General features: G+C 58.0%; 9 protein-coding genes across 9 annotated transcripts; all 9 read left to right on the top strand.

The window, feature by feature from the left end:
- Window positions 1–971: 971 nt before the first annotated feature.
- LMXM_30_2430 (hypothetical protein, unknown function) lies at window positions 972–1,676 on the top strand (the record flags this gene model as incomplete). Its single annotated transcript, XM_003877714.1, has 1 exon — window positions 972–1,676. One exon carries the CDS (start codon window positions 972–974, stop codon window positions 1,674–1,676), a length of 705 nt encoding a protein of 234 aa, XP_003877763.1.
- Window positions 1,677–9,765: 8,089 nt separating this feature from the next.
- On the top strand, window positions 9,766–10,449 carry LMXM_30_2420 (hypothetical protein, unknown function; the record flags this gene model as incomplete). Its single annotated transcript, XM_003877713.1, has 1 exon — window positions 9,766–10,449. The coding sequence occupies one exon, from the start codon at window positions 9,766–9,768 to the stop codon at window positions 10,447–10,449; it is 684 nt and encodes a 227-aa protein (XP_003877762.1).
- Window positions 10,450–14,671: 4,222 nt separating this feature from the next.
- On the top strand, window positions 14,672–15,283 carry LMXM_30_2410 (hypothetical protein, unknown function; the record flags this gene model as incomplete). Its single annotated transcript, XM_003877712.1, has 1 exon — window positions 14,672–15,283. The coding sequence occupies one exon, from the start codon at window positions 14,672–14,674 to the stop codon at window positions 15,281–15,283; it is 612 nt and encodes a 203-aa protein (XP_003877761.1).
- A 7,731-nt stretch (window positions 15,284–23,014) lies between these two features.
- LMXM_30_2400 (hypothetical protein, unknown function) lies at window positions 23,015–26,689 on the top strand (the record flags this gene model as incomplete). Its single annotated transcript, XM_003877711.1, has 1 exon — window positions 23,015–26,689. One exon carries the CDS (start codon window positions 23,015–23,017, stop codon window positions 26,687–26,689), a length of 3,675 nt encoding a protein of 1,224 aa, XP_003877760.1.
- Window positions 26,690–28,707: 2,018 nt separating this feature from the next.
- LMXM_30_2390 (zinc transporter-like protein) lies at window positions 28,708–30,063 on the top strand (the record flags this gene model as incomplete). Its single annotated transcript, XM_003877710.1, has 1 exon — window positions 28,708–30,063. The coding sequence occupies one exon, from the start codon at window positions 28,708–28,710 to the stop codon at window positions 30,061–30,063; it is 1,356 nt and encodes a 451-aa protein (XP_003877759.1).
- Window positions 30,064–34,961: 4,898 nt separating this feature from the next.
- LMXM_30_2380 (hypothetical protein, unknown function) lies at window positions 34,962–37,403 on the top strand (the record flags this gene model as incomplete). Its single annotated transcript, XM_003877709.1, has 1 exon — window positions 34,962–37,403. The coding sequence occupies one exon, from the start codon at window positions 34,962–34,964 to the stop codon at window positions 37,401–37,403; it is 2,442 nt and encodes an 813-aa protein (XP_003877758.1).
- Window positions 37,404–42,259: 4,856 nt separating this feature from the next.
- On the top strand, window positions 42,260–43,825 carry LMXM_30_2370 (conserved hypothetical protein; the record flags this gene model as incomplete). The annotated part of the gene is made up of 1 exon (XM_003877708.1): window positions 42,260–43,825. One exon carries the CDS (start codon window positions 42,260–42,262, stop codon window positions 43,823–43,825), a length of 1,566 nt encoding a protein of 521 aa, XP_003877757.1.
- A 735-nt stretch (window positions 43,826–44,560) lies between these two features.
- LMXM_30_2360 (conserved hypothetical protein) lies at window positions 44,561–46,180 on the top strand (the record flags this gene model as incomplete). The annotated part of the gene is made up of 1 exon (XM_003877707.1): window positions 44,561–46,180. The coding sequence occupies one exon, from the start codon at window positions 44,561–44,563 to the stop codon at window positions 46,178–46,180; it is 1,620 nt and encodes a 539-aa protein (XP_003877756.1).
- A 1,229-nt stretch (window positions 46,181–47,409) lies between these two features.
- LMXM_30_2350 (conserved hypothetical protein) lies at window positions 47,410–52,194 on the top strand (the record flags this gene model as incomplete). Its single annotated transcript, XM_003877706.1, has 1 exon — window positions 47,410–52,194. One exon carries the CDS (start codon window positions 47,410–47,412, stop codon window positions 52,192–52,194), a length of 4,785 nt encoding a protein of 1,594 aa, XP_003877755.1.
- Window positions 52,195–58,468: the final 6,274 nt, after the last annotated feature.

The raw sequence follows: 58,468 nt of genomic DNA, 5'->3' as shown, positions 1-58,468 counted from the left end.
CATTCTGCCGTTGGTGGGCCGAGAGGTGACGCGATCCGGAAAGGCAGAGGGTGCGGAGGAAGCCATGGCGTTGTACCGTCGAGCTGAACGGTGACGCAGAGTACGCAGGGCGACATCGTGCTCCATCGCTGAGGCGTGCGCTCTGCCCCTCCCCTTCCACACCCCGCTGCTTTCTATTGTGTGTGTCTCATTTTCCACGGCCTGCAAGATTCTCCTGTGTGTGTGTGTCTGTCTGTCTGTGTGTGTGTGTGTCTGTGGGGCCGCCCACTTTCCCTCCCCCGGTTTTCTGTGCCGCCTCCTCTTCTCGTCGCACTGGAGAAGCTTGCCGTTTGACACTTGCGTTTCTTGTTTCGAGAGAAACAACAACAACAACAACAACAAAAAAAAAAAACGTATAACGCGCGAGTGCGGCGGGGGCACGGAGCCACAACTCGCCATCGCTTCATGGAACCTGTGCCCCCGGTGTACTCGAAAAAGGAGCGGAAATACGCGCGCACACATGCCTGCCCGTCAAGGGAAACGGCAAGAACACGGCGCCTCATTCTATGGAGAGGGGGGGGGTCCGAGCTGTCGTCCAGTGCCTCTGCTTTGCAGGGGATTGGCACATACACGCCGCGACCGCGGCAGCGATGAAACTCTACGCCGCTCGGTCTTGCTTGCGGATCGGCGGTGTCACCTGCACCTAAGGATCCTCTGCACGATGGTGCTCTCACTGACCACATGTATGCCTCCTTCACTGTCCTGCCTCCCCCCTTTAATCCTCTTTCTCACTCCACACAAACATACAGATCGGGGCGTTGCTTCTCTGCTGCCTCGCCCGCCCTCTGCCACGTCCTCTCCCCCTGTACCCCTCACTCACCTCTTCTCCTTCGTTGTCCGTGTAGTCCCACCACTACTCTTACACACACAGTAGCTTAGTGGCACCCACGTGTCTCTCCCCCTCCCCACGTGGCCGCATCTGTGCCGCAGGCATGGAGGCTGAGACGGAGCCACCGCAGCAGCAGCAGCAGCAGCTGAACGACACCCACCCGCCCCAAATCGCAGTGCGGAAGCAGGGTCTGTATGAGCGGGGCAGGTGGTCGACGCGCATCCTGACCATCGACGTCAACGCTGGCACGGTTACCATCAGTCGAAAGGGCAAACCGCAGGAGGTCCTGTACCGCTCCCTCCATGTCCAGAGGGTGGAGATGTGGCCGCACTATAGCCCGTACGCGATCGAATGCAACTATGACTCCTTGAAGGCGAAGATGGTGCTGTGCATCACAGGCACGGAGGTCTCCCTCACGAATCACAGCTCCCCCGTAGGCACTTTTCTGCGGAGTAATATCGGATCACTCATCTCCGCCTCCATCACCGCGGACAACACGGCTTGGTCGGAGAAACCCTCGAAGCGCCTCGGACTGAAAGATGTCTTTTCGAAGAAGCACCCTATGCTTTCCCCAGCCCCCTCGAGCGCCGGCGCCACGGATAGCCCGACTATAACGTGGCTTATACAGTTTACCTCTATTGAGTCCTATGAGCTTGCCGTGATGCTATTCATGCGGTTTAAGGATGAAGGCGGGTCGAGGCGGAAGGTCTTATGGAACAACGTGGCGGCAGACCTGGAGTGCGTGAAGGAGGCGTGGATAAAGCACGCGGCACACTTTAAGACCGCTACCGACGCCGAAACCGCCTGAGGGGGGGCGCGTGAGTCTTTGCCCTTGTACTCTGATTATCTTCCCTAGGCCCAGTCCAGGTTGGCTTGTTGAGCTGGTTCTCTTGCATGCGCCCTGCCTCTCCTCGCACTGGTCTCGTCTCCGTTGCTGCCTCGCTCCACTATCTTATGCCTGCTTCACTCTCCTTATTTATATTTCATCTCTCGTGTTGTTGTTTCGCTGTGTTGCGATGCCCCTCCCCCTCCCTTGCCCCCCTCCCCCTCCTCTCTCCCTGACGTGGTTCTTTGCCGTTTGTGTTGACTTTCAGACTTCTGCCGTTCACACGCCGCATTCCTCTCTTCGCGGACCCTCACCTCCCCCCCCCACCTCTCTGCTCACGGCAACATGATTGGAGAGCGAGGCACGAAACACGAAAGACACACACACACACACACACGCACGCAGGACTACACGGCCATGGCAGGTGTTGGTACCCTTTTATTGCTTCTGCTGTATGCGTGTGATAGGCTTCAAATTGTGCTACCCCCGATTTTCTGCATCTCTGCCTCTCTTTGTCGTCCGCGTGTGCGCCGGCAGGTCACCCGTCTCGAGGCAGCGGATACCGCCACCTCACCCCCCCCCCTCCCCCTCTCCTTTATTTTTCTCTTACGCTTCGTCCCTGATTTTCTTTTCTTCATGTTTGATTCCCACGCCTGTGTGTCACTCTTGTCCTCGGCGTGTGCGTCCGCTCGCTTCCTCTCTCCTTACCCTCCGCCCGGTTCGAATGCCTCTCGCCTCCATTTCACCTTGCGCCCCGTCCTCCGCCCCCCAAATCCCTCCCCGTCGTGGCCGATGATGTCCGATGCAGTTGAACGTCACCAGACTCCGCGATGCTAGTATGCATGTGGTGGGGTGGGGTGGGCGTGATGTCTCGCACGAGTGTGCCAGCTGCTGGCGACCTCATCTTTCTTCTTCTTTTAATGTGTGCGATGTGGCTCTTTATGGGCCATGGGCATGTGTGTACGTGTTTTCGTTTTCGTTTAACACCCGGTTAATTGGCGCTGGCCCCGCTTCCGGGCGGAAGCCTTCAAGGATCAGCCCTAGCTTCTCTTCCCTTCACCATTGTGGTGAGCTTACTGACTATGGAGGGCAACAGGACATCCGGAATGCACCACGCCTTCTGTCATCATCACACGACACTCCTCACATCCTCCGGTGACAAGGATGTTATGCAGACCACACCACGATTCGCCCTCAGCAAGGTGGTGCGCTGGCCATTGACACACGCCATGGAGCGGGGGTGGGGATGTCCCCCAAAAGCAAGGCACTCACGCGCCGCTGCGCGGCACCGCAACCAGCCGCAGCTCTCCGCTGCACGCACGTACCTAGAGAAGCACCGCCACCCCCCCGCCTTCTCCGTGTGGACATCCAGCCCACGCGCCGCAGAGGTCATCGAAGTACCCACGGCTCGGCCTGCCGAGCGCAGGGCAGTGTGAACGCACGCATGTCGTCCGTCAAACCATCTCGTCCGCTACTCCTGCATGGCACAGCTGCAGTCAGCGTTGCCCTACAGTGCCACCGCGCGGTCGGAGCGTGCTGGTCGGCAACTACACCACGGCCCCTGTGCACCTTCACGCCAAAGCAGCTGCAGTCGCAGCGGCCACCCCAAAACACGCACCCAGCGGACACCCACTCCAAGGGGCCGATCGCCTGCCCCCCCCCGACCCCACAGCGCTGCTGCGCCGCCGTACCAGGAGGCTGCCTTGCGAACTTGACCGAGGAAGGAGGAGGGGTGCACACACCGCATGCCGGTGTGCAGGCATCGACACCCTTCAGAGCACCGCGCGGACACACCTCTGTCATGCACAGTCGTCGCGTGTACCTCAACGCATCCATTACCTGGCGAGCTGCGGGCAGACTCTTCAGAGGAAACGAAAGTCACCACATGCACACATCAAGCTAGGAGGAGCTGCCATGGTTTATGATAGTAGTATGCCCATACGTACACGGATAAGGGTCTGCGGCCCCCTCGTTTGCAGCGACCGCGGTGACTTTGAAGCGGCAGAGCCAGGGCCTAACCTACTGCGAAGGCAACCTGATCCAGGCAGGCAGGCACAAGAGGAAGTGTGGTCGTCGCTACAGACTCGTGCCCGCTCCTCACGGCCCTCAGCACAGGTCCTACCAAAGAGTCGAAGACGGTACATGTTGCGGCGTATCTGCGCACGAGTGCTGGCGCTACCGGCCTGTCGTGTGCGCCTCTCACTTCACCTTATCTGTGGCAATTAGCGGATGAGAGCACCACTGCGAAGTTGGCAAGTCTGCCGAATCGGCACTGGCCCGAGGCACTGATACCAACTTCACGCATCGCGGACCCGGTCGCACATGTCCCACAGGCCAGGCCGGCATCCCCCGCAACAGTGCTACACGCCGCGAGAGGCTGAGCAAAGAGGTACTTGGCGGCAGCCGTTCCACACCGGAAGAGCATGGATGCGGAGCTCACAAGACGACAGACAACCCTCTTCGCCCCGCTCTGCAGGAACACCCGTCCGTACTTTGGACCACTGAAACAGCGGGTGACTGGTCGTTGCCGCATGAAGTACAGATACTGTGCTGCCTACCACTGCACTGGCGTAGTCGTGCCCCCCCACCACCAACATCTGTGCTTTGTTATAAGGGAGCCTCACCCAGCGTTGTGTACGATCTGCTACGCGAGGTGCGCGGATCGCTTGAGCCTTGAAACACACCGCCATTCACGCTGCTCTTGGACGCCATGATGCGATCAGGCAGATTTTAAACATGCTGTATGGGCTTCTCCCAACGTGTATCTATGGCTGACCCCTGTGTACCCCTTCAGGGAGACAGGCTGTGAGCTCTTTGTGCGCACGCGCTTTCCAGCACAGTCGGCATGGCGCCTCACATCCGAACAAGGCGTGAAGATATCTATACCTATCAGTAACCCCCCCCCGTGCACGTGCGCGGAGCAGGCGCCACCTCCTGCACCCCACCCTGCGGACTGCTGGGACACAGATGCCGGCAGCATGGCGAGTGCGCCCCGAATGGCAGCATCGAGTCCTCCGGGCACCCATGTGGAGGGCCTCCACACCGTATTACGGCATGGCGCTGCTTGAGGCGACTGAGGGTGCGGCATGACGCACGCAGGCGGAGCACAGGGTCTCCAGAGGGTCCTGGCCTGCGGCTGCGCAACTCATTCCCCGAGCCCATGCGGCATGCGCCTAGGCCGCCCCCTCCACTAGCCGCACGGCGGACACCGGTGCCTCCGCCCTCGACCAGGACCCTGGACGCTGCCCGCTTTGGATCCAGGCATGCAGTGCGCCCAGGCCCGTCCATCGCTGGAGACGCAGCACGCATGCGAGGGAGTACAAGAAGAGCCCATTCGACGCATGGCTCCGCTTCGAGGGCAGTCGGCTCGTCCTAGGCGAGAGGGATGGCACCGGAGCTGGACAGAGGGCAGATGGGCTGTGGCTGTGTGTATGCGCGTAGGTTCTTGGACCTATTCGTGGCGGCAGGGACAAGCTAGGCAACAAAAGGTCTCTTCCGTTCCCTCGCGCTGGGGCGTCCCGTCTTGCACTTGGGTTTGGTGTCCGCCATCCACGTTGGCTGCTCTCGGTGAGTTTGGGGCTGTCTTCGCCCTGAGGGCGTTTTCGCTTGCTGGTTATTTCGTTGCTGCATCTCGGATGTAGCGTGATGGGATACAAGTCTGCCAAAGTGCCGTTGATGTCTCCGCGAATGCGTGAAGAGCATGATAACCACTGTCGTTGGCAGCGGAGCTGCTGTGCTTGTGACATGGGAAGAAAGGCGTGTTGTGCTGCCACATCCGCTCACCCGCCATCCACGCGCCCTCCTTGTGCCGTGGTCCTCCTGCTGAAGAGGTGATGGGACGGACCGCGTAATTTGGGCTGCTGACTGGAGTGAGGATATCGGCTCCCTCTTTCGTTGGTGTGGTGTTCGTTTTTTGAGCTATAGCGGATTGTGATCGCAGTGGCTGTCTGCTCTTCAACTCACATCGTGCAACGCAGGTGCCTTCGGATGTCCATGACCAGAAACAGATGGCGTCTTTTGCATCCATACGTGGGCGTGCGTGTCTCTCACACATGCGGTGCCTGTGCCAGTAACAGTTAGTGCCTGTGCGTGTATGGGTGGGCAACGCAGTCGGTTTCTCTCTCTTGTTGAAGGCGCATGAAGCTTAGGCTCGCTACAGTGCGTACGCGTCACGCTCTGCGCCTCTCGCTCTTGTGTGTGTGGAAAAAAAACGGTGAGAGGATAAGCGCAGGAGTACGAGGTCGTTCTTTACCTTCGATTCCTTTCGGTGCTCGAACCTATCTCACGCCACGGACACCCCCCCCCCCACACACAGACACATCGAACACGAAAAGGGCACCCATTCGAGTACCCCCTCACTTGCGTGTGTTGTCTTCTCTGCTCTCACTGGCTCTGTTTTCGGACGGGACGGGGAAGGAAATTTATTTCTCGCTCTATAGACCACCATCACCATCCCCATGATGAGAGCGCGCTTGCTCGGATGTCGAATGCACCGCTGCTGTCCCCCAGCGGCTCTTTAAACTCTGTCTTCGTTTTCCCTCTCGCTGTTTGCGTGACTTCTCTCGTCCTCTTCTCGCTCCGCCTGAACTCGCCGTTGCCCCCTCCCCCCGTAAGCGCGCTCGTCTTCTGTGTCTTCCATCACCCCCCTCCCCCACCTCCTCCTCCTCCCTGCAATGTCGCCATCGTTTTCTGGGCGTGTATTGCCCGTCCCTCCCCCCTCATCCCACCCACACCTGATTGACGTTACAGTCCTTTGCACCTTTTTGTTTGCTTGTCCTTCCTATTGTTTTGCGCCGCCGCTGCTTCCCACCGCCTGCCTTCCCCCTCCCCCTCTCCTCCTCTTTTAGTGTGTGTGTGTTCTTTGTGTTTCGGTTTGCTGTCATGGGCCTCCTCTCCGTTCTTCCGTTTGTGTATTGGGCGGATGAGGAGAGTGCGGCGGGGACCTCTTCCGTGGGGCCGTGTTTTCTCCTAGGACGGGTCTCTTGCGTGGTGTGTGCGTGGATGTCCTGTACACCTGCGGTGATTGCTGTGTGGCGATTTCTATGCTTGCTTGCTGTTTCTGTTGTAGGCTTGTGTGTGTGTGTGTACGTGCGCGGAATGTTTACTTCATTGCCTAGAGAAATAAACAGATACGGAGATCCAGCTTCCATGCCGCCCCTGGGAAGCTGCGCCTAGCGGAGGCCACCGGAGAGGTGCCTCTCTCTCTCAGTCATGCCCTTTTGTCCGCTCTCTCGGCAGTGAACGAGGTCCGGTCTGTTTCCGTCGCCGCGTTCGGATGCTCCATGTACAGTAGCCTGTCACCCTGACCCCTGACCTTCTCCTCCGCTCTTCCTCCCCTCTCATGTCTTGAACGAGGCAGACACCTCACCTCGCAGGCGTTTTGCACAGGCAGCCGCGCCTCTCAACGGATCTTCCTACCGTCACAAGTGCCGATGCGAAGGCACCGTTCACCCACCGGTTTCTAGTGGCCGCCCCTCCTCCTTTTTTCTGGTTCTCTCGGCTCTCTCTCTCGCGCGCCATTTTTTCGACTGGAGCAGGCGTATCCTCCCGTAGACGACAAGGACTCTTCTTCAGCACTCCTTGTTGCACCACGGGTTGCTCAGCTGACGACGACCGACTCCGCCGGTCCGTGCTCGAGCCAACTCCTATCACAGCTTCGCTTCCTCTTGTCCGATTCTTAACTCCCTTTTTTATTTATTTCGGCTGCGTCTTCATTACCTTTTCCTTAGACACTCCGTGTATCATGGGCGCCTGTCCGGCATCCTGAGCCACGCTGCCCCAAGGGTCAGCTCCTGCCTCGTCGATGGTTGGCCGCGTGTGTGGGTGCCTGTCCCTATTGGGCTCGCTGAGGTACGCCGGCGTCCACAACAACAACGCGAAACGTCTCGCGAGCGAATAAACCCCAAAAGTGTCGGCGAATGTTTTCGTGTGTTTCCTCTGAGTGCTGTTGTGGGGTCGTTGCGACGCTCTGTGACGCCTTTTTCGCTGTGGTGCCTCGTTTCACCTTCACGATGTACCCGGTCCTGCAGGTGGGCTTCTTGTCATGGAGTTCTTCAACGTCGCGGTGCGATGGATGTGATAGATGCTACTCTCTGAAAGCTCCGTGCTGCCCGTTCCAGCTAGGCGCTATCCTGTACTGTCCGTCCCTCCTCCTTCCTAGGACAGGCAGAGGAGGAAGAGTGAGCAGTTCGTGGTGCACAACCCAACCGCGCCGGCGTGGAGGTGTGAAGGACTCAGATGCCGGCAGCATGGCGAGTGCGCCCCGAATGGCAGCATCGAGTCCTCCGGGCACCCATGTGGAGGGCCTCCACACCGTATTACGGCATGGCACACGCAGGCGGAGCACAGGGTCTCCAGAGGGTCCTGGCCTGCGGCTGCCCAACTCATTCCCCGAGCCCATGCGGCATGCGCCTAGGCCGCCCCCTCCACTAGCCGCACGGCGGACACCGGTGCCTCCGCCCTCGACCAGGACCCTGGACGCTGCCCGCTTTGGATCCAGGCATGCAGTGCGCCCAGGCCCGTCCATCGCTGGAGACGCAGCACGCATGCGAGGGAGGGCAAGAAGAGCCCGTTCGACGCATGGCCCCTGTTCGAGGGCAGTCGGCTCGTCCTAGGCGAGAGGGATGGCACCGGAGCTGGACGGAGGGCGGATGGGCTGTGGCTGTGTGTATGCGCGTAGGTTCTTGGACCTGTTCGTGGCGGCAGGGACAAGCTAGGCAGCACATACCACACAATGGAACGAAAGGAAGCAGGATTACTTGTGCTCGCCTCCCGGCCTTTTTGCGATGCTGGCAAGCCGATTTCATTCGTGAAGTGGCAGAGGTAGCATGACCACAGCAGTGAAGGTGAGAGCGCCCTCGGTTTGAGGCGTTCACGGCAAGGCGAGTCGCTCACACTCGTCGTTTGGTGTCTGTGTGTGTGTGTTGCGCCTTCGTCGGTTTCTCCTTTGCACAGCTACGCGTGCGGTCATGCATGAGGATGGTTTTAGTCGTCTTAGCCTGTCGCCCTTCAGAGCCCTCACCTTGTTCCGCAGACCCATCAAGTTGAGAACGCGTGAGCCGGTCGCTCTTTCTGCAGTTTTTCTTTTTCATTATTGCTTTGTTGCGTAAGACCGGAAGCCGCTCAGCGGACCTTTTGATCAGCGCCTCGTGTCCACACTTTGTTCTTGCTGTGCACCGTGCTCACTGTGTTGGAGATCAGATGGTCAACGCAGCTCTGCCCCGTATGCTGCCGGCCCATCCCGTGCTGCGAAGCAACCGTAGACACTCGGCGAAGCACAATGCGCCGACTTAGTCATCGGAGAGCACGGCATGTGAGCCCAACCCTACCTACTCGCACTTTCGCAGATGGCCTCACAGCTGCTCCCATCATGCCAATCACCACGCGGTATTATTCCCTCACGGTGGCTCAGCCTCTCCGCCGGCCGGGAGTGTGAGAGCCGTAGGGGATACGTGCTGACCACGCTGAGACTTTGTCAATCACATGGATAATGCAAAGGTGTTCGCTGTGGCAGGTCGCCCCGACGCAGCGCCCTTCGCGACCTGACCGCCCACAATCAGCAGCGAGGACTCGCTATGACTTCCCCACGTCGTGGTTGATGGTCACTATCACCACCACATATGGCTTTGGATTGGCAGAGGATGAGAGGCTGGTTGACTGCCCTACTGAGTCCGGGGCACCGGGCCCTGCGACACCGCGCGCGGCGGTGGCCCCTCCCCTCCCGTCCGTGATTAATGGTTCTTGAGGTGGGGAAAAAGGATGGAAGCAACAAAGTTTAGTTCATCACTCGGTCCGGAGCCGCCGCAGCAGCCGCTTTCTCGCTGGCTATGTGTGCCTTCGACAAGGAGGTAGTTTGCGGATACAGAGATATGCCGCTCTCATGCTCAGAGCGTGAGGCTTTATCTTGCTCTCAGTGAGCGAAACGTTGTGTCTTCTCCCTCCAAACGACGACCTCCCCCTTCATCCCCGACCGCCACGCCGTCGCGCTCCCTCACCTCGCAACCGTGTCAATTTGCTCCCGTGGCTCCACCACCGCAGAGGCTTCTTTCACCGTGGGCAATAGTGCTCTCCGATGCCCACTCTTCTGCCAGGGACCGGGAAGGAGGCCGCCAGGCCGCCCAGCTTCCGGGATGTGTCGTCATCTTCACCGCAACCTCCCACACTGCAGCAATTTGTCATTGAGAAGCAAGGCAGAATTGATCAGTCCCTCTGGCACACCCGTGTCCTCACCATCGACACTGCGCACGGCCGACTGTACCTCAGCAAGGCCCACAAGGCCGAAAAGCTCGACCACCGTTGCATGAACCGCATCGACTCAGTGGAGCTATGGCCGACATTCAACTCGGATAGCATACCCGAGCATTTCGGCAGTGAGCTGGCCAGGCGGACGGTCTGTCTGAGAGGGCTGGTGGGTATCCAAACCCAGTCGTTTTTCATGAGGTTGTTCAGAGGCAGCGCGGCGCGAAGGAACGAGGCAGCGTTGGTAACTGCCAACATGGCCGAGACCGGTGCCTCTGCTTCCCGAGCCCAGCCACACCATATGGGTTCAGACGGCCATCGGGAGAACATCGAGGCATCCGTGCTATGTCCCGTCAGCAGCTATGTGAGTTTCGAGGTAGAGATTTGGTTGATCCGCTGCATGACTCTGCAAGACCTACATGAAATGGCTGACGCCTTTCGCGCCACGATTCCGGAGGCGTCGTCTGTGTTGAAAGGCTATCAAGCACTGATGCAGAGTTTGGCGGGCTTGGACTGATGTGCGCGTTCTTTGTTTCTGCTGCTGCGGGCGGGGGGAGGGCACCTTTCCCGTGCCGCCTGTGCCATACGGCGGTATTATAGGCGCCTGCGCGTACCCACGTTACTGCGCGACTCGGCAGGCATTTCGTTTTTTTGTGTTCCTTTGGCCGTTTTTGCCCGCTGCTATCAGTCGATAGAACCGCTACAAGAGCGGTTTCTGGTATGCCTCGACACCCCGCTGTATTGTATCACTAGAGAGAGGGGCATGCCCTCATCCACCGTAGACGTGGCTGCGGCTTAGTTCTTGTTGAACGGCACACGGCGTCTCTGCCGCATTCTACAGCTTTCGAATTGCCGTAAGGCGAAAAAGAAAAGTGAGCCCCACAGGTTTTTTGCCTTGTGCTCTCGACGCACCTGCAGTTCTTCGGTACGGCGACACTACCGCGAGTTGGAGTGCAAGCGGCTGTGTCACCCGCGACACCTCACCCTAGTCCGGGAGGCAGAGGGGTCTACACGTCTGCTCTCCCGTTGGGGGAGGGGGGGATCGGCGGCGGAAACGCCGTGTATGACGACTTTTATCCGTTCCTCTGCTTCCACGCTTCAAGCGATGTCGCTTCGCCTTCTGCGAATCTCTCGCCACTTCCCCACCTCCTCCTCATTTTCGTTGCGCCTCCCGCGTACGTTTTTTTTTTGGGGGGGGGTTCCCGTCCGCCTGCTTCGTCGTGGACACGTTCGTGTTCGTCTGCACCCAACACGGTGAAAGTAAACAATAGAAACGTGTAGCGGTATCTGTAGGCCGTAGGTATCTATATATAGTGTCCCACTTTCTCCTCTCTCTCCCTCACAGCGGTCTGACTCCGTCACAGTGCGTATCGAAGGCCTCCCCCATACTTAATATCTCCCCCCTCTCTCACGAGGCGCTGTCCAAAGACTCCCACAAGCAGGCATCCGCCAGCACTCACACTTGTTGTGTCGCGGTGGACTCGCTCTCTTCCTGCCCCCACCCACTCGCAACAGACGCTCTCTCTCTCTCGTTCTTTTCTAGTATTTTTGTTGCTGTTCAGCCTCGAAAGCCTGCGACCCCTCTTGCGTCACCACGGCGGTGTTGTGCCTGTGTTTTGCGCGACTGCCACCCCCCCCCCACACACACACACACGCCCCGCCTCGCCCTACCCCCTCAGCCCCCTAAGCCCTGTTCGATCCTCTCTCTGTGGCGCTCTGCCCATCAGCCCCTTCTTTTTTTTTTTCGCGTTGTGTTGTTTATCTTCTCCCCCCCCCCCTATCGTGGCTGCCTTGTCGTGGTGTGTGCGTGTGGCTCCTTCGCTCGGGCAGCTGGGTGCGTTACGCTGTGCTGCCTCCGCTAAATCGTGCTCCTCGTGAGGGTGCACCCCACCTGCCTCACTCCCCTGCCGTGCACGTCATTGACAACGAAAAGTCAGACAGTGTTGTGCGCAGGCGTTTCCTTTGGTGTTGTTGTTGCCTCAACCCTTCTCGCGTGTCTGTCGTTGATCTTGTAGTGTGGGGGTCTGTGTCTTGCCCGACAGCTCCCCCACCCTCTTTTGTCTATTTTCTTCTGCACGGCTTTCTGACGTATTTTTTTGTTGCTTGTGTACAGGGAGTCGGCTCGTGTCGGTGCTCGTTTCTCAGTGTGCACGTGCGGTATCCGACGCGGTCTCAGGTCTTCGTCCCTCTCTCCCCGATCTGCATTATTTGGCCCTTGTGACGGTCACGGCTGCGGCGTCGCGCTTCCCTCTTGTATCTTCTCGATTTCGATTGTGTGCGCGACTGTTTAGACGTGTCGTTGGTGTTGTGCGCCCTTCACGAGAGTGTCGAATTCGTTGACTCATTTCGCTTTGTGTTGTCTGTTTCTCTCGATTCTTTTTTTTTCGGCTTCTCGTGTTGGTAAGCATCGGCAGATTTTGCAGTGGGTGCGTGTGCTCCATCTATCTTTCAGTGCGCGCGGAGCGGAGTTTGTGGGTGTGTACGGGTGTACGCGTGTGCGTGTGCGTGCGCCTGTGCAGGGCTCTCGTTATCAGTACTGTGTCACGCGAGCATCTCCTTCAGCGGAAAACCCGATAACTGACACGTTTGTTGCGGGTAGCCCATCTTGGGGTAACTGGCGATTGGGTCTCGTGTCCCTCTGCGTGTACGTTTGTTGGTGTTTCTTCTTTTTTTTCTGCGCACCCTCTCCCGAATAACAGTTCTCTGCTGCCACTCTCTCTCTCTCGCTGATTACGTCGATCTTTAGCTTTTTCGTTTTTGCGTATTGGTTCTCGCGGTGTGCCCACGGACGTGCTCCCCACTTTCACTTACGGGCGATACGCACGAAGTACAGCAGCGGTAGAGCTCGAATTTGTGGGCGAAAAGGAGAACGACAACAACAACGGCAACAGACGTGAAAAGCCACCGACAACTGCCCGGCAAAAGGAACGTTGCCTCACAGACGCCGTACCACACAGTCACTAGACGGCTCCTCTGCACCCACTGAACACCTTGGCGCCGTCCGCACCGCGCATCGCTTCCCCTCCCTTCCCGTGGAGGCTACACGATTGTGCCCTCCTCCTCCCCTCCCCTTCGCTTTCTCACATTTTGTTTCCTTCGCACATTTGCTCTGTAGCTAATTGACTCCTTCGCTCTTTTTTTTTCGCGTGCGCGTGTGTGCCGGTGTCTTGTCTTTCGTCATTTTTCGTTGATTAGTTGTTGGTGCTGTCGTCGTTGTCGGTGGCGTCGTCGGAGCGCTCTGTGCACGGACCCCATCTGCCGCTTTCCTTTTCCTTTGTGTATGTGTATGTGTGTGTGTGTTTTGTGAGTGTCTTCTCCCACCCCTCCCTTCTTTCTCCGTGGTGATCCTTACCTTCACGTGTCGTTAGAGACCCTGTCTGAGCTCCAGATTGGCGCAGGCACCCCCTCCGACCGTAAAGCGAACGCCCATCAGGTCTCAGCGCTCCATCGCCCTGCCCCCCTCCTGTTTTCCTTTTTTGGGTGCCTCGTTCAAGTACTGTTCTGGTCGGCGTCCTTGCGCCGACCAGAACGCGTCTGAGAGGGGCGCCGTTAATCTCGATTTCAAACACTTCATCCGAATCGGTGTCCAGTGCTTGACTGGCCCCATTTAGACTGTGTCGCTGACCTCCACCCCTACCCTCCCCCCTCTCCTCCTAATCCCTTGCTTTCGCTGCACCGGCTGCTGCTTCCGCCTCCTTTGCGTGTGCGCGCGTACACCTCGCTTTGTGCATATCTGGATAGCTCTGCGCTCTGCTCCCTTTCTGGTTTCCGTTGTGGCCCGGCTCCTGGGCACCGTACCTCTGAGCTTTTTTCTTCGGTGGGCTTGAAAGGCCACTTGTCTGGGTGCGCTTTGTTTTGCGTTGTGTGTCTGCAGCCTGGCTTGTATTGATAAGACTTGTCTAACTGTTTGTGCGTGTGCGTGTGTGTGTGTGTATACCCCTGTGTGCGCACGCCCCTCACCCACGCGCCCCACCCCCTCCGCCCTCTTTCTGTGCTGTTTCTGCGTTGTGTGCGTGTGTTTCCGTGCGACAGCTTTTTGCAGTTTCGTGCATATTTCGTTTTTGTGCTCGTCGTAGTTTGCGGTTTGCAGTGCACGTGCGTGTGACCCCGTGCGGAACCGAGACAGTGCACCTCTTCTGGGAGGGTTCACTGGACTTTGCATCGTGTTCCATCTTCTGCGTTGTGGTGTTGGTGTGTTGGTTTGTGTGTGTGCCCGTTTTTTTGTATTAGCGCTTCGTCACGCCTTTGTTTTGGTGTGGCTGCCTCGGTGCACTGGCTGTGGCATCGCGCCTCGACTACGGACCCTTTTCTCGTTGCTGTTCGTGTGGCGGTGGAAGGGGAGGGTATCAGCTCATCGGCATTCGTATGCGGTTTCACTGCTCACCGTGCTCATCCGCTCTCTCCCATTTTGGACATTTGTGACCTGCGTGGGTCCCACTCAGCTCTCCTCCCTCCGCATCGAGTTGCTCCCTCGCCCGGGCGCTGTTGTCCCCACGGCTCTCACTCCCGCATTGACTCCTAGTCAGCTGTCTCCTCATCACCACCACCGCGAATCTTTTTGGAGCGTACTACTCAAGCTCAAGCTCGGCTGCGACCCAGCCGCCGGTTACCGTGTCGAGCAGCAACAGAACAGAGAATACGCCTGGGACGGTCTAGCTGTGTTTCTTGGCGTCCACAGTCGCGTCCTTCGGTCGAACTTTATCACGATTGTCTCTCGTTTTTCCTGTTTCGTCGCCGCGATGAGCGATCGTGACGCACCGGCCTCGCTGACGAGGACCTGCGCGCCGCATGAGGTTCACTTCCTCTTCTGCTCCCCCAACGCAGGTGATGTGACTCCTGCTAGCAGCGGTGACGTCGCGGAGCTGCCCGCTCCGAAGAAGCCCATTTCGGCTCCGCTCACGTCTTTTCACTCTCTGGCGGACACGCACCGTAGTCGTCATGCTATCCGCCACGCGTCACCGCCGCGTCAACTGGGACGCCCACTTCCGCCGACGCAGCCCAGCTTCAGCGGTGGGGCAAAGCGCATGGACTCTGCCAACGACATGTGCGAGACGAACTCGTTGTTGAGCTCCCACATGCGCTTAGGCGAGATGTCCACTCTGGGCATCTCTGCAAGCACATCCACCATACCAGCTGGCTGCAGTGTCAGCACCACCTCGCTCCACTGGCTTCGCATGGCAGAGGATCGCGTCATGCCACATCCGAGCAGCACTAAGGCAGCTCCGGTGGCTCTGCCGCGAGATGCGGAGTGCGTCTTCGAGCGGTGGGTGCAGAAGAAGGTGCATCGCACCGCCGCAATGGATGACGCTATGCTGAAGGTGGCTGCCGCTTTTGATGACCTATACGCCTAAGCCGCACCAAAACGGATAAAACTGCTAAAGAAAGCCCAATGCCTAAGTCGTTTGCTTTTTCCTTTGCGCACGTGTGCGTGTGCGTGTGCGTGTGTCTTCCTTGCGATGTCAGCTGTTCTTTTTTTTAATGTGCAACATCTTTTTTTGTTGTGTTCTCCTCTTGGTCGCGCTCTGTGCTTGCTGGGCCTGTCCTTCCATATATCGCCTCAGTATGTTTGCGCAGTGCTTTCATGGACCTTGTCTACGCGTGTTCCCTCTCCTGCATCGCTGTTTTTGGACCTTGTTTCGCTCTCTCTTGTGGCTGTTACAGTGCCAAGACTGTCATCGTTCTACCCTTTGCCAACGCTCTGCCACACGAACTTCATGCTGCAGAGGGAGGTGGTCGCCAACGGTCCGCTTCTGCGCTCTCCGCGTCCATAACTTGCTTCCTTTTTTCGCCATCAGAGAGACCATGCATAGTCATATATATATATATACGCTAATGGTGCAGAGCCCCCTCTTGCACAACTTCCTGAGCAAGCGACAGCTCTCCTCGCCTTTCTTCGTCACTGCCTGGCACGTCGTCGTCGTCGTCTTTCTTTTTCTTTTGTTCCGCCCACCCTTTTTTTTCGCTGTTCTCGTTTCCCGCTATTCCTTTTGGTGCTTTAGCCACTGAAACCGCCCCCCACCCACCCCCCCCCACACACATAAGTGCGATCCTCTTCTCTCCTCCCCCTCCTCCTCTTCTCCTCCTCCTCCCGCATTGCTTCCATGTTACTCCGCACGCAGTCAAGGACGTCGGAGACCATCATGCCAAGTCTCTCTCCTTCTATTTCTTTCCGCAGCTCACGTCGGTGCACTTTGTCGCTCAACATGTCGTTTGTTAAGCATATATTCATATATATATATATACGTATATATGCTCATCATCCTCTGTGATGTTACTCGATTTCGTAGGTTAATCGGTAGGTGGCAGACCCCCCTTCCACTTTCTTCTTTTGTTTTGAATCTTCTGCGCGTGCCTTCCGGCCTCGTGCGCCACACGTCTCGGACTGCACCGCGCATGCTCTGCGCGCTAATTGGACTCTGCAGAGTGTTTTCTTGTTGTTCTCTTGGGATGCGCGACGGATTGTCCTTTGTTTAGGGGTGTTGTCTCTCTCTCTCTCTGATGATGAAAGTAAGGAGTGTTTTCCGGGTGACGCATATGTAGTAGTATTCCTTTGTCTTACCTGACACGTCTGCGGGCGTCCGTGCTTTGATACTGTTATGCATGAGCGACGGGTTTGCTTAGCGACAGACATGTGGACACGATGAGCGAGGACATCCGTGCCCCACTGCGTGGGAGGAGAGGGAGGCAGCGAAACGCCAAAGTATCCTTTTTCTCTCCGGTGTGGTGTATTGTACTGTTGAGTAGTGCTTCTTTGCATGCCTCATCTGTGCGCACCTTCATGAAACACCCATCACCGTCACTCCGTTGCCCACTGCCTTCTCGCACCTCTCAGCAGCACTCCATCGTTCATTCTGTGACTTGTCGTTGTCTCGTTGCTCTCGCACCGCCTTTCACTTTTTCTAGCTTCCGTATGTAGTACTAGCTTCGATCTCTTGTAGTCCTGATACGTTTTTTTTTTCCTCTCCCTCAGCGCATGGTGCGCGTGCTGCGTCGTGCCCTGCGCCGCCCACCGTGCAGACTTCCACAAGCACCCAGGTACTTTAATCGGCCCTTTGTGGGTTTCTCCTTTTGTCTTCTGTGCTCGCTTGTTTTCCGGCTCCGTTATACGCTCATCAGTCCCCCCCCCCTTCAACAACTTCGGTTTGGTGTCCTTTTACAGCGCGATGCCTTCTCGTGTGTCTCTTCCCATGTGTCGTTGCCTTCCCTTCCTCTCCGTCTCGCGCGCTAACGTTCCTCTCTCTTCCTCTCTCTTGGATACCGTTGTTTTCCATCGACGGCAATGCGGCGAACTCCCTTCCATACACATGAACGAGTCGCTGTCGCCTGCCCCTCCTCCTTCACCCCTCCTCCTCCCCGCTTTACGCCTCTGCTATCGCATTTCTATACCCAGCGATGTCTTTTTGGTACCGCTCGTATCCGCCTCCCCCCTCTTCTCCTCTCCTCCACTCCCCCACTGCGTGAGTGGCCGTCCCGCCTGCCTTTTGTTTTTTTTTAGTTTGTTTAACTCGCTCTACATCCCATTTCAGACATCCAGTAGAAAGATGGACAACCACAACGTCCTGCGTCGCGTGAACACGTACGAGTTGAGGCGATACGGCTCTCCCCCTTCCCCCTGCAACGCGTCTGCTCTGCAAAGTACGTGCTTGTATTTTGTTTTTGTTTTGCCCCCCCCCCTAGAGCATTCCTTTTGTGTACTCACTCACTCTCTCTCTCGTGCGTGTTGCCCAGGATAGAAGCGCTCTCCATGTCGCACCTTTCGTTGTGATCTGTCTGCAAGTGATTGCTGTTTTTCATTGCCCCCTCCCCTCCCCTCCCACGTCGCTCCACCCTTCCTCTTCCTCCGTTTTTTGTTGCTGGCTTTATTTTCGTTTCGCCCTTCTTTTCTCTGCGTGCGCGGCTTTTTGTGTCTGCTGTCCGGACTGTTGAAGCACTTTGCTCCGTCACGGCTCCCTCTCTCCCTCCTGTCCGGCACCTCCCAGTCCTCTTGCGCGCACCGCCTTCTACGTTGCGTCTTCGTTTTCTTTTCTCTGTTCATCCGCGTCGTGTGTGCGTACACACGAAGCGAGCACTGTGTAAGGCATGTGAAGAGAGTCATCACGGATGTGGACCTGGGCCTCTCCCTGCTCTTCGCCGACACCACGGATGCTTTCTTGCAGCCAGCCGTACCTGGATTTCCATCACTGCATGACGCCACTGCACACATCACGGTGGAAAAGCACCAGTGTCGTTCCGCTTGCAGAGAGTATGACTGTCCGTGCCGTGTTGCGTGCATCCGAGTGATTGAGGGGGATGGGCAGGGGCAGAGCGAGCGGCGATGACTTTTTTTTGGTTTCTCCTCGCTGTACGTTTTGTTTTTTGTTGTTGTTTCCTCCCTTCTCCATCCTTGGTCTGGACTTCTGCGCTCTGGCGGCAGCCGCTTTCCGTGGCACTCCCTTCTTCACCTTTGGTTGTTCGTTCACGTGTCTTTCTCTGTCATGATTGCTTTTCTTTTTTTTTCGGCCTTCTTCTCTTATTCGCTGTGTTTTCCTACCTTAGACAGACGCGGGAACATTGTTGCACACGAGGGGAGGGGTGGGGCAGCTGCGTGGTTGCGTCACGAACGCGCTCCGTCAAGAGGCACTTCCTTCATGTTTTGGAGGATGTGCCGTGTATTTCCTCAATTTTTCACAGCCGTTTCTGTTGTGAACGCAAAAAAAAGAAAATGGGTTACGCATTACCCACTCAACATCAGTGTGTCCACTATCGCCCTCCGTTTCTCCTTTAGACGTTGTTTGGCGGTGGGGGGGGTGGCGGGCTCACAACGACGGCATAACGGCGGCGACTTTGCACATGCGCTCTGCACTGCAGGGGGTGCAGCAGTATGCCTCAATTACGTTGGTGTCGACGTTTTTGTCTGTTTTCGTTTTCCTGCTCCTTCTGTCTCTCCCTCGATCTGTGTGTGCGTGGGGGGCGGGCACTTGGGTGTGCATGCATGTGGGACACCTCTTGGCAACCATTCGCGAAAAAAAAAACGAAAATAAGCGCGATAAATCTCCGCTGGTGCGGTGTGGGGAAGCGCACAGACCCTCAACATGATGCTGGAACCGAGTTGAATGCTGCAAGCTCATCCATGTGACCAAAATTTACAAGAAAAACGGAAAGGATTGGCTTCGTTGTTGATGTGAGGGGGCCTCAGCGGATACCCCCAAACGAAAGAAGCCGTTGGGTGAAAATGGGTTGCACCTCACAGCGACCGAAAGAAAAGGAGTGCATAATGGGATCGCGGCGTCTGGCCTCATGAACAAGAGAATCGGGTGCAAGTGACGACGATACCAACAAGCCTGCAGCAGCTGTGTGGCTCCTGCCATCTACGCGATGAAGCCAGAACGTAAAGGGACAGCTGGTAACGGTGTAGTGTCTCTGATGTGAGCCACAGCTTAGGCGCGCAGGCTTGTTCTCCATCCCATGCACGCGATCACCCAGATAACCTTCTTCTCGAACGCAAATAAACTCGTAAAGCCAGACTCAAAAGGAAACAGAAACAGCGAGCAGAAAGCTTTAAAGGAAAAAGTGTGATGTTCGGCCACCGATGTTCTTGTATCGCCCCCTTGTGCTGTGAAGCTCGCCGATACAGCCCCCTTCCTCATGAGGGCACATCGAGGCGACGTGTCCGTGTCTGCGCGTGTGTCTGTGCCTTCCATTCTTCGGGTTGGACGTTGTTCTCCTTCGAAAGGGGAAGAGAACTTCAATTACGTCCTCTTTTGTTTTCGGTTTGGGCTTGTTGCCGCCGTGCGTGGACTTTGCTTCTCGACGACGTTCTCGTCCCCTTTCCCACTGTCCTCAACGGCAGGCCGTGCACAACGAAAAAGGCGGCAAGACACACAGTAAAAACGAGGCGCGAATCTCTCGCGTTGGAGGCCTTCGCATGCGATGGCTCTGAAGGGAGCCTGCACACCAGTCCGCACAAGTCGGGAAGCAACGTAGTACGTGGCCACGAACACACACGGTCACCTGGCCAATGTTGGAGTACCTGTACCAACGCAAAAAAACGCTTGTCTTTCTTTTTTTAATGTGTTCGTTTTTTCTTTGTTTTTCGTCTGTGTGTGTGTGTGCGTGTGTTCTGTGTTCATTGTTTCGTCCCCTCCTCCTCTCGTCGTTCCGAGCCCTCTCTCACTTCCCCGCCACCCCACACCACCACTACTACTACCCGCCCGCTCTCTCTCTCCTTCTCTGATTGTTGCTCGCATGGATACTTCCATTTAAGCGAGGAAAGCGAGCAGATCCACGCGCTGAGAGCAGAGAGTGGGAGAACGTACACGTTGGCGGCGCATACAGGGAAAAGAGACCATGTCCTCCCTTTCTTGCTATGTCTCTTCTCTATCGCTTGCCACGCCCTTCCCCTCCCCTCCCCCCTCCCTCCCCACTTCTACTACTCTTCCACCTTCGGTGGTGTCGCCGTTAACGGTTATAAATATCTGCAGGTACATGTTTTTTTTTCTCTAGCTGTTGTGTGCCTCCCCCCCCCCTCGCCCTCGCCTCCCTTGTTTAGTTGGCTGTGGTTGTCGCTACTTCTCTTCTCTCCAGTGAGGATGTCCCCCTCCCCCCCCCCACCCCTTCCCTACTCCCTCTCCCTTTTCTTCTCGTTTTTTTTGTGTTTTCCCGTTTCGTGACTGGTCTCTTGATGTCTTGACGTCTTTCGATGTTTTTTTTTCTTTTTTTCCATTCATGCGCTCCCTCCCACTGCCTCCCACGTTTTTCTTTGTTTTTTTGATTGCTTTCCTTCTCCTCTGTTTACGCATGTGGTTGACCCCCACCGACCTATTCCCTTCATCGCGCCCTCTCTCTCTCTGTGAACTTTTCCAGCGCGCATACCGCCATGCCGATCCCACCGCCACATCACCCGTCCCTCTTCTGTTACCAGTTAGCTTGGCTTCGTCCTTTCGGGGCTGTTGCTCTCCTTGTGTGTGGTGCATGCGCGCTTCCCGCGCCTCCCTCCCCTTGTCCTGGGTGTATCGGCTCACCGCGCAAACGGCGGGGAGTGCTTCCCTTCTTTCGAATGGCAGACGGCTACGTAAAGGTACGCACTCATTCAAAGGAGCAGGGCAGAAGAAAGGTACAGCCTGCTGCTGCCGGTGTGGTGCTGAACGTGCGCGTGCATGTATCTCTCTCTCTTGGCGTGCGCCTTTGGCGACTTGTGCTGTCGTCGCTGCCCGTTAAAGTTTTGTGCGCATCTTAAAGGCCGCCACGGTCGACGGCGTAAAATGTGCGTGCATGTTTGAGTGTTCAGGAGCGACTGTGTGCCAAGCCTCGGACAAGGGCAGGCTATACGCTTTTTGAGCATAATTCGATTTTGGTATTTCCGCGCGCGTGGAAGGGGTGGATAGTGAGAGAACGGCTGCGCCGTGAGCAGGGATGGTGCTGCCGTCAGCAGTCGCTGCATTGTTCCCTCTAACTGTTTGAGCGTACATCTGCACGTGCAAGCCGACGGACTTGAATCTCCCCTCTGTGGCTGCTCGCCGCTTTTATTTTCTCCTTTCTTTGCGCCGTTGCAAAGAGGCACGTGTGCGCGTATGTGCGGCTTAAAGGGCCTCTCCTCCCTCGCGCCTCCTCTGCCTGTGTGCTCTGTCATATTCTTCTGCCTGCGTTGTGCTGGCCGCGCGTTGAGTTGTGTCTCTCTCCCTCTGCGTGTGTGTGTGTGGAGGAAGGGTCCACCTAGCTCTGGCAAAACGGGAAAGGAGTCGAGGAAAGGGGAGCCGTAAGCTCCCCCAGCTCTGTATGTATACATATATACATGCATATATATAAGGTGAGAGAAGAAAACATTCGTTCACGCCAACGCGTGTATGTGCAGCATCGTCGTCATCACGGGAAGCAATGCCGCGTCGTGTCTGCATCCGCAGCGCGACGTCGCCGTGCACTCTTTTGTGCTCCGCGCCACACCGGTGACGGTGTCTCTCCCCCGTGTGGGTGCGACGTCAGTGTGCATCGGCGCAACTGCTGTTGCTGCCTTCGCATCTCTCCGCTCCCCCTCCCCCCCGGCGCCGACGGTCCCTTTTCTGCTGTTCTTGTTGCTGAAGCAGAAAGCAATCTGCGCTCACCGGCGTTGGTGATGCGCATGAAGGTGATGGCCGGCACCCCCCCTCTCCGAACGAGGCAACGATGACTCTCTCGCGTAGCCGCTCTTCCGTCGCATCTTTTCCATGTTGTTTTCTTTACGCTTTCCATCCAACTCCGTCGCGAATGCTTCACACCCTTTCCTCTCTCTCGTCGCATTGTCTCCGAAGCGTGTGCGCGTCGAACAGCGTACGCAGAGGCCTGTGCGCACTCCTGCCTCTACTGGCAGACACCTCTTCTTTTCCCAGTGCCACTCTTCACAGATAACGCGACCAAGCAGCTACCTTTTGGACGTTCTGTGCTGAAAAATTGGGTCGAGCCCATTTTTCGCTTTGTGTGCCAGGGGGTGCCCCATTTCCTGCTTGGTATGGCGCTAAGGAGCCATCGTTGTCTCTGCTCTCCGTGCATGGGTTGCACATGAACATCCTCTCCTGGTATGCTCAAGCGCCACCCCCTCGCATTCAATTACACGTCTCTCTTCCTTCCCTTCTTGCTTTTCTTTATCATCGATTCTGGGGGATTGTCGCTCGCAGTACCATCGCGTCCGCTTTGTGTATCGCTCTACTGCTCGCGGTTGTGCTGGCGTGTGGAAGGTGCCTACGAGGGCCACATCTACGTCTCTTGATGGCCTCCCCTTCTGCTGCACATCCTCCTGCACTCCTCACGCTGCTATCACGTCTTTCTTGTTGCCGCTATTTCGTCGTCCTCGTGTGGTGACATCTGTGCCTCGATCTTGCTTCTTTCGCTCCGCCTCTCTTCCATTGAGTCCTTGCCGCTGGCACTTTCCTGAGTGATCCCCGCCCCCCCCTCCCCGCCTCGCCCTGCCCCTGCCCTGCTCCCCTTCTTGCCTGGCTTGTCTCCATCTTCCTGTTGCGGTAGGGTCAGCAGATCAACGGAGGCACAACCTACGAGTGCTGCCTACGCTACAGAAAACTAGCCGACTTTCTCCCTCTGTGTTTCGCCGCATCTACTTCTCCTTTTTCTACCGAATGGAGGCGACCTCCGCGGCGGATGCGAGGCCGCCGCGCGCACCACACTCGTACCCCGTCCTCTTTTGGCTACACGTTATGAGCACGCCGACCTCTGACCTCAGCGGCACCGGCGATGACAACCGAAGCGAGCCTGTTGAGCTCGGCGCTCGACTCAAACTCAAACGTGACCAGGTGTATCTACACCTCACGTACCAACCCCGTGAAGCGACGTTGCCGGAGCATCCTGCATCTGCGCCAGCGACTCGGGCTGGTGACGCCAGCGCGAAACACTCATCCTTCGCGTCATCGCAACGCTCCTCGAAGCAGAGCCGGTGCCTCCCATTTGCGCTCCCGCCCAGTAGGAGCGCACTGCACCAGAACCACAGATCCGTCACACCACTCAAGAAGCACGAGCATGCAGAAGCGCCAGCGACGTCGTTGGCCAGCTGTGCTCACCGACACCTAAAGCAGCACTACACCGTTGCGCTGGCGGAAATTTCGCCCCTGGCCGCACAGCTGCCACTATCGGCGGAACTGCGCTCGAGTCTGCATCTCAATCGTGTAGACCAGGACGCGGCAGCCTACTCGTCCCACTCCACCCCGCATGCTCCGTTCATGAGTCTCGCCAGCGGGGATTTGTCAAGGGCGCCGTCTGCGCTGTCATCGAACTCCTGCTATCCTCTCAGCTCCGACCTTGCTGCCACGTCTGCTCGCCCACAGGACAGCAACTTATCTGCACGTCAAGTGTCCAGAGGACGTGCAAGAAGTACGACGGCCACCTATGGGCAGTACCTAGATGTGGCGGAGCCGCTGCGCTCAAACACGGGCACTTCGCCGCCACCGCTGCTCACGGCGTCGAGCAAAGGCAAGGGATGCTGGCAATCGAGTTCCTGCTCCGGCGACGGTGACGCAACAGGGGCGCAACAGTCTCCGTCCAAGTGCACATCGCACGTGCCGCGCGGAAGGGTAAGTCGGCTGCTCACGCCGCTCATCGACAAGGCACCTGCACCTCAGGCGCTTCCTATCACGCACCTCAGCAGTGCCAGCTTTGGCAGCTCGACCCCTCCGCAAACGCGCGCCGCGAGCGTACGCCTTTCCACCGTAAACGGTATCCTGGAGTACGAGGAGCTGCTTGGTGTCACCTTCTTCGGTGTCGCGGAGACGGCCGGGGTCGGTAACTGCTCCTCCAGTGACGACGAGGGACATGGGCTGGTGGACAAGGCGAGGAGAGTTGGTCGCCGTAAGCTCTCTGACACGCTGCTAAACTCCATCGTGCCACCGAAGAAGAATGTGCGGCGGATGCAGAGCGCGAGGGCCCTCTCGCCCCACTCTGAGGTGCTCAGCCACAATCACCGGGGCGCAGCGACGCCGCTGCACCCGCCGCACGGACACACGCCAACCCCCTGGAAAAGCAACCATGCAACCCGGTCACCTGTCCTCGCGCCCACTGCTCATGTGTGCCCGCCAAACGTGCTGGAGCTGCCCTTCCAGCTCCACCATGCCCAGACGTTTTGCCTGCGCTTCCAAAACGAGGCCGACATGCGTGAGTTCCTGAGCTGCTACATTGAAATGCAGACGTACGTAAAGCAAATGCATGAGAAGAGTGCAGCCGCCAAGAGGCTGGCGGAGGCAGGGGGACGCGACAGTGGAGATGGGCAGCTGGCCACTTCTCAGCTGGCCGAAGATGACAAAGAACATTCGGTCAGTAGCCAGTATGAGGTGTACCTGAGGGAGAGCACCACGAACTCTCTCGACTCCCCGTCCACCGCGACCTACAATGAGCACTCCCACCATTCAAAGGCCTTGGGTCCAAGGGGCAGTCCACCCTGTACCAAGATCATCTCGGATGATCTGCTGAGGCATGGCCAGCCAGCGGTATCGGAGGAGATCGACGGTGGGCACCACGATAACAGCAAGCCCTACACGGAGTTTAGCGCTCTATCGACTCCAGTTCGGACTACCGTTCGTAGCTGTGGTTGGCAGGACTACCTCCGGCACAAAGTGGACCCTCGCTACGGCATCAGCTATGCCACAGTACCGCTGTTTCTATGGCACGCGTTTCTTCGGCTCGCGTCGTCGGTGCTTTACACGTGTCAGCGCGGCTTCCTCATTGTGGAGCGTCTTCCAACACCGAGCTCGCCTAACCACGGCGAGTATGGCAGCCGCAACGCCTTCTGTGCAGGGCTCGACGCATCAACGGAGGCTTCAAAGCAGCGCCAGAATCACCTTGTGGGTCGGCCGCTCAGCCCAATCGGCGCTGCGCAGGAGGTAGCGCCATCCACAATGCAGCCGCGACAGCGTCAGGATTTGCCGAGCCCTGAAGGCGTCGCCCAGCGGCATCCGGCACCGCTGGTCCCAGTGGCCGCTCAGAAGCTGCTGCCGTCCGCGTCCACGATCAGGCCGAGCTGCGATGACGTGAAGCTCGTACTCCCCTCTGTCGCCAGCGCCCCGTGCCAGCGCACGGATGCACACGTCACCACCCTCAAGGACGTCTTTCTATGCCTGTCAGAGTCCCACCTGATGTTCATGAACTCATTTGGACACGTCTGGTACCACTTCAGCTTCGACGAGATCGTCCTGATCACCCACTCCGCCGCGACGGACTCGTTCCCGACACATCCTTTCCTTCGCTTCCGCCTCAAGCCCAGTGAATGCCTCGATACACCCACATTTGTGCTCACGTTTACGTTGCTTCCAGATGTACCCCGCCACCTGCGACGTGCACGCGCTAGCGCCTCGCAACCCGAGCCGGAGGCCGAACCAGCGACGCAGCGTGGTTCTGCGCGATCGACGTCGTCGGCGTCAGTGAGGGTATATAGAGCCGCACCCTGGGGCAGCGCCCTCGCCCCGGGCGAATCCGTCGCCGTAACCGACAACTGCGTGAGCCTCGTGGAGGCCGAAGAGAAGGAACGGCTTCTGTGCCGTCACAAAGCACTCCTCGGCATTTTCGAAATGGTCTGCCCACGACCGGTGGAGCGGTGCACCTTCACGGAGCTGATGGGCGGCGAGAACAGTAAGGCATACCGCGCGCGCTTGAGGCAACTACTCTCACGTGCTTCGACCGGGGTGTCCGGCTTTCCTCTGGTCGAAAAGTCCTCCGTTGTGTACGCGGGCGCTTCCTCGCGGATGGGGCAGCAGCACAGCACAACCCCAATTCTCTGTGTAAAGCTGACTGCAGAAGACATCAGCATTGCGGAGTCTGACAGACAGCGGTCGGAGGGGGCGCATCCCCCACCGAACCAGCCGCCACTCGCGTCATCAAGGTCACAGAGTGCGCGACAGGTTCCGGATTCGCGGTGGCGGCGGTCGCCGCCACACAGGGCACCGGACGGATCTCGAACAAGCGCCTTTGCCGGGCCGACGCTTCGCTGGGGTCGCGACGATCCTGGCGTAGTGTTGCGGGATGGGGGGCACGACATGGACTTTTCATTTGACCGCGCCACCCGCACCATGCCGCTGCTGGCGTGCAAGGAGACGGTGTCGCAGGGCTACGGCGCTTCTTCGCAGGCTTGCCAGCCGCACGGTCTCTACCCGATTCACTGCGACTCAGGCTCAGCTAAAGCGAAGCAGAAGAACGAGGATGGGGGAACCAAGGGCAGCAGCCATGTGGGTGCAGAGGACATGTACATGCCAATAGCACCCAAGAAGCGGCACAGTAGCATTGTGCGCTGTGTTTCCATGAATAAGCTGTAGCGGCGGAGTGCTTGTGCGTCGTGCGGCAACAGACAGACACACACACGTCTGTGGCGATCGAAAGTGATGGCGTCCGCGCCACGCTCTCTCTCCGTCTCCAGCAAGAGCTCGAGGCGCCATGTTGGCAGATGCCGCTGTGGTCCGCCGACTTTTTCGTCACTCCTCTTTGTGTGCTCAGTCCAGACATGATGGAAAGGCGGTGAAGGGGTGCGCTCTCGCCTCTCTCGTCAACGTACAACCACACGCACACAAGCCAGATGTGCTTCCACGGTCTTTTTTTTGGTTCGCCATGTTCATTAGAAATGACAAGTGCTTTGCGTGCAGCTAGGGGAGGTTGAGGTGCGCTTGATGCTCTCCCTCTGCCGTGTCTGTACCGCCTCTGGTCCTTCTTCTGTCCTCCATTGTGAAGTGTGTTCCCTCCCCGCTGGCCGCGCACGCACCTGAGCTCACTGAGTGACTACATTGCAATTCCGCTGCTTTTGTCTTGCCGTGCTTGCACCTCTTCTCGATTGCTTTTCTTGTTTCCACCGCCGCTGCTCACGAATGACGGCGCGGTGTCCATTCCCGGAACTAATGAGCTCCCTTCTCTCCCAGCAAGAGGGCGATGAAGCACGTTGGTAAAGCCCTCCCTTCTGTTTTACACGACAGTGACGCATTATGCACACACGTGTCTTCGGCATTCACCTCCCTTTCCCTCCCCCCTCGAACGCATTTCGTGCTTGTCCACATTTTATGGACGATAACTCGCGCAGGATATTCAATGTTTTCCAAACGTTTTCTGATTCTTTTTTTGCTTTTCGTCCAACGAATACTTTTCTCTGCCGCAAAACCTGAGCCCCCTCCCCACCTGCGTGGTGCGGTGGCAGCGGTGGACGCGCGCTGGCATCAGATGCGCCGGCTCCGTCATCTCAGCGAACGGCCTCTGCCGCATAGTCTACTCCTCCATGCGCCCCCAGAGCCGCTCCCACTGTGCCGCCCGCCACCCTGCTGTGCATCCCTCCTCGGGCTGACACGCCGGCTCCGCACACCAGCACGCAGCGTGAAAACCGGGTGGTGATGCCTTCAAGCTGTGTTGACAGCCTGCTACTAGCATGGATGGCACAAGTATGCTCACTGTCGCAGGTCACTCCCACGCAACGCCATCCAGGACCTGACTGCCGACATCCGTTGTGATACATCGCTCTGGCCTCCCCCGAGCTGTAGGTGCTTGACCCTGTCACCACCAGAGATGGCTCAGTATAGACAGGGATACGAGGTGGGGGGTGGGTGGGCTGCTCGGCTTCTTCCCAGAGACTTCGGGTGCACTGCGCACTGGATGCCGCGCACTGAGGTGTGCCCCCTTACGCAGGTCCCTCGATGCGTGGAGGCAGAAAGAAATCGACAAGCCCCACATGTTGGAGGCTTTGCCGCTAGAACTGGAGTACCGATCACAGGGTGCTGCTGGCACGTCCCGAAAAACTCCGCGCTCTGATGCTCTACTCACATTCAGCTGTTTCTCCTTCGCTTCTTTCGCGCCTCCTCGGTGCAGTCGAGCCACACACTCGCTCCTCACCCCCCCACCCACCCACGCACACACAGAGATAAACACAAGAGAACTGCAGAACTCGGTATCACATTCCTTTTTATTTTCCTGCCCTGGTCTTCCTGTGTGCGTGTCTTTTGGCTTGGTTCGTGGCTTACTCCTTGGTTGCCGTTTTCAGTTCTTCTCGCCGCACCTCATCCCCCTCTTCGGCCGTTGCTTTTCCTCACAATTTGCTTCGTCATCTCGGCGTCTCGCTTGCTCTTCACCGACGCACCTAGCTCCCCTCCTGTCTTCACCGCCGCCTCCCTGCCTTCTTTGTCGGTTCTGCAGGATCACTGTCTTCGTAGGATTGGTGAAGTACCGTCGCCGCGTTACTCCCCACTGAGTAGTGAACTGTTTGGTCCATTGAAAAGTAATTCTCGTGCTGTGAACACTTCGAAATCCATCTGCACCTCTCTCTATCCTCCATACACGCTTGCTGCTGGGTCCTGTCAGGATGTTACCCGAGCAACCAGGCGAGACGACGGGGTTGACGGTGGTCGTTGCTGGTGCGGCGGCCGCCAACTACCGCACTGCGTCGAATACGGTGCGCGTCACGGTTGCCGAAGAGCGCACGATTGATGAGGCGCTGTCCGCCGTCAATGCCCGTCGCGAGTCGGAGAAGAAGGTTCTCCTGGGCGCCCTCGTCTTCTGCTTTATCTTTATGGTCGTCGAGTTTTCCAGCGGTGTGATTGCCCACTCGCTGGCCCTACTCACAGACGCCATCCACTTGCTGACCGATGTCGGGTCCTATGCACTAAGCATTGGTGCCCTTGTCGCAGCTGGACGTGCGGCGTGCGGCCGCTACAGCTACGGCTGGCACCGGGCGGAGGTGATTGGCACCCTCATCTCCGTCTTTTCCATCTGGGCGTTGGTGACGTGGATTGTCATTGAGGCAGGGTACCGCACCTATGACATGTACCTGTGCAGTCGCGTACCGGCGCAAGCTTCCGCTGGCGTCGTGAACGCTCGCCAGTGTCAGGCTGTGGACTCGCGTCTCATGATTTTAGTGGGTGTACTTGGCATGGTGGTGAACGTTGTGTGCGCCTCCATCCTCTACTTTGGCGGCTCTCACGGCCACAGCCACTTCGGCTCCTCGCACGGGCACAGCCACGGCGAGAGTGAGGCGCACGACCATGATCACAGCCATGGAGACCTTCACGAGGGGGGCGACGGACATAACCACGAACACGACGACAGTCACGATCACGGGCACGATCATGGACACGGTCACGGATATGCAGCGGAAAACGGTGGCGGCATTGGCAGCCACAAGGGTTTCGCCGTGCACGCCGCTATCCTGCACGCCATGGGCGATTGCGTTCAGTCCATCGGTGTCATTCTCGCTGGTATTTTCATCTACTTCAGTAACCTTTCCTACTACGGCAATCACACGTACGGGCACTCCATCTTCAACCTTGCCGACCCGCTCTGCTCCCTCATGTTCGCTCTCATCACGCTGAACATGACCAAGGCGCTGCTGATGGACCTGCTCAACATTCTGATGGAGAGCACCCCGGCAAGTGTCGACTACTACGCACTAGAGACGGCGCTACAGCAGATCGACGGTGTCGCCAGTGTGCACGACCTGCACGTTTGGTCCCTGTCTGCCGAGTACGTCTCCCTCTCGGTGCACCTGGTGGCGGACAACTCCGCCGAGGCACTGCAGAAGGCGCAGTACATCTGCAAGGAGCATTTCGGCATTAGCCACACCACCATTCAGATCGACTCGGTGGCTGTCGGCACAGCCGGGTGCGCCAGCGCCTGTGCTTCACCGACTGCGCATGATGAGGTTTTGAGCCACTACATGTGAGATGCCGATGGTTTTGTGCCCATGAGATGTGACCTGCGAAGGCGCCACTCTTTGCCACGTTCTTCTCCAATGAGCGCTGCGTTGCGTGTTCCTCAGCGGGTGGAACGGTGTGTCTGTGCCTGTATGTGTAGCGCATGCTTTCCTCAACTGAGGGAAGAAGGCAACGCGACAAAAAAAAGGGAAGCCAGATAAGGTAGATGGCGTCTGGCACACAAGGGTAGGCTGTAGACACGTTAGCAGTGTCCACATCACGGCCGCCATGAGCTGCGCGATGGGGACGGGGGCGAAAGAGGGGCGGGAGGAGGCGCGTGAAAGGAGGCCTGTGTGAGCCTTTGTTTTGTATCTTGGACCAGCGTGCGTGAGGCGGCGCAGACGATGTGAGGAGGAGCGTTTTCGGCAGTCGGCAACCTCAGGCTTACACAACTTTTGTTTTTGTTTTCTTCACATGTGCTGTGTTGTGTGCTCCATGCCTGCCTGGTCTGGCCTGTTTCTCTCACAGAGTAACGACTCGCCATTTTTCTTATCTCCCCTGCCTTCGCTTCGTTGCGGGTCGTCGTCTCTTCCTCTCTGCACGCCGCCGCCCCCCCCTCCGCCTCCGGAACTGTGCAGATACACCGTCGCCCTCTCGCCCTCGTTCTCTTTCCCACCGCTCCATCTTGCGCCTCTCTGCTCCTCCAGTGTATTCGACTGCGTGGCGACGCCAGCTATGGCTTTTGCGGCTCGCACAGAGTTTGAACTAGGCGGAGAAGCGGAAGGGCTACACGGAAATGTACGAGACAAACACTCACGACCCTCTTTTTCTAAGTTGTGTCCAGCGCGCTAGCGTGAGCTAGCATGCATGTGTCCAGGTACGCGGGCACATTGATTTTCTGCTCGCTTTCTCCGGACAGGATCATTGTACGCCCCTCGGTACAAAGTCCCCGCCATCCCAGCCAGCCACATCTGTTGGTGATGTGGGAAGAACACTCAGGCACGGATACAAAAGCCCCTCTTACACACGCGTAGGCAGTACTGCGATGTACCTCTTGCGGCGTCTGCGTGCCTCATCCAGGTCAACGCTTTGGTTTGGGATTTCCTTTTTTTTTCGTTTGTTTTGAGTGAGGCGGGGCGCACCGTCACCTCTGCTTTTTCTGTTGTGTGGACGCCCCTCCCCCTCCTGCTGCCTTTCCACCACATCATTTTCCTTTGCTCTCCCTCTCTCTCCCCCTTTACGTCCGCGCTCGCCGCGTGTTTAACAAAAAAGCAAGCAAACATAATCGAGTTGTGTGTATTCAAGTGCTAGGTGTGTGTGTATATATATATATCGATGCGTACGTGTGTAACTTATACATGTATATGTATATGTATGTCTGTGTGTGTGTGTCGATGCGTAGAGGACACCCCTCTGCCACGGCGTCCGTGCCGTCTCCGCGCTCGCTTCTGCTCGTGTCTCTTCTCTACATGGTGCAGGAGACACCCCGTTCCGTTGCGCAGCGTATTCAAATTGTGTTTTTTTGTTGTTGTTGCTGTTCGCGTACTCCTCATCGAGGCGTCGAGTGGGTCCCTGCGAATACGGCTGGGTGTCTTGCTGCAGATGACGGAGCAGAATGAAGTTGCAGATACGGCGCGGCCGTCAATGTTTAGGCTTTCTGCACAGGACAAGAGGTTTCAGCAATTCGGCCAAAGACTCCGCGGATGCGTGCGAGTGACTACTGCCGTTGGTGCTGACGGATGTTTATTCTTGAATGTAGGGCATGGTGGGTCCCACGCATTTGTAGTGCGACGGTGCAGAAACGTGCGTGACTTCTCTGCTGCGTGATGCGCGGCACCAGATACGCGAAGAAGTACGATCCCTCTTCTGTGCTGTTCCTTTTTTTTAATCCTCCTCGAGCGTGTGTTCACAGTAATTGTTTTTTAGTTGTGTTTATGTGTGTGTGTGTGTGTGCTCTTGACTCTTCACTGTCGCACATGAGTGTATTCGGTGCGCGGTACAATGGTTATGGGCAGAAGCAAACAGCGTATATATATATATAATATAAATAAATATATATGGACTCTAAGGGAGTCTTTGTGCGTCGATGCGAGTGTAGATGTTCATGTACAGCATATACCTGTGGTATCCCACGTGCCTGCGAATTTACGTATTCATGCGTGTGCGCGTGAGCGCAACGGGTACCTGTGTGTTAAAATATCCTGTCTGTGGGTCGGCCCAGGCAGTGCGGCCCCACGCACTTTGATCCACGAAAGCAACAGACAAACCCAAAAGAAAAGCAGTCAGTGGACGCCGTATGTGTGTGTCTCACTCCGTTCACGCAGACTAGTCAGGGGCGAAGCGGCCGACCTGCGCGTCGCGTGAGAATCCGCTTGACGCCATTGGATCGCCACCTGCATCCGACTTGACCACTGAGTTGCACCAACTGTGTCTCGGAGGCACGCATTTCTGACGATAACCCGAACTATGTCGCAGTGCTCCCTCCCGCCGCTTCAAGCGCCTGCCCTTCGTAATCTTGGGCACCTGCCGCACACGTCCGCCAACGATGTCCCCCTCCCCCTATTCCACCCCTCCCCCCACTGCGCATGTCCACCTTCCGTCGCTCTCTGCTTTTTTTGCCGTGAATCCGTTTCTTCTTCCTCCACTGCACAGAGAACCAGCAACACAGCTTCTATCAGCTGAGCACCGCGCACGCTGCAGGGAGGTCTCACTTGTGTGTGCGTGGCGCGTTTTCTCTTTGCCCATATCCCGGCCGACAGGCCCGCTCGCCCCCCCCCCACCCCTTAGTTCCCCTCTCTCTCTCGTCTGCGCGTCAGCCTCTTGTCGTTTCTTCCGTTGCTGTTTATTTACGTCTTTTCACTTTGTGCCTGTCAAGCACACCGCAGCCGGTTGTTTGGGCCGCGCCCGTTTCGGTTCATCTGTATCTGTGTCTGTCTTCTTAGCTTACCATCCTCCTCTCTCTCTATATATATCTAGGGTTCAGCACCATTGTCAAGCACGATAATTGAGGTTTTCCCATAGCGCTACTCCGCCGTCTTCCAGGGGTGGGGAGACGAAGAACAGCAACAGCAGAACCTCAAAAGGAGTCCGATCGCCGGAGTGGCTCTGCGCCGTTTTTTTTTTTTTCGAGTGAGCCACGTGTTCACCTCTACCCGCACCCCTGCACCGTAAAGAGCGGTGCACGGAGAAGGAGTGTGTGTGGTGGTGGAAGGGGAGACTTTGTCGCCCTGTATCATATTTTTTTTTCGCTTTTTGGTTTTGTATTTTGCTTGGGCAGCAGCTGCGCGGCTGACGACGCGTGTCAGCCTTTGTTTGCTGTTGTCGCCGTGTATTATCCAGTAGATTTCTTTGTTTCTGCTCACTCGGCACTGTTGTACTCTTGTGTCGCACTGCGTTGTCAGGCTTCTCGCTGCACACTTGTGTGTGTGTGTGTGTGTGTGTGTTTAGTGTGCTCTTATTCTTCGTTGTTTCTGTCTACCACCGTCACTGTCGCGTGTCCGGCATCTACGTCTCCGCAGCGGGCAAGCGGCAAAGGGAGACGATAAGCAGAAACAAGCAGACAGAAGACAGGCAAAACAACAACAACAAACACAAGACTGCATACCTCCACCGTTGGCTCTCTCTGTGTGTGTGTGTGTGTGTGTGTGTGTGTGGTCTCATTGTTGTGTTTCGTGTGTCTGCCGTACTCGACCTGCTGCTTGTTCGTTCACTATTTCCTCTCTCTATACATCTATCTATATATTACACACACCTCTATCTGTGTACATACATCGGTGTGTATTGAAGCTTCTCCCGTCTGCACACCGATCACTGCGCGCTACTCCGCCGTTCTTTGAGCCACCCCCCCCCCTTTTTTTTGTTTTTCCATTGTCATCCCTTTCCGGAACGTGAGTATCAGAGAAACGGAAGTGCACGTTCTTTTTTTGTTTTCCCTTTTAGAAGACCATTCTGATATACCTCATCCCCCCCCACTACCACCACACCCACCACTCCCCCTCACTCCCTCTCCCTCTCCCTCTACCCTCACCCCCCCCCTTCCACACACACACACACACATACACGCTCAGACACAACCACACGAACACCGATTTATCTCTATTGTTGTTTTTCTTTATTTTTTTTTCGTTTGGTTACCCCCACCCATCATCACCACCCATCCCCCCCCCCTCCACCACCTCTTCTGTGCGCTTCTTCTTCTTTTTCCTTTTCTCCGCCGTTTGTACGTGCTCTGCTTTCGCTTCTCTCCGTCTTTCCCAGTCGCTGTGTAGTGTGCGCGCATCCACGTCTCCATTCTTTTTTTTCGTGTGGTGGTGGTGGTGTGTGGCGGTTCATCGTGTATGCCGCCTCGTGATTTGTTCTGTTTTCTCTTTTATTTATTTGTTTGTGTCGCCCATATTCTTTGTGCTCTTCCCGCTGAGGGCTGGAGAGGCATCTGTGTCGTCGTCGTCGCTGGTGCACCCTCTCCCTGTATCCGAAAGGGGCAGCCGCGAGTGCCGTGCTCCATCTCTGCATTGCCGTTGTCACGTGGAAAGAGCTGCGCAATCACGTGCGTCGTGCGTAGATCCGTTTTTTTTTTTCTGTCTTTCCTAGTTACGTTGAAACTGCTCCTCTGTGCCACGGGCCAGCTTGCAGGTGGTGGGGCGTGGATCAGTCCCCGCAGCTGGACGTCAGCGTTGCCTCCGCTTCTTCCTTGTGTGCATGCCCGTGTGCAAGACTTCTTTGAAGATTTTGTTTCCCCTCCTCCCTTCTCTCGCTTGTCACCCTCTCCTTGTGCTTGTTTCTCCGCTGCGTGCGTACGGCACCTCCACCACGTCTTGCGCTGACATCTCGTTGTGTTGCTTCGGGTGCCGACTCCGCACTCGCCTCCCCCATCCTGCCTGCTAACCGTCTTTCGCTCTCGCTCTCTGCGTGTGGGATCATTTCTCTGATGCAGTACTCACCTCCGTCGTCGTCCACGACGTCTCCGCACGCTGAACCGTTTGGCAGTGCCACACCCATGTGCTCGATGATGGGTCCGTACACGATGAGCGGTGACAGCGCGGCTCGTCCCGCTGTCATGGTGGGCTCCGCAGCCGGGTTCGCGATGGCCTTTTCAGCGTTCACGTCTGGCTTCTACGACCACGACGATGCTGCACACCCGTATCAGCGTGCAGCAAGCTTGCGCGAAGGTCCACGCAGTCGAACAAGCACTCACCAAGGTGTGTCTTCGGCAGCGCAGCTCTACGAATACGCAGGGAGCAACGGCGGCTGTGGCTACTCTCGCATGACCCTCTACGGCGCTCCATGCGCCAGGGAGGCGACTGTCCACGATCGCGCCATCGCGGCTGATGCTTTCACCGAGCCGCATTTCGGGTCTGCGCACCGTACAAACTCTTTCGCCACGTCCGGTACGGCGCTGAGCGATTGTCACCTCTCCCGGAAAGACGGCGGAGGGTTTACTCCGGCATCGGCACGCACTTTTCTCAACTCTGACGATAGCTTCGGCGGCCGTAGCGTGGACTCACGCCGCAGCGTGCACGACAGCCTGATGGCCCCGGCGAGCTCGATGTCCTGTTCTGTGCGAGGATCTGTCGGCTCTGGCTACTACCTAGAAACCACGTTTCGGGGAGACGAGCACGATCACGGCCATGTCACGCGCAGCGCGGACGGCGCCGTAGTACTGAGCGCAGCGCAGCACCGACTCTCTGACTCGATTCATCTGGCGTCGCGAGGCGGCGCCGTCTCGCGTCTGTCCAGCGAGAACATTTTCGGTCTAGCGCGGCGAGTCGATGCTTCGGAGAGGGGCACGACCATTACAGAACCGCTGCACGCGCAGCCGCACGGCCACCTTTCGGGGTTCTCGACTTCGCAGAATGGCAGGTTTGTGTCACCGCGCGAGAGAGGCACCGTAGAGGATGACGCGCAGTATCTTTCTGCAAACACCGCCTCTCTCGCGTCAGTGTCATCCGGAAACGGGCTCGGGCCCAGTGGCTGCTCGCCTTTCTACGACCTTGGCACGGTGGCGCTGGAGAGCAACAAGGCAAGCCAAAGCCGCTCACCAGTGCTCAAGAGAGACGACGTCGCACCCACGACCACAGCAGAGATAAATGGGAGCCGCCACTTCTCCAGCCTTCCAAGACGGCCGGCGTCCGAGGGAGGAGGCACCGTGGGCACCAAGGGATTCGCAGCTGTGTCATCAACGAACAGTACCGCCACGTCGGTGGCACCGAGACAGCCATCTCTCCTGCCCAAGATGCTCAGTGGTGCTTCCACAGAGCCGAAGGGAACGGCATGTAGTCTGGGCTCCGTCGACAAGCCGGAGCCACCCGCCGGTCACGCACCGCAGTCGACGTCCCGCAAGCCGCGCCGCAAGGATCCGCGAAAGTGGAACAACTCTCGGTCAACAAGCATCGCAGCTCCATACTTTGAGACGGATGTGGTTGGATCATGGACATCATCCTCTCCTCCTGTGACATCAGGGGCGAGCACAGAGGTGCAGAAACAGAAGGCAACCGCCACATCGTTGACTGGAGCACCATCCGCAACGCACACAGAGGATGATGAGAGCAGTTGCCACTCCTTAGTCACCTCTCAGCCGCCGCAGCCGCTTCAGCAACAGCTGAATCCCTCCAGGGCACCAAACAGCACCACGTCCACCTTCACAGTCTCTCCGCCCTCGTACAACGAACGACACCAGCAGCCGTTTCTGCGACGGCGCTACCTGGAGGGCCAAGTGAAGCCCTTGAGCGCCACAGAGATGCAGATGGCGATGGTGCCCTTTTCGCCTCGTCGAGATGTGCCGCCAAGTCGTACCAGTGTCAGCGGTCCTGCGACGCAAGCGCTTCTGAAGACTGCCGTGCCAGTGCCGCCGTTACAACACGATCAAATCACGGTTCCAGGCACGGCGCAGGTGTGGAGCCCCAGTGGAACGGCAAGCAGCTCTGCCAGCTTCAGCGTGACTCCCGAAAAGCTCATAACGGTGGGAAGTGGTGGTGGCGCTTGGAGGACGCAGCATAGGCTCGCCGGGTTCACCGGTTTTCATCGCTCTATCGGGATGGAGGGGCTGTGCGTCACGACAGAGAGCTCCACCGAGAAGTCCTTGCGCAGCCTTGGTGGGCGAAGCGGCACGGAGATGCGCTTGCCGGGAGAGTCTAGCAATGCCATCATGAGTCGCTCGTGCCCCTCGCTAGACTACTCCGTGGACGAAGGCACGAACCCCTTCTTGATACAGCGCAGTGCGTCGTGGTCAGTGCACTCGGCACGCAGCACCACTGATTCTGGAGAGGTCCTTGGTATCGCACGCAAGAAGCGCCAAGCAGAACGTATGATGTCGACTGTACATGACCTAGAGGAGGAACCCGTGACAATGCACCCGACGTCGTCCAAGTAGAGACGTCTGAAGATTCTGTACCTCAGCAAGGATAGCTGTGCGAATAGGGTGTGAGGGCGAACACCGCGTGTTTGCCTCTGCTAAGGAGGTGTGTGCCGAAGTGTTTCATGGGTTTCGTTTTCTTCCCCTTTTTTGTTTCCTTGCGGGGGGAGCGCGCGGATGTCTTCCGTTCACGGCGGTCTGTCGTCTCCTCCATTCATGCTTGCGCCTTCAGCTCCCCACCGCGTTGGGAGGGGGGGGCGGGGCGGGGGTACGACGACGCACATTATTTTTTTTTCGTGTCGGGGACATTCTTTGTTTTGATGGTGATTTTATGGGCTTCTTTCGCGGATTTCGTTTTTTTCCCCGTAGTCGTGGGGCCGATGCTCCGCTCACCACTCTCTGAGTAGCCCTTTCCTGCTCAGTGCCTTCTTTCTCTTCCGCAACCCCCACCCCCTTGGGTGTTCCGTTATACTGTTCCGTTCTTCTGTTAATAAGGGTCCGGCTGCGGCTCTAGAGGAGCTGCCTCCCTCCCCTCCTCGCCCCCTCCCGAATCCTCTCCTCCCCAGTCTGCACCGTCGTAAGACCGTGGGGATTGGCGCAGGATTGAAAAAGAAAGGGGGAGAGGCGGGACAGGCAAGAAGGCATGCCTCCCTGCAGTCCTCCCCGTACGGACACGTTTGCAGTGCTTTGAAATGAATGAATTCCTTGTTAAAAAAAAGCATAGTTCAGTGCCTCACCTGCTCCTTTGCCACCGCAGATTGGCCAGCGTGCGTCGCACTGCAGCTACTTGCGCACACGATCACCTACGATTACCGTCCCCTCTGAGCACGTGGGGCACGAACGTGGTGGATTGCGTACGCCTCTTGTTTTAGTATTATTATGTGTTTCTCCCCCTCCTTCGCTTTTCTGTCAGCGCGTGTGCGTGCGGAGTGCGGTACTGTGCGCTCTCCTCTCCGTTCCTTGCAGCCCGCACACTTGGACAGTTAACAGCGGCCCCCCCAAGGCGTGGCTGTAAAAGGGAAAGCGGGCTAGCACTTCTGCATCTCCGTTTGCCTTTACGGTGGTTGTGCTGTCGTCGTATCCCGGTGCTGGAGAAGGTCTTACGTGCCACCGGAGCGCTGGTCCGTTCCTGATGGAGATCAGCGGTGCCGCTGCGGTTCTGTGGTTGCACAGTGGACGCACACAAACAACGAGAGGCCCACGGAAAAAGGGAAGACCGATGCGGCGTTCACGTGTTGGGCCTCTCTGTCAAGGCTCATGAGCACCCTCCACGCTGTTCGTTTCCTAATGTTCCCATGCCTTTTTTTCCCCACTAGAGCGTCGTGTATGCTCTCCGATACCGCCCTCGCACAAGTGCGCATGCAGTTATATACTCCGAACTTTGCCAGATTTTGTTTTTCTGTCGCCCTGACGAGCAGCATGGAATGGAAACTGCGCAGCACATAAGGGGGAGGGGGGAGGGAGGGCATACCTCTTCTTTCCTCTCCGATGTGCGTAACGCTGCTGGGTATTTGATCCGTTTATTTATTTATTTCGCCTTCGCCTTCGTCCTTCCTCAAAGGCTCTCCTCCTCCCCCTCTTGCCCCCTTCCCTGTATGCTTGTGTGTGCGTGTTCCCTTTCAATCGTCGTGGTGCGGCACTTCGTCGCCCTTTTTTTTTGCGTTCGCCGTGCTCGGTCGTAGTCACTCTTTCCGATTTGCATTCTTCACACGACGAAAAACAAAGAAAAAAATGTTTTTCTTCCTCGCGTATATTCCTTGCGCAACAGACGCGCTCTCCCTCTCTCCCCGGTCTCCCTCCTCCCCCCTTTCGCGTTTCGATGCTTCTTCATCCTTTTCTCTCCCTCCCCCCCACACATCAAATCATCCCTTCCCCCGGGTTTTCCTCGTCGCTCCGATGCCTCTCCTCTCCTCTCTTTTTTTTTGAAACTCTTTTGCTCAAGTCGCTCAACACTTCTTCACCGTCACTGTCGAGACCGGAGTGCTGTGTGTGTGTGAGGGGGGAGGGGGGCATACGTGTGCCTCACGTCGAAGTGCTCGGTACAACGCATACCCGCACCGTCCCCCTCACCAACATCTTACAGCAAAGAGAACAGGAAAACGGATCCAGAAATCCCTGCTGATTCTGATACCGCTAACTTTGCTCGTCGGCACGTTATCGGCGAGGGCCTCGCACGCGACAGAGCCGCCCCAGTACGGCCGCGCAGTCACCTTGACGCCACCGTCCCTAGGCACTTTATTCCCTTCCCTCATCCATCCCGTTCTATGGCAGTGTGTTCTGTTGGTCTGAAGACACATAAAGGATATACAGCGACCTTTTCCCCCCTCCCCAGCCGTCGCCAGTGTAGAGGGGACTGTGCTTTGCCGCGTACATGGGTGTGTGTGGTGCTGTTCTGCCCCCATACGTTCGGTGTGCCCCTCTTCATTTTTCTCTGTGTCAGTGTCAGTGTCAGTGAGTGAGTGTGTGTGTGCGTGTCTGTGCTTTTTTTGTCGGTAGGAGGATGGCGCCTTTCACGGCAGCGGATGGAGTGTCGCCTGCGAGTTTGCACTCGTCTTGTACTCTGCCGATTTTGTTTTTTGGGAGTTGCCTTGTGTGTGGTCGTTGCTTACCACTTCATCCAGCTGCGTGCGCACACACTCCGCTTTTCGGTTTTGATTGTTTTCTTTTTTCGTCTCTCACACCCATCTTCATGAGTCGGAGACCCCGCCGGACGTGGTGTCGCAAGGAACCACCACCCGCAGTCTCTGGGAAGAAGCCGAGCAGCCCACCCACCCCCCACCTCGTATCCCTGTCTATACTGAGCCATCTCTGGTGGTGACAGGGTCAAGCACCTACAGCTCGGGGGAGGCCAGAGCGATGTATCACAACGGATGTCGGCAGTCAGGTCCTGGATGGCGTTGCGTGGGAGTGACCTGCGACAGTGAGCATACTTGTGCCATCCATGCTAGTAGCAGGCTGTCAACACAGCTTGAAGGCATCACCACCCGGTTTTCACGCTGCGTGCTGGTGTGCGGAGCCGGCGTGTCAGCCCGAGGAGGGATGCACAGCAGGGTGGCGGGCGGCACAGTGGGAGCGGCTCTGGGGGCGCATGGAGGAGTAGACTATGCGGCAGAGGCCGTTCGCTGAGATGACGGAGCCGGCGCATCTGATGCCAGCGCGCGTCCACCGCTGCCACCGCACCACGCAGGTGGGGAGGGGGCCTATGTCAGGTCAGGTGGGCATGGTGGCGTTTTTTTGGGGGGAGGGGGCTCAGGTTTTGCGGCAGAGAAATGGGAACACTGGAAAAAAAACGTAATCTTTTCCTTGTCTCCCTCTCCCTCTCTCTGAACGTGTGTTTGCGCGTGGTCCGTTGGCCGCACGTGTGTGTGAGGGGGAGGAAGGGGGATCATGTGTGACACGTTGGGTTTCGTTTCTCCTTTGGCGGTTTTATGCTCTCGTTTTTCTGCTCAGTTGCATGTTCGAGCTTTGTTTTCTTTGCACACGCCCTCATAATGTATCGTGTTATCTGTCTGACGGGGGAGGGGACCGTACGAGCGACTCTTGTTAGCACATGCATGCAAATCATTGCACGCACACACGCCGTGTCTCTCTCCCTCCCTCCCTTCCTCCCTCTCTCTGTTTCTCTCGCATATGGACAGTGTCTCCCCCCCTCTCTCCCATCGTCTACTTCGCAATGCCTCGCCCGTGATTCCGGGAACTCGATGCACCCTTGCTGCACTGTCTTCTGCGTGAAATGTAGCGTTTCCTTTTCTTCTTGTCTTTGTTGGTGCATCTCGCTAACCGTGGCTGTGCACCGTGTTGCGTTCTCTCCGTGGAGTAGTATCGCATTACTACTCGATCCTTTTCGGCGAACCAGGGCTGAGAGAGGGAGCGGGACCGTCTCTCCTCTCGCCCACTGGCAGGCGCACCCATGAGACAAAGTCTAATGTCTACAGCCTGCCTTTATATGTGTATGCGGGTGGTGGGGCAGTCGGGTGTAGCGTGCGGTCTATGGCCACGAATGAAAGGCAAGCGGGAGGCTGCCGTCGCCACTACATGTCGTTGTGTTGCTTGAGTGGTGGAGAATGAGGTGTATGGCGCGTAGTGAGGACTCATGGACACCTGTCAACCCTCGTCTTGAGTGCCCAAGAGACTTGCTAGTCTGTGCTTGCCGATGCATACATGCTTGGTACACCCATCGGCTTCACCTTTTCAGTGCGGTACGTTCATTTCTCATTTTTCGAAGCGCGCGTAGCAGTGGGCTCGACTTCTATGGTTAAACTCTCTTGTCGGCCTCGGTGCGGCCATGAGATGTGCTGTCTCAGTGTGTGCGGTATCACAGCGGATGAAGCGGGCTGGCTGATTCAGGTGCCTGTGTGTCCGCGCAGGCGAGCACGCTTGTGCAGCTCTATGCCTTTAGCCGTCCCCCTTCGTTGCTGTTGTTGTGTATGAATGTTGGACGAGGAGGTCCGCCTCTACAGATATATATATATACGTATGGTGTTGCTGGCTCTTCGATGCGCTGTGTATCGGCGTCGGGGCTGCTATACGACGGTGTGAGTGCTCGTGCGCCGATGCGTGTGCCATGCCGTCTGTGTAGCGTTTCGCTGTCATTCTCGTTTTCTCTGCTGTGAGGGGAGGGGAGGGGTCGTGTCTGTGTGTGTGTAGGTGTCTTCGTCTCTCCTGGTCCGTGTCCCGTTCTGCGGGCACGTTCGCTCATGCGCTGCACTCATGAGCAAAGTTGTGCAAATTTTGTGCAGTGAGCCGAAAGGATGAGCGGACGCATTGCCGCTCGTGACGCGTTCGGATGCCATCCTACCCTCCTGCCCCCACAGGCATAGCGGACACGATAGACGCCCCGCCGTGCGAGTGGGTGGGTGGGGGGAGCACGAGGCATGCGTCCACGCACATCCCTTGTTTGTTTCATGCAGCAGGCCCACTCCACCATGCCCATCTACTCTCCTCCATGTGCTGTCTCCTTGCCTCCGTTTTTCTTGTGTTGCCAGCCAACAAGCGGCTCCCCTCCCCCAGCAAGCACACACACACGCGCACGAATACCAGAGGATAAAAGCGCAGCAATGAAAACGCTCACGAAGCGGCCGCGGTCAAAATCTTTGCACGACGCGATACCACGTCGCGCTTCAAGGAAGGAAACCGCTACCGCCTCGCATTCGGCACCCGCGCCAGTATCATCTCCCACCTTGGCGGCTGCCTCTGACGCAGTCGCCACGTGTTCAGCTACCGCCCCTGCGCCCGATGATCGAGAGCCCTGCAAGAGTGCCCTTCTCGTTGTGAGTACCTGCCACGCCGTCATGGCTGGTCTCGTGTACCGTAAGGAGAAATTCTACATAAAGTTCTCGGTGAAGCGGCACGTCGGTCGTGTAAACAGTGTTGCAGTAACGGAGCGCTACATCGCCAGCAGCGGCGTCGATGAGCGGGTTTTTCTCTTCACAAACAAGGCCGAGGAGCGCCTGACAGCTGCGGCGCGCAAGAGGATCCGGGAGGCTGGCGAGCCCCTCGCAGTGCGACTGGCTGATCTAGGCAGCATCGCACCCCCATCTGAAGTCACCGCGCTCGTCTTCGCGGATGGCTCTCAGCACCTCCTGTGTGGCTGTTCCGATGGTCAGCTGCTGATCTACCGCTGCCGCGACTGGTCCGTCAGCACGACGCTCACGGTGCACGAGAAAGCTGTTGTTGGTCTTGCTGTGCACCCCGGCAGCCACGGCACTCTTGCCGTCACCGTAGGAGAAGATCGTGCGATTGCCGTGCTCGATCTTGTGAAGGCGAAGCTGCTGACAAAGTGGAAGTACAACCCCTCTCTTGCAGCTGCTGGCAGTGTCTCTCAGAAGACTCAGGACGACGCACAAGAGCAGGCGCAGAGGCCTTCCGTCTTTGCGTCAGCACGCGAGGAACCCGTCGGTGTTCTCTTCTCTCCTCAGGGCACCCGGCTAGTCGTCTTTAGCCGCTTCTCCTTTGTTGTCTACGAGGCTGCTGTCATGAAGCCCATCTGCAGCCTTCGCTGTGTCAACCCGCAGCCGTCGGACGAGATGCACCGCGTCGCCTTCTTCTCCGAGACAGAGCTCATCGTGGGCACGGAGGTGGGTGCGCTTAAAGTGTGCCGCATTGAGGGAACTCCCGAGAAGCCGTTGAACATGACGGCGCGGCTGGTTCCGGTCTCTGTGACATATCCGGAGAGCGTGCGCGCAGCGGCGGCAGCACTGTTGGCGACGCCGGTGAAAGTGGACGTAGAAGCGCGCCAAAAAAAACCGTTGCGGCACATCAACCGCGTCAAGGCGTTGCAGGTGCAGGGCAGCACCATCTTCTCCATTGACTCCAGCGGCATCGTGATGGCGTGGTGCGCGAGGAGGACGGTGGACGACCGGCTGACTCTGCAGTACGTGACGAGTGCGAACTGTCAAGGACGTGTGACGGCCATGGAGCTCTATCCCCTTCGTGTGTAAAGACAGAGAGACGAAACAACAAAGTGGACCACAAAGCTGAGCCGGTGGTAAGCACACACTGGTGCGGTTACACGGAGTGAGCGCTAAGCGGCGAAGGACTCGCTGCTCCTTCCTTGCTCGCAGCACCGCCGCATTTTTCGACGCTCGGCTGATTCTCTTGCCTCTTCGACTAAGTGCCCTTAAGCCACACATACACGTACGAGTTCGTTCATTGGAAACGGAGAGTGCCCCACCCCACCCCACTCCCGGGAGGGGGGGGGGGCAGGGCGCCTCACGACGCGCTGTGGGGTGTCACCTTGTCCGGGAAGCGAAGCCTGCGCGAACGGGAGCTCCCCTTTCGAGTGTGTAGCCGACAGCGGTGCTCTGTTCCCTGAAAACCTTCTATGATGCCTCTTGCTTGACAGCATTATCCTGGTCGCCGACGACTCTCTACGGGTCCATCTTGTCCCTCGACCGTCCTTACTGACGCTACGCCGTCACGTATTCGCACCCGCCTTCGCTGGTAAGCCTGCTGATCGTCCTCAGCACCAGCGAGAAAAGAGAAGTGAACAGAGAGCGATTCTCGCAGCTGTGTTGCGCTCTTTACTTCCATTATCGTTGCCGCCGCCCCGCCTCCTCCGCTGCCCCGCTCCGCCCCTCGCCCGCGTGCTCACAGTTTTTCTCCTTTGCTTTCAGCTTGCTTATACCCAAATACTCCCGACCCCCGACCCCCTCCGCCTTAGTCCCTTTCCCGGCATGCACACAAGCACCGCAGCCATGATGAACAAGGGGGGTGATGGTGGTGAGCGGCCGACTATCACAGCGTTGGACCGCGGCGACGGCGTCGACATGAAGCGGGAAAGCAGTCTCCTGCCAGGTGAGGTGCGCACACCGACCATGATCGTCACGCTCTCAGAGGCCTGGGGCGATAGCAGCGCCGACTGGGCAGCCCCAGGTAGTAGCTCTCTCTGGGAAGAGGAGGCGGCGAACCGTCCTTCAGCGCAAACTCCTCTCACACGCTACGGCCGCAGTGATGTGTGGGCCTCTGCGACGGGATCGCCGCTCATGGGCGACAGCATCTCACATCAGCACAGCTTTGGACAGGCCGAGGCGAAGGGCAACCCAGATACCCCAGACACTGCCGAGTTGGCCGCGGCAGCTCTGCAGGCACTCTCGCCCCAAGGAGTGCTACACACGGACTCGCGTGGAGTGCATGTGACGCTGCCGCAGCGACAGCCGCTGCAGGCGCGCTACTCGGCCGCTGCTAACTACGGCTACGAAAGCCGCTTTGGCACCGTTCACGAGGCGCCGCTTACCAACGATCTCACGCAGTTTTTCCCACGCCCCTGGCAGCCGCAATCGCCCCCAAAGCCGAACTACTACACGGTTCAGGAAAACTCAGTCGCCCCAAGTGCAGCGTTAGCAGAACCCACTGCGGTGTCTCGCAGCGGTACCCGTACAGCCAGCCCTGGGAGTGACGCGGTATTCTCCGGCGGTTCCACTGGGATGTCGTACGTACCGCGCCTAGAGGACGAGGAGGTGGCCCACCGCATCATCATCTCCGCAGGTTTACCGCTGGCGATGCACTCGCTTGTCGAGTACATCCACGGAGGCCAGCCGCGCGCGCCGGCGCACGCCACTGCACTAGGAACCACTCAGAATGCGCTGCGCAACTACCCGAATCTGAGCGACCCGCCGGGAGAGGAAGAGACATTTGGCGGTCGAGGCGGTGCCGGTGGCTCGTACGGTAGCCGTCCACAGCGTGGCGGGTACGGGCAGTCGCTGCAGATCCGCTGTGGACCGACGATTCCGTCCCTGAAGCAGGACAACAGCTTTGCCGTCCAGGGTCAGAACGCCACCGGTGACTCTCCGCAAGACCAGGCACTGGCGCCGTCGTCCAACTACGGCGGCGGCTTCATGGTGTCCGCTGGCACCGGCACCACTGCGGTGCCGAGGGTATCGGCGCGCGCACCTTATAGTGCACATGGAAACGGTGTTTCTGGGCGCCACAAGAGCGAGAGTAAATACCTTAGCGACTTGCTGCATTTTCATGCGAACTTTTTTCCGCCGCCGCCGCCACCGCGTGTGCCCGAGGACGAGCGCCGCAACCGCGCCGAGGTGTGGTACCACTACGCGAGCAAGTGGGACATCACGCACCGCCTGCCGCCGCCGCCGCGGACGCCACTCCCCGAGATGGAGCTTGAGTACCGCATGCACCTCCAGAAAATGACGCGGGTGCCGTACCACGGAGACGGGTGGCTGCAGATGAGCGAGCGGTGGTTCGACGTCATGCAGGCGCTCTTTGACTTCCCCGAGGACAACCTCGGTGACGAGGTGGACTTCAACGTTGTCCTCCAGCAGGCAGTGCTGAGCTAAGTGAGAGATGCGTTCGTGTGTGCAAAACGGCGTGTGTCTTTCGTGGACGCGTGCGCAGGACTCCACGCGCGGCTTTGTTGTTTCTGTTTCCTCAACGCGTGATGTCCGCTGTGCATCCATATTCGACGTGAGGGCGACATTGCTGCAAGGAAGACGAGACTTTTCTGCTCGCCTGCCTTCTTCCAACTGCCGCCGCGCACCTCGTCTTCTCCATCCACGTCTGCTTCTCTCCCTCTCTGCCTCTCCCGCTTCTCGTGCTGTGAGGCGGCGGCCCGAAGCCGCGTGGGAGGTGCTGGGTGGTAGCGTCTCCGCCCTGTCTGCGTGACGTGGCGGTTCAGTGCCCCCCCCCCCTCTCCCCCTCGCAGGCGGCGGCGGGACGGACGAAACGAAAGGAATAATAAGAATGAACATCACAAAAAAAAGAAGCTAAAGCGGGCTGTTCAACTCTATACGCACATGAAGCTGTATGCGATAACGACCTGCATGCCTGAGAACCCTTGCGCGTAGTGGGGAGCAGGCAGGGGCGTGTCTGGTGGTGGTCCAGCCGTCCACGACGCACATCGGCACAGGAGAGGATGAGAAGCAGGCATTGTTGGACGAGGAAGGCGTTGCCGTGTTGTCTTTTCCCCACACCTTTTTTTTGTTGCCTTGTGCAGCGCCCTCCTCCCCACCGCCACCGCCACCACAACCACCACAACAAACAACACACCGCGAAACCCGTGCTTGCCTTTCGTCTCCCGTCTTCTGTCATGCAGGTACAGGTGACGAAGATAGCGGAGACCTCCCCCCCCCGTGCCTTGTCTCGTTTGTTCGTTTTCGCTCGCCATCTGCGCAACGTCGCCAGTGATCACCTTGGAGATCGGCATGGCGCAACGCTCGCCTGGCGGTACGTCTGTCTCTCACTCTCTCTTGTCGCGTTGCCTTTCTTTTCCCTGTCCTCCTCTCCTTCTATCTTCCGACGTATTTTGCTCACTTCTCTGTTCGTGTTGCTTGTTGTCTGGGGGAGGTGGCGATTTTCTCCACCGTGCTGGTCCGTCTTTGGCGGGCGTCTTCGTTGGATGGCTCTCGCGTAAAGTTTATTTGCTGTGCATCGGGCACAACACGGTCGCCATTACTGACCGCGCTCGTGACCGCTGGATCTCAGAACTAAATCTACAGAAACCCAGTAAGAGCCATGTGTGTGTGTGTGCGCGTTCTCAGCGCAACTTCTCTTCCCGGATGGCAGCGTCATGTATGTGCCAGCGACTGCTGTTGCACCACCCCCTCCCCTCTCTCCCTTTCTGATAGGCAGCGGGCGAGATGAGCCGGATCCGATCTCTGTCCCGCTTCGTCCATCACGCACCCCTCCCTCCCTCCCAAAGAAAAAATGTTGTCTGCTCTCTCTCTGCAGCTCTGCCGCATGCAACACTGCTCTCTTCTTCTCTGCTCTTGTTTTCCCCACTCCTCACCTTCTCGTCCGCCTTCTACAGCACACGAAACAAAACGCGGTCAGGGGTCTATCGAACTCACGGCAGAAGAAAATGGACACGCTCATGTCCGTTATTGGGTCAGTAGACTCGGTGGACGCGCTGGACCTTACGTTGCTCCTCCGTGGGCTCAGCACCTTGGACGAGGTGCGGCAGACCGTAGAGATGCTGCTGGATGCGTACAACAACCACAGCGGCACGAGCCGGGAGGTGTGTCAGCAGCAGTGCGTAATGCGCAGCCTTGCAGAGGTACTAGAGCTCGTGCATGGCCGTTACACACGCACAGCCGATGCGTCTGCGTCACCGGTGACCTGTACGTTTTGGCGAAAGCAAACGGGCGGGACAATGGCCGCGAACTCGTCCACAGATCCACAGTGGGCCTTCACCCCGGACGACTACCTGCTCCTGTGCATGTTCCTGAACGAGACGGCGACAACGACGAATGCGACGACCTTCGCGCACTGGAGCCGGGCGACGGCAGTGGTGTTCCCGCACGCAACAACAGTTGTCTTCCCCTCTGTCGACGCCAACGGTGTGCCGCCAGAGACATCAGGTGCTGGGGAGGACGAGGAGGCGGAGACAACACGGGCGTCGTTGGAGTCGGAGCTGCACTCCTTGCGCGAGATTGTGGCCAAGCGCTTCACAACGTCCGTGGACAGTCTGCGTCGCGTCACGTCGTACGAGTACGCGCGCCGGTGCCTGCAGAGCAGCGTCTGGGCTCTGCTTGGGTCATTGGCTGACTGCGGCTCGCCGTTGGTCGGGGAGCGCGTCGTGGAACAGCTGGAGGCTGCTGTGGAAGGCATGTTGCACCCACTGAACATCGCGTTACAGGAGCCGCTCACGGGCTCCCACGGCAGAACCGTGAATACCGCCGGTGGCGTCATCATGGGCGGCGGTCGGTCTGGTAAGAATACATCGCCAATTCTTCTTACTGCCCTCTTGCAGGACGTCGAAGATGTGCTGTGGGCCATTTCGCATATCGCTGTTTGCGCCTCCTCTTCCAAGACGCGACAGGCCTCCAGCTCGCTCGAGCAGCTGTGCTCGCGGGCCGCCGCCTTCATTGTGGAGGTGCTGCTCAAGTTTGCGCAGCAGTACATAGCGTTGCAACAGCAGCGCCAGATGGAGTTCATGGAAAAGGAAGCAGCGGGCGGCGACGCCGGCGGTCGTGGCGGTGCGAGAGGCGCCAAGAAGGACGTCTTCCGCGTGTACCACGTCCAGCGCAGCTTGCAGCGGGTGTTTAGTGTGGGACTGCAGCTGCGTCGCGTCGCTGGCAAGAGCAACAATGCGACTGAGGTGTCCTTGGTGAGCGAGGCGGCTTTTACTGGTCTGCAGGCAGCTCTCTCTGCGTTCGGGGGTGCCGTGTTTGTCATAAATCCCGTGAGTCACGCCATGACGACGGAGGGCATCGTCGACCACGTGAACACAGCGCCAGTGGCGGAGGAAGACAAGCCAAGCTCTTCGGCATGGGGCGATGACAGTAGCGCTCCAGGTCGTCTTCGCGAGTGCCGTCGGGTTCTGGCCCCGCCTCATCACCTCATCACGAGCGGAGGAGCGGCCGGCGCCGGCGAGGGCGACTATGACTTCTTCAACGATGAAGACGGCGACACCCTGCTTGGTCGCCGCGAGGCGTACTTGAAAACGTCCCTCGGCCCCGTCACAGCGTCCGCCTTGGTAGACATGGTGATGCTGACGGTGTCGCACATGGACTTCCTGAGCGAGGACGCCATCCAGGAGCTGCATCGCCGGGGCCTGGAGCAGATGCAGCTTGCCGCCGCGTACCAGGCTCAGAGGGAAGAACTGGAAAAGTTGCGGCAGATGGAACGGCAGGGTGTGGAGGCCATCGCTGCCGGGAAGCTAATCGAGCACGTGAAAGACAGCGCCGCCTTGCACATGCGCGGCATGCAAGTTCTCCGCAAGGTGTCCTCCCGCTCTCGGCTGGAGCGCGCTGCCTTCACCTCTGTCCTCGGAGCCTACCAGCATGTGCGCGGCGAGGCCGAGGCGCGCATCCGACTGACACAGGCGCTCATCTCGCGCTGCCTCGTGCAGCTGCCTCCGTCGCTGGCGGACAGTGCCATGGATGAGCTTCTTTTGCACCTCCGAAGGGAGCTCACGCGGGCTCAGGCGCAGAAGGAGGCTGCTGCAAGCGGGAAGACGAGCACCGCCACTGCGAACCCGAACACCGATGTCGCCTCCCTGTTTCTCGCCAGCTCCTACTACCAGCTCACGCTACAGGTGCTCTTCATGTACTACGCCACACAGGCGCCAATGCACGAGCGGAGCGCCACCTGGAACAGTGCGCTGCTCCTCGGTGGAGCCGCCGCGGTGACGCACGGCGAGGACGATGGCACTATCCTGGACGACGGCGGCCCCCACGGCGGCGGCGAGTTGATGCAGACTGAAGCCGGCTTCTCGGTGGAGGTGGAGAGCCCTATTGCCTTTCTGTACGACGACGATGTTCACCGCGCGAGCCAGGACGTCGGTCAGAAGCGGGCTCGTGAGGAGCCGGACGGGGTAGGCGGCGCCGGGGAGGAGGATGCCGCGGTCGGCGCTCGTGCCACCACTGGCGAGGAGGACTTCGCCTTTCTGAATGATACCGTGGCAGCCCCGTCGACGTACAGTCACATGCTGTGCCGCGTGCTGGAGCTTATCCGGACGGCACGACTGAACCTGATTTTGTTGGATGTCCTGCTGCAGGCCCCGGTGCTCACCCGGTATGTGTGGTACCACCTGTACAGGCACTTCTGCCTCTCCGCCGACAAGGCCAGTTGCGTGATTGGGATGTGGCTCTTGCGCAACCTGGCTGTGCGGCGGCCAGTGTACCGCACCTGTGCCGTGAACATCCTGCTGCAGCTCTGCCTCAGCACGCACGACTACGCGCGCCGATTCGCCATCAAGGAGATCGATCAGCTTCTGTCAACCACCACTACTCAAGGAGTACCGGTGCTGGACATGACGGCAGAGGGGCATCTGCTCCGGTACGCAAAGAAGCAGCTCTTTGCCATTCCAGCCTATCAACGCTCCTCATCCTCGAAGCTGAAGCGCGCCCATGACGGCGGCGATACGGCGAACGGGGATGAGGCGGCAGCCGTCGCCGGCGATACGGATGAGGCCACCGCCAAGGACCGTGTGCGCATGTCCACCGTGCTGAACCGGCGCCTCGGCCTCTTTCTGATGCTGTGCGCGCGCCAGCCTCGCGAGCTGTTCCCCGCCTTACTCGAAGTCTTTCAGCAGTGCGTCGAGCGCGGCAACATCCTCATGATGCAACTCCTTCCAGAGAACGCCGACGTGCGGCGCATGACGCAGCACCTGCTCAAGACGGACGCCTCCAACTTTGTGGCGGCCGTGATGCCGCTGCTACGCAAGCGCTGCCGTGAGGCGCGGCCCCTCGTCCAGTCCATGTTGTGGGCAGTGCGGGAGCAGCTTGGCGCCATGGCGCAGGAGGTCAACTCCGCGGCGAACACTATGGCGACATCCCCTAACGGGATCGATGCCGCGAGTCAGGCATCTACGACGGTCACCCTGGAGGCGCTGCGCAACATCAGCAATGCCGTGCTGGGCCATGCGAAGGCGATGTACGAGCTCAGCGGCATTCCACTGGGTGACTCGGCCCAGTCGGTCTCTCTGCTGGATATTCGCTACGTCGCACCGTTTCTCAGCTTCCTCCCTGCCAAGGAGCTGAAGCAGACCTACCTGAACGTCTTTCTTCTGTTTCTTCAGGTGCAGCTGCAGTTCCAGCGACACTACCACAATGCGTTTCACCGGCTACCGGCGAAGGAGCGGATGTATGTGCTGGAGCCGACAGAGCTGCGTGCCTTTGAGATTCAGGTGCTGCGAGAGGTGTTCGTCAAGTGCCCTGTCCCCTTCCAAGACGGTGTGCCGCGTGGCCTGACACGCGTGGACTTCTTCGTGTACCTCCATCGAGCCCCGCAGGAGAGCCAGTCCCGGCTTCCCTCATCCATGCTCTCCCACCCGTTGCATGGTGGAGCCGTAGGCGGCACGACTGGCGGTGTTCTGGACGGCATGCACAATGGCGAGCAAACCTCCGCTGGGGCGGTGACCGGGAAGGAGAAGACGGAGGAGCTTCCGCCGATCAGCGTGGGCACAACGAAGGAGGTGGTGAACCTGTGCTTTGAGCTGACGCGCAGCTTCGACAACACGACCGTGGAGAAGCTGTACGGCCCCCCAGAGGTGCAGAAGGCGCTGCAGCAGCTCATGCACCCGCCGCCGGTCCCATCACAGCTCATGGCGACTGTGCTGCAAGCAGCTACACTGTTCCTGCGCAGCCGCTACACAGAGTTCATCAACTTTGTTGTGCAGACGATTCTAACGCCCCTAGAGCGAGCCTCGGTCTGGGACACGGACCCGCAGCTGTGGAAGGGCGTCGTGCTCTTCACAGAGCGCTACTACCGCGAGTGCAGCAATTTTCTCGTGAACTTGCCTGACCAGGTCTTGACGCAGGCGCTGCGGGAGCATCCGCAGCTGTGCGAGTACTTCAAGGAAGAGCACGGCAACAACGCCTCCTTTATGCACATCCTCGGAAACCTGTGATAGCGCACCAGGCTCTGCAACGGGGAAGCGTGTGGGGGTCTGGATGGAGCGGCTCTCGGGCTGTCGACGAGTGTCGTGGATGGCGGATAACGGAGGAAAAGGACGTCGCGCAGGTGCGGGTGGTTGATTGACTAATGTAAGGGAGCGTGTGCCTGTGGGGAGCACGGGCGCCGACGTTGTGCTACTCGACATGCGCTGCGCTGGTTGGCGTTGCAGGGTGCACCTTGGTCATAATGAGAAGCGGTCTTGGTTTGCGTGTGGTCTGTCAAGCTGGGAAAACAAAACGGATTTGATGATGACTGTGATGTGGGCAGCGGCCGCTCTCTTTTCCGCGAGGGTGGCGCCTCATCCTTTGGCACGGAGCTGCATGTGGTGGGCGTGCGCCCGCAACCGAAAAGCAGATGTCCCCGGGTGTCGACTCCGGAGTCGGACGCGAGGCTGGGACCTCAGCCCCTCGCCACGTCCCTATTTCCTCCACTCTACTTCCCCGCAATTCGTCTGATGCGTCGTCTGGATACGAACACCTCGCAGCATGTTATCCGCTGCCACGCGCCACCACACCCGCTCGACCTTCTCTCACAAAGACCGAGACATCAGCACCAATGGCCATCGATAATGAGTTCTTGCCGTGCCTGAACAGCTGGCCTCTTCTGTTTGTCGTTGTGTTTGTGCTGCTGGCCTTCAGTGCACACCAGTACATCATGCCCCACGTGCACAAGAACCGCGCCGCGAGAGCCACGGCTGCAAAGAAGTAGCGACCGTTTGACTGCTTTGGGTGACAATACTGGTGATCTCTCCTCCGTCTCCGCCTCCCCCTCCCCCCAGACACACAGAGCATTCACCTTGCGCGAAGAGACGTGGCACACCTGTTGCCCACTGTGCTGTGAGAGACCGTTTCTTGGGGAGGAGATGGGACGGGTTCGTCATCTACGAGCGTGACGGCTGCGTTCTCTCACGTCGCGATGCTTTGCCGCACGATGCTGGAGAAACGTTTGTAATTTCAATCATGTGCTATGAGGTCAACTGGGGGCTCCTCCCTCCTCCCCTCCTCCCCCATTTATTCGATGTTCATCGATTTCTGTGCGTATCCTCATCCTCTGGAGACCTGCGCCTATGCCGCTGCTGAAAGGAAAACAATAAACGCAGCATCCGGGAAGCTCAACGACGGTCCCGTTTGGCGACCGTTTCGCGGTGGTGCGCACAGAGTCACGGTATGCGTGCGCCAGGGAGTGGCCGACGACAGGGATGCTCCCCGCACTGAGTCGTCCTCGTGGGTGGACCACCGTGAGCTTGCGTTCACCTTCTCCGCCAGCCCTCATACTCCACAATCGTTGCGGCGATGATAGACAGCAGCACCAAAATCAAACGGAGCATTGCCCAGCTCACAGCTTCCTTCGCGCTCAACTGGATCGACAAACAGACACGCCTCCCGCACTTCCTCCGATGTAACGCTCGGTGTGTCCGTCACCAGCACCATTGGCTGCCTCAGCCATGGAGTCCAAGAACGAGTTTTCTACCCCTCCTACGCCGGATGCTGTTCTTCGTCATGGCGGCGCTTAGTTTCTTACCGCGCAGCGAATCTCTTCATGGGCCCGAAGGTGGAGGGGCTGCAGGAATGGGCGAAGACGGAAGGCGATGTCCAACCGCCATGCCGAGAAGCTGCAGTAGGGAATTCGCTCATACGGACTGCAAGGATGGTTAGCGTAGTTGCATGCGTGTCGTTCTAGAGGCAAAAAGGCGCTGAAGTCACTGCTGCAGGCTGTGAGCGACTTTGCTTCTCTTTGAAGAACGCCAGTGACGCCCTCCTGCATGTGAAACATCACCACCACCACCCCTATGTTGTGGGGTGCGTGTCGTCACTGACGAGAGGCCTCACTCGCTCGCACATACCGATTTCCAACAACCTCTCCCCCCTCTCCCCGCGCACACAGATGCCCTGCGCAGGTAGCGCAGTTGCTCTCTGTTCGTGCCGTAGTGGGGCAACGTCCTTTGGCACGACGGGTGGTTTCATCCTCACGCCTCTCGCATTCGTCCTCAAAACCTCCTCGAATAATTCGCAGAGTCCGCGGCCCCGCTCCTCCAGCCCTTGCGTTGTTCCCCGCTTTGTCGTAGCCGGCTTCTCCTGTCCCCACGCCTTCGTCCTTTTGGCCAACGGTGCAGGAACGGAGGGGGAGGAGGCTATTCTATGGGCCTCGTGCTCTGTGTGCAAGGGTGTGGGTCGTCCGAGGTGCACACTCATCCTGCGTAGCAGGGTGGGTAGAAGGTGCACGCATCAAGTGAGGCAAAACGACTTCAAGCGTGTCGCTGAGCACTCAATTTGGTCTGCCCATGTTCAGCAGCCGACCACGTGCAGTAAAAAGCGCTCCTCCCAAGAAGTGATGCGAGTCAGACAGCTTCACAACCGCCACGTACTCCCCCCTCTGCGTCATTTTGGTTTCGCTTCATCTGGGGTTTCGGCACTGTCCAGCAGCGGGCGGCGCCGTTCGCGGATATGCGATAGTGCGGCAAGCTCTTTTCGTATTGTTCTGCCGTTTGGTGGTCTCCTGCCTCGCTGCGTCTTCGCCGAGGGAGCTGGAGGTAGCACACACAAGACAGCGGAAAAACACGTGGAGAGAGCGGAAGCTGGAAAGAGAGGGGGAGAAGCGGGGTGAGGTGTGAAGTTGGGCGCGTTGGTTGGGTGAGTGGAGTGGGGGGCGGCAAAAGGTGCCGTCAGGAGGCACGCGCTGGCGTGATCTCTGCGGCTTCGCTCTGTTTTGTTTTTGGATGTTTTGCGTCGGAATGAACGGGGCTTCTTCTGCCTCCTCCTCGTCGTGGCCGGTAGTCCCCCTCTGTGGCACGGCCTCTCCCTGAACAGTGCCTGTGTGTGTGTGTGTGTGTATGCGTGTGTGTGTGGTTGCGTGCGCTTGAATTCGCCGCTATCCTACTCAGTCCTGGTGTCTCCACAGCGATGAGTTCCCTTCACAGCGGCAGAAGAGCAGCCCCGACTGCCTGTGAGAAAGCAGACAACGTCCACTGCACCTCGCACGCTTTCAGCGCCAGAGTCTTCCATGGCTTTGGTGCGGCATCTTTTGGACTACTTCATGATGCGCCTCCTTCCGTGCAAGTTGCTGGTTGCCCATTCTGGCCCCTCCCCCTCCTCCTCCCACTCACTAACTCTCCCACTCTGCACCACCACACATTTCTTCTTCCTCTAAGCGCTCCTCTTATATGGTGGTCTGCTTCGCTCGATCCACCGCACTTTCAAAACCGAACGTCATCTTGACGCATGCGCCTCACCTTTGCAGACTCCTAGAATTAAAGCACCGACGATGCGCACACAGATACACGTGTAGACGCGTCTCTCCTCTCCTCTCCTCTGTCTTCGGTAGCCACAGACGTATTGTTACACGTCCGCTACTTGCACGCGTTGAGCTGTCATTCTTTCCTCGAGAGCGATCCGTGTCTCATCTATGCGCGCGTCCGCCGTCTGCGATACGAATACGGGCAAGCCTACCGCGTGGCGGGTGTTCATCTCCCGTGCCTGATCCCCTCGATTACGTGCGAGCTCGCTGTTTTGTTTTGTTTTTCTCCTTTTCTTCTTCCTGCCGTGACGACGGCTTTGCCCTCGCCCGCTGGCACCGCCTATATCTAACTATAGCTATATCTACGCCGCAGAGATGCTCTATAGTAACAGCTTCACCCTTGTTCTCACGTTGGTCTTGGTCGTCACTATTTTAGGCGGACTCGGCGCCTTTCTGTGTTTCGCAGCCCGCCGCCAACGACGTGCCGCTGTGGCGGAAGGAGGAGAATCTGAGCTGCGGCCATCCACGGAGGCATCGCACGCCCACCATCAAGAGAGTCGCCCTCACATTCCAGAGGCGATCCCGCTAGAGACAGATGCTAGCAACGGCGGTCCAGCGCTCGGAAACGCAATCATCAAAGACTTCAACATTCTGCGGGATTACGAAGGCGAACTCGTGCGGGTGGATGTTCTTAACTCGGCTCCTGGAGCACCCGCTGGTGTCCCAAAGCCGTTAGATAGCAGCGGTAACCAGAGGGGGAGCGTCCCTGGAGAAGGGGCGGTGACATCGTCTTCTAGACGGCACCCAAGATCGACCGAGCCTCCTCTTGCTCCCGAAAATTTGCAACACACGGAGGTACCCGCGTTTCCAGAAGATCTGGAGCGCGGCGGATACGTGATCGTGGAGTGTGACCAGCAGCAAGCACTTGCCGGAAATGAAGCCGGTATCACTGCCGCCGCTGCATCAAATCACCAGATGCCGAGCCTGACGGGGGCGAAACCAGCGCGCAAATTTGAGTTCTATCGACATCAAACCTCAAGCGCCGTGTACGGTGCGGCCCAGTACTACCACAACCCCTTTTAAGTGCCGAGCGCTTGAGCGCAGCCCTCTCGTAGGCTTCTGGTGGCGCTCCTCTCTGTGTGCTTCTTTCAGTTTTCGTTTGCGTTATTGCAGCCCTCTCGAGAGTTCAGTCGATGTCTCTCCCCCCTCCCCCTCACTCTGTCGTAGTGCGTCTGCCTGCGTCCGTGTGAGTGCGGTGAATCTCCTTCACTTCGCTGTTGCTACCCCGCTCTCTCTTCCTCGTATATCATTCCTCCGTTTGACTAGCCCTGAGCCGGCGATGCCTTCTCAGGGCATCGCGCTTGTGAGGGATCTCCGAAGATCCACTGAAGAAGAGCAGGGTGTCGATGCTGATACCGCAGTTGTTTACTGTTGCGTGCCCACGTTGATATCGGTCGTTACCTTCGATGAGCCCTCCCCCCTCCTGGCGTGCGGTATGTACTTTAACTTCCGTTCAACTGTGGTACAACGTGCCACAGCACCTTGAGAGAGTTTTCCGTTCGCGATCGCTTCCACGATGGCATAGGCACGACATAGGTCCCCGTCATGCCGATTGGTATATTTTCTGTCCGACATCGTCGTGGCTGCTGTGCCTGCGCATCTTTTTTTGTTTTCTCTCTGCTCTGATTCTCCCCCCTCCCCCTCCTCCTGCCCTTACATCTCACTATTATTCTCGCACGGCGTGGCAGCATGGCTTACCAGGCTGATGGGTTGGTTGTTCACATGTCCTGTATGCGTCTGCGCGCATGTGTTGAGCTGTATATGTGTGTGTGTGTGTATGTGTATCTCTGTTGCGCCATTGATGTACCTTTGCCCCTTGCCCTCACTTTGCCTCCTGATTATCTTCTCTCTGCGATGTAGGGGCTCTCTCTCTGCGCGCGTTCCCTCATGCCTTTTGCGCTCGCGTGGTCCTTTGTCTTTGCTATCCCTTCTCCCCGCTCATGTGCTCGGAAGTGGGGTGGGGTGCCTGCAGCGTCGCACATTTTTTCCTCCTCGTTTTTTTTTGCGTGGCCTCCACCCAAGCGCCTTTTGCATTTTTCTTCCATTTGAATCGACGCAGGCCAGCAGGGCCCTGCACGAGGCCCGTTTTGGATCAAGGCATGCAGCCAACCACGAGTTCGTCTGGTGCCGGTATCGCACCACGTATGCCGCGGAAGACAAGAAGATCCCGCTAGACCCATGGTCCCTACTCCGTGGCAGGACGCTTCGCCAGCGTGCGACGGAGGTATGTGAGCTGTGGTTGTTCGTGTGTGCGCGCGTGTATTTTAGTTTACTTGTGTTTGTTTCCAGAATGGGCAGCTGAAGCACCCCCAAAACAAACATAAGAAAGCGGTTTGTGTTTTCGACTGTCTCTCTCTCTCTCTCTGCCGCTCCCTCGCTCACCGATTCCCTTTGATCCCTTCGCGTGGGTTACAAAAGACACGCGATCACATCACACGCACACACACCTGCAACAAGTCCTTCAGAGACGGACTTCCGTAATACCTCCGTGGATTGTTTGGTTTCGTGCGTTGTGCATTTTGGAGGTATCATTCGACCTCGAAGCCCACGGGCCCTGCGCTATTCTCGGTTTCTCTCACCTCTCCGATAAATGGCTACAGATCAGCTTACGAACTTCTTCCTGTGCTGAGGGAGGCCCACAACCTGTCGATGTGGTCCAGCATTCTCATGCACCACTCGGGCACACTTCTGCTACAACGCAGCGGAGCACTCGGGCAGTGCACCATACCTTCTCGCTCCATTAGTGCCCACCTTCTGCAGCATACTTGGAGACCCGAAGCGTGTCATGACTCCCCGTGGTGAGCACATGTGTTGCACTGTCTCTCAGCTGTCCAATTTTCTTTTGGATCTCGCCTTCTTCCCTACTGACTCGCTCAACGCTGCTCTGGCGTGCAGTTATCGTGGCTCACCCCCGCGAGGGGGTGAACCTGGTC

The sequence above is a fragment of the Leishmania mexicana genome, chromosome 30 (assembly GCF_000234665.1).
Source record: "Leishmania mexicana MHOM/GT/2001/U1103 complete genome, chromosome 30".
NCBI classification, from domain to species: domain Eukaryota; phylum Euglenozoa; class Kinetoplastea; order Trypanosomatida; family Trypanosomatidae; genus Leishmania; species Leishmania mexicana.
Note: the sequence above shows the minus strand (reverse complement) of the source record. Positions and strands in the feature narration are given on the sequence as shown.